This window comes from Paroedura picta, chromosome 17, assembly GCF_049243985.1.
Source record: "Paroedura picta isolate Pp20150507F chromosome 17, Ppicta_v3.0, whole genome shotgun sequence".
Taxonomy (NCBI): domain Eukaryota; kingdom Metazoa; phylum Chordata; class Lepidosauria; order Squamata; family Gekkonidae; genus Paroedura; species Paroedura picta.
Window position 1 is genome coordinate 10878505 of NC_135385.1, and position 66741 is coordinate 10945245.

At 51.3% G+C, this 66741-nt stretch overlaps 4 protein-coding genes across 6 annotated transcripts in view; 1 reads left to right on the plus strand and 3 right to left on the minus strand.

Moving 5' to 3' along the window:
- USP22 (ubiquitin specific peptidase 22) overlaps positions 1-6279 on the minus strand; it is a 118748-nt gene extending 112469 nt beyond the window's left edge. Inside the window, exon 1 of one of the 2 annotated variants that reach the window (XM_077316771.1) lies at positions 6038-6279. In XM_077316771.1, the coding sequence (XP_077172886.1) occupies positions 6038-6163 (126 nt within the window). In that variant the 5' untranslated portion in view covers positions 6164-6279. The remainder of the gene's footprint in view (positions 1-6037) is intronic. The other variant, XM_077316770.1, reaches the window with a different exon arrangement.
- Positions 6280-16387: 10108 nt separating this feature from the next.
- On the plus strand, positions 16388-30082 carry DHRS7B (dehydrogenase/reductase 7B). 2 transcript variants are annotated; one of them, XM_077316363.1, is made up of 7 exons: positions 16388-16482; positions 23216-23391; positions 24508-24623; positions 24741-24951; positions 25671-25763; positions 27905-28057; positions 28540-30082. In XM_077316363.1, exons 1-7 carry the CDS (start codon positions 16463-16465, stop codon positions 28743-28745), a joined length of 975 nt encoding a protein of 324 aa, XP_077172478.1. In that variant the 5' UTR covers positions 16388-16462; the 3' UTR covers positions 28746-30082. The 2 variants fall into 2 exon arrangements, with proteins under 2 accessions (XP_077172478.1, XP_077172479.1); XM_077316364.1 differs by lacking the exon at positions 16388-16482 and adding an exon at positions 21097-22070.
- A 1742-nt stretch (positions 30083-31824) lies between these two features.
- TMEM11 (transmembrane protein 11) lies at positions 31825-41720 on the minus strand. The gene is made up of 2 exons (XM_077316365.1): positions 41516-41720; positions 31825-32887 (listed from the first exon to the last, which is right to left on the minus strand). The coding sequence occupies exons 1-2, from the start codon at positions 41578-41580 to the stop codon at positions 32371-32373; spliced, it is 582 nt and encodes a 193-aa protein (XP_077172480.1). The 5' UTR covers positions 41581-41720; the 3' UTR covers positions 31825-32370.
- Positions 41721-43388: 1668 nt separating this feature from the next.
- Positions 43389-58701, minus strand: NATD1 (N-acetyltransferase domain containing 1). Its single transcript, XM_077315995.1, has 3 exons — positions 58417-58701; positions 48871-48989; positions 43389-45886 (listed from the first exon to the last, which is right to left on the minus strand). The coding sequence occupies exons 1-3, from the start codon at positions 58520-58522 to the stop codon at positions 45770-45772; spliced, it is 342 nt and encodes a 113-aa protein (XP_077172110.1). The 5' UTR covers positions 58523-58701; the 3' UTR covers positions 43389-45769.
- Positions 58702-66741: the final 8040 nt, after the last annotated feature.

A 66741-nucleotide genomic window follows, 5' to 3' on the forward strand; every position in this document is an offset into this window, starting at 1 on the left:
CTTCTAAAATTGTCCAGGCCCTGTTACATACGTGCCCCCCTTCTAGCCTCATGTTTCGAAACCCGTGCCATCCTACCATGCAGCATACATCTCACGCCTGTTTTCCTAGCTGCTGATTTCCGATTTAATATAACCGGCGCCAGCACAGACAGAAGGAAGCCTTCTGAACGCTCGGCTCCAAGGTGTTCCGGGCTTCTTATCTGACCCGTGGAGGGAAAAAAAAAGATGCTGCTGTGTATTCTATCCACGTTGCGCTTTTCATCAGGCAGTGACTTGCAGTCGGCATTCCCGTGAACGAAAACTAATGTGGGAAGCGGCCTCCCTTTCTCTGTAAAAATAAAAACAGCACAGCGTTTAAGACCAGAGAGCCACGCTCCCAGAGAGAGTCGGGAAGGAAGGGGCAGAAAGAAAGGAGGAGCACCAATGTTGTCACGGCTTTTATGAATGCAACACAATCAGCAAAGGCTGGCAGCCAGGCAGGAAAGCACAAAATTGACACTCTCTGCCCCCTGCAGTTTGTATTGATATCTGGATTTTGAAGACGCAGGGCCTAGAAGGGAAGAAAAGGGAGGCTCAGATGCGTAAAAATGATTTTGTAAAAAAAAAAAATCAGACGCTTGCCGGAGAGCCCACAATGAAAAACAGCTTTGCGAGGGCTGTGCTCCTTTGTCAAAGATTGTGTACCATCCACCCTTCATGCTACTGCTGGTCTAAACGGGCCAGATGCTGGCGTTGCTGTCTATTTTCTCCTCTGACGCTGACTCTTGGGTTCTTCAGCAGTACAGCCCTGCTCCCTTTCAATGTTTTTAGCTACATTTGGACAAACAAGCGGAATAAAACATGCCAACCAAAGAATGACCTCCAAAACTCTTACGCAGAACGTGGCAGAGAGGTACCACGAGAAAGCACAGGGTCAAAGGGCAAGAGGAGAAAAGGCCCCACCGCAAAATGCATGGATCTTATTTATTTATTATTATTTATTATTATCTATTCGATTTTTCGCCCGCCACTCCCAAAAGGCTCGTGGCGGGTTCCAAGGTATAAAACCCCAATATAATTCCCCTGAAAACAATATGAATTACACAATACACAATCATGCCCCCCTCCCCAAAGATCCACATCCAAATCGTTGAATGAGAAATGTTCAGAGGGAAGATCTCTGGCAGGCCAGGCTTACACTGAGGGGGAATGATTAAAATGGAACAAATTCCAAAACGACAATAGGGCTACAGCCCAGCGCTGAAAGCAAAGACTATTAAGTATCCTTTCTCTCAGCTCCAGTTACTTCCAGAAAGATTAGCGTAAACCAATAGAGTATGCTTTTTTTTAAAAAAAACAACAAATCATTTAACCACAAGACAGACTATGGTGGCTGAAAACCCCAGTTCTGAACTCAACGAAGCTAAAAAAACACAGTTGCATCAGAAGAGGACGGCCACCCAAGCCCTTGAGAATGCAGACAGGTGAACTTTGGCGACCTGATTCACCTTGTGCACAACACCGCTCGACAAAACCGGGAGCGCGGGACGAGAACCTCTCCCTCCGTTGTGCTTGTTTTCTGCTTGTGCGGAATTAATTTTGCATAAGGAGAGTTCGAAAACTCCATCCCACACGTACGTCCCAAGCGGTCCGTTCCAGTCTCCCCGGTGGAAGTTTTCGAGGCCTACCTAGGTTGACGGGAAAACAGCTCCGAGTTCCAAAATTGTCACCCGGTCCAGCCACGGCCTACAGCACTGGTCAGCAACGCATTTTGGGAAACAGTGAAAAGAGGATAGTCATCGCAACCCATCCTGGCCTTACAATCCCCTCCTAATATGAGGAATGCTGAAGGGTGTTTCATCAAAAGATCCTCTAAATATATCTCAAAGCCCTCCCAAAAAGACTCTTATCTGTGTTTTAGTTCCTCCCGGGGGGGACAATAAAACACCCTTATTTAAGGTTTCATTGAATCACAGGTTTTTTTGTTTTACCCCAAATGGCAGTAAGCAAAACTAGTAAGCCTCAAAGGTTCTTATGACCATCATCATCATAGAGTTGGACGGAACCTCCAGGGTCATCTAGTCCAACCCCCTCCACAATGCAGGACACTCACAACTACCCGCCCACCCACAGTGGCCCCAATTTCATGCCCAAGTGATCCCCCTCCCCCCAACAAAAATCTTAAGAATGCAGCCTGGCCTGGAGGAAATTCACTTCCAACCAAGCTACGGCAGCAATCAGCAATTCCCTAGGTAGGCAAGGAAGGGCCACAAGAGACAAACACTGTCCCATCCCTTCCTGCCCACCCCCTCGCAATCTGCCTAAGTTCATAAAAATCGGCATTTCTGTCCCATGACTATCTAGCCTCCTCTTAAAAACTTCCAAAGAAGGAGAGCCCACCACCACATCAGTTTGCCTCGCTGGCCAGCCTCCGAGACATCCCGCGCTAGCAATCTTAAAAGCTGAAAAGGCCTGTTCAGCTGTGGCATCAAGTGAAATGCTGGAGCCCTTCAAAAACCTTCAGGTTGGTGTCCAGCCATGGAAACCTCTTCCTAGTTTTGGTCCGCTGCTTTTAGGTGCAAGGCCCGCCTCAGAGAAAGCATTAGGTCAAGCTTGGAGACTAGGGAGGAGGGGAAGAAAATGGAGGTAAGTATGTGTTTACATTTCAAAACGCCGTGTGCGCGTGCTGAATTCGCAGAATTCAGCTTTCCCAAAAGCAAGTGGGGTTGGCAAAGCTTGTCTTTGAGATGCATTGACATTGTCCAGCCTAAAGGTGAACGGACGAAACTTAACCAAGGAATTTTAGCCTGTATGAGCTGCTCATTCAATTGCTTTCTCCACCCTGCCAAGCCCTTATCAAGTGATACCCTATAGGAGAGATTACAACCATTCCTCGAACCCTTCCCATCTATTGTAGTCCTCACACCCAAATCTGCTTCTTCTGTCTAGTACCGACTTGGCCTGTGTGGAAAGGCCAACTCTATGCATAACCTCTCCCCAATCCTCGCCCCTATGATTATCCAAAACACCTCACTGCGCTGCTCGCTCTACCCCCAACCCTTCTGTTGATTAAACATCACCCATCTTCCCCCCCCCCTCCTTGGCCTAGCAGTTCAGTAAGCCACCTTCTGGAGAAAAAAACACTTCTCCCAATTTTCACTTTCCTTTTCCATAAAATCATCGCTCTTTTCGGCTCCAGGCTGAGCCCTTCCGCAGGAGAAAGGCTGCAGGACGCTCCCCCTGCCCCAACCAAGCACACAAAAGCAAGGGGCCGTTGTGCCTTTTGCACCAGGAGCTCTGGATCCTCCCCTCCCTTCTCTTCCCCTCCTCCTCCCGCCCTCCCGCATGCCGACTCGGCAGTTGCCAGATTCCGGGAAAACCTCACTCCCCCCCCCCCCGACACTTCCAGGAGGAAGAGAAGGCGGAGCTGAGCGATCCTCTTACGCCAGACTATGGGGTTGGAAAGCCATCAACTTCTGCCACCACCGCCCCACACCACCGACACGGATTTCGCTTCTTGGAGCAGGGGAGGGTACAGAAGATCATAGATTGCCGGTATGTTTTGGATGGGGGTATGAACAAAAAGAGAAAGAATACCATCCCCCAGTGGCGAAATCACACAAGCAGGAATCATTACAGGAAGAGAAGGCAAAAGCTGAGTGAGCTGCCTGGATGAATCACTGCTCTCCCTCTCTCTGTATATGCCCACTACTTATTACCATAGTGACATGTAGAAATGGTGACATATATAAAATGAGATGCATACATATGTAAATCATATATATGTACACAAAGACCCTCCCACACAGTCTAGAACTATGTAGCCCATTATATATGCGTCATTATATACAATACATATATCACAAAAGAGGAGACGCCAGCCATACTGTTTATGTCTCACCCACACCGGCTTCATATATACTATGAAGCATATGTATATGTATCATATAGAAACACCCACGCGTATTACAATAACTATCTCACAAAAATGGGATAGACATTATCGCGGAACCAGAGGTGCATGTATGCAAAAGATGTAAATATGTAGTTACACAGAACAGCCATTATAGTGGAATATGTATGTGTGTGATATTTATATCATATATATATAATATATATATATATGATATAAATAAGACAAGAGGTGTGTATGTGTAAACACAACATTCTCTAAGAGAGATGTCAAACACGTGAGACCAACCTATGGCATACAAGTATCATTATGTATACTTACATATTCCATGTCAACCAGCTATGAACCTTATATATATTGACCCATGGACTCACCTCTGGCTCACATGTACATCTTCCTGACCCATGAAAATGAAACAGATATACCAGGTACAGTGATCCATGAAAGTATCTTTCACATTGTGTCAGATCTAGACATACATCTTTATGTCACGCTATAATGAAACAGGTACAGATACATCTGTATGTTCCACTACAGCGCAAAAAAGGTATCAGATATAAAGATACATTGATCTTTCACACGACAGAGAAAGACATATCAGGTATAGTACTACATACATATCTATGGAATTAAACAGATCTACCAGGTGTACTGATACATACGCTGTATGTTCCAGCACAGTGAAACAAGTCTCAGATATCATGATGTTTATTTCTCTGTAGTGTGAAAAATAGATGTATCAGATATAGACCTACACACATCTCTGCCACACTGCAATGAAACAGATGTACCAACTACAGTGATGCATACACCTCTATGTTCCACTTTAGTGAAATGCAGGTATCAGATCTAATGGTACATCTATCTTCCACACTGCAGAGAAGTAAACATATCAGATTTAGTCATACATACACCTCGATGTTATACTATAATAACACAGATGTGCCAGGTACAGTGATACATACACCTGTATGTTCCACTACAGAGAAATATAGACATCAGATATAACATTATGTCCATTTCTCTGTAGTGGGAAAGACAGATGTACCAGATATAGTCCTGTACACACATCTGCCACACTGTAATGAAACAGATGTATCAACTACAGTGATGTATACACCTGTATGTCCCACTATAGTGAAATGCAGGTAACAGATCTAATGATACATCTATCTTTCACACTACAGAAAAACATACTAGATATGTCTCTTGTCACACTGTAACACAACAGGTGTACCAGATACAGCGATCCATACACTTGTTATGTTCCACTATAGTGAAATTCAGGAATTCTGATATAAAGATATGTCTATTTCTCTGTAGTGTGAAAAACAGATGTGAAACAGATGCACCAAGGACAGGACAGGGACACATACACCTGAGGTGTCCCATTATAGTGAAATGCAGGTATGTCTATGTCTCTGAAGTGGGAACGAGAAACAGTACCAGATCCAGTCCCACACACGTCTCTTGTCACACCGTGATGCGACAGACACACACCTGAACACACAGTACAGTGAAATGCAGTTATCAGATCTAATGCTATATCGATTTCTTTGTGGTGCGAAAAACAGACGTGAAACCGATGCCCCAAGTACAATGGTACACGCACCTGCTATGTCCCACTACAGTGAAATGCAGGTATAAGATAAAAGTCTGTCTATTTCTCTGAAGTGTGAATAGAAACAGCACCAGATATAGTCCGATACATGTCTCTCGTCACACTAGGATGCAAGAGACATACCAAGTACAGTGCTGCACACACCTGTACACTCACTATACTGAAATGCGGGTATCCGATAAAAGTACGTCTATTTCTCTGAAGTATAAAAGAGAAACAGCACCAGTTTTAGTCCGATACACGTCTCTCGTCACACTAGGATGCAAGAGACATGCCAAGTGCAGGGCTACACTCACCTGTACGCCCACTATAGTGAATTGCAGGTATCAGATGCAACATGTAGTGCGAGCCACAGATGCACCCCATACAGTCCTAGGTGTATGCACTGCAATGCCCCTGGTCGTGGCAGGAGGTGCAGAAGGGTGCCCCACTCTAACAGGACCGTCCCCCACTGCAAGCATTTGAGAGAGAGGGGGGGCGTGTGCGTGCCCCCCCCTGCACCCACCCACCCCTCCCCTGTTTACCTTGCGCTTCCTGGCCTCGGCCGACCCGCTCCACACGAAGCACTGGTAGATCACCCGCAGGTTCTGCTTCCAGTTCTCCACCTTGAAGCCGGTCACATGGCAGCACCCGGCGGCCGGCGGACTCATGTCAGACCCCCCCACATCAATCCGCCCGCCCCGCCGGCCCCTGCGGCGGAGGAGGAGGAAGAAGAGGAGGAGGAAGAAGAGGAAGAAGAAGAGGAGGAGGAGGAGGGGAGGGGGCCACCCCTGGGCCCGGGCGCCACCCCCGCCCCCACCAGGCCCCCCCTCAATATAAATATGGGGGAGGGGGAGAGGAAGGCCTCCTCCTCCTCTTCCTCCTCCTCCTCTTCTCTGAGGGGGGCAATGAGGGGCGTCTCCCCGCCCCCCCCGGCCGCGCCCCGCCCCCGCCGCTCCGAACAAAGCGCCGCCGATCAGCAGGGAGACGAGGCAGCGCCGGCAGAGGAGGCGGCCTCGCGCTGACTCCCGCTCTCGCGCCCCTCAGTCAGTCAGTCAGTCAGTCATGGAGGCCTCGCGGCGGTTGGGGGTGGGAATCCCGTCGGTGGCGGCGGCGGCGGCGGCTGAGGCGGCGATGCGGCGCGAGGGGCGTGCCTGCCTCCTCCCTCCTCCTCATTCCCTCCTCCTCCTCCTCGTTGCCTCCCGCTTCAGCCTGGCTCTTTAAACCGCCTTTCCTTTGTCCCGGCCCCCCCCTTTGCCCGCGTTGGGCCGTCCCGGCTCCCGGCCCCCGGCCCCCGCCCCGCCTCTCCCGCCTCGGCTGCACGGGCGCTGCGACGGACCCCGCGCGGGACGAACCAAGTGCGGGGGGTGGGGAGGGGGGGAAAGAAGGGATGGGAACGCGAAGCGAGCCTCGCCGCGCCCCGCCTCTGGCACGGCGGGACCCGCGCGCTGGTTGGCCGCGGGCGCAGCGCGGTCCCGCCCCGCCGGGGGCTTCTCATTGGCTGCGCCGCCTGGGCGGGGCGCGTCGCGTCTCGCGCCCCCCTCCTCCCTCCCTGGGTTGATTGACAAAGGAAGTGAGGGAGAGAGAGTAGGGGTGGGGGGGGGAAGGGAAGGGAAGGAGCGCGTGCTGCGGCTGCGGGAGCGCGATTGGCCGGGCCCGGGTTCGCAGGGGCGGGGGCAAGGTGGGGATTGGCGGCGGCGCGCGTCACGGGGACACGGCCCGCCCCTTCCCGGACGGGCGGGGGAGGAGGGACTGCGGTCATATCCGCTCGGCTTTTGCAGCTTCTCGGTTGCCCCAGTGATGCCTCGGATGGCCTCGCCGGGGAGGCAGAGATATATTATATATATAATATAAATATAAGAGTCCAAAATGCACAAGCATCCTCCTCACGAATAAAACGAATGATCAAACATGCGTGATTGTTATTATTATATTATTTCGTTTATTCATATTTATATACCGCCCTCCTCAAAGGCTGAGGGGGATTGATCGTCTAATTAAAGATTCTTGCACCTTGTATTGTTATTAATTGCATTTATATGCCGCCACTCCCAGCATGCTGGCTCCTCACGTCAATAAAACAACGTAAAAACGCCATGGAACCCCATAAAACCTCAAAATGTGGGTAATGTCTAATGCACGGGTAGTCAAACTGCGGCCCTCCAGATGTCCATGGACTACAATTCCCAGGAGCCCCTGCCAGCATTTGCTGGCAGGGGCTCCTGGGAATTGTAATCCATGGACATCTGGAGGGCCGCAGTTTGACTACCCCTGGGACTCTAATGTTTTGTTCTTTAATGGGGTTTTAATGGGGATTTTAGGACACTTGTAACCCGCCACGAGCCGCAAGGGAGTGGCGGGAAACAAATCTAATAATCAAATAAGAATAATAATTAAAAATTGCATCAAACAAACCTCAAAATACTTAGATTGATGGCGGTCAAGACAACTCCTCAGCAATTCGTTGTCTTGTCAGCTGTCATTCTTGCATAAGATGTAAAGAGGGGGGATTTTGTTGTTATAACTGACCAGATGTTAACATTGGGAAAGCGGGACACCATTGAGGGGGGGGGTCTTGATTAAAAATTGGGTCTATATGGAGCAACAAAAAGTTTCATAGAACGCAAAAGCAGTATTGTAATATATATATATTTTTACTTGCAACGTAAGTACAATTTGCCAGGTGCCCCCAGATGCCCCTCCAAAAGTGGGACAATCTGGTCACCTTATAACCCCAATGAACCTGGGCATGGTCTAGCATTTTATTGTATAGTATTATATGAGATATTATTTATATATTACTATTATAATTATAAATATACTATTGATATTACAGCTAAAGCTCGCTGATTTTGGACACATCGTGCGATCAGACTCGTTAGAAAAATAATTTATGCTCGGCACGGTCAGCAGCAAAAGGAAATGTGATCGCCAAGGGATCCGCTGGCTCAACACGATCAATGCCGATGCAGGGATGACCATGAACCAACTAAAAGAAGCAGTCATTGACAGAGACGAAAGGAGAGAACTTTCCTATAGAACTGCCAGGGGTCGGACATGACTAAATAGATAACATCATCATCATCATTATAATTTATTATTTATTAGGTTTATTGTCTGCCCCCCCCCCCTTAGAATTTGCTCGGGGCGGCTAACGTCAATGAATTACATATACGTACAAACAAAATATAAAAGTGTTCAACGGTGATTTGAAAAATTCTTAGCCTCAAATTCCAAGCGCTCAGCAGACTTTTCGGAGATGTGCCACCTAACAGCGAGGAAAGTGTGGTTCCCGATCGAACAGGAAGAGGCCTGGTTCAAATGAGCCGCTGGGGAAACCAGGATCGCAAGAAGGGGAGGGAAACGAAATGGTCTCTCATCACTTTGGACTGCAGGGGCTCAGTTTCATGTACACTGGCACCCGCTGGGGGTGTGGAAGCTTGAAATGCTAGCTTTCTGCTTGCGGGTTTGGTTGGAGTTAACATAGGTGGGAATTCCAAAGTGTGACCTTCCATCCTCTACAGTGTTCTGCCTCATTCTCCTGCACTTGTCACCTGAGCGTGTCATATTCAGAATTAGGAGTTCCTTCCTTGGATTCACTGTCCTCGTGATGCAACTAGAGAATCTGACCTTCCCAGCCCTGCTGCGTAATGCCTAGCAGGTAGCTGACAAAACCTATCTGCAAAATTTTCCTCTTGAAATACTTTTTTTAAAAACCCTTTTCTCCTGTTATGCACAATCCTGTTTTCTAGTTGGGAAAGGATCCTCTGAGATAAAACATTCCGGTATTTTTGTCACCATGTATGATCAAATGTGATAAAATGATGCATAACATTTCTAGCACTTCCCATTATAATTTTTATTGACCTTTACTGTATCTTGGTGGGCAAGAGACAACAGGCCTTTAATGAACCACCTGGTAAATTCCTGATTGCAGTGAACTTGGTATGGGGGGGGGGGAGTGTGAAGCACATTCTTAGCCACACTTTAGCAGTAACGCTTAAAATCCCCGCTGGTTCTCAGGCCTTGCCAAAACAGCTTCATCTTTCCCCGTGGAAATATAATGAAGACTAGCTCCTTGGGAAAATGAAAACTTAGATCTGCAAGAGGAGTGCCGGTCCGCGGAGGACGTTCAACTCAACTTCCATAATCAGGTTAAATATTGTCCAAAATCCCAGCCAGCCAAGAATGCCACTATGTGGGGGACAGGCTCCCTTTCGGTTTCATTCTGATGCCATTTGTTATCCAGGAGGGGAATGACGGTCGTGTCTCCTAGCCTTTCTATCTGTGGGGGGGACGGGACCCTAGACGGAATTACAACACCTCTCTAACTACCTGCTATAGCTCCAACCAGGAAGAGAGGCCTTGCTGCTTACTTGATACAACTGCCTTTAAAAACAGTTTGGTTTCGCAAATAGTTGCAGCTAGCTGGTTTATTTATGTTGCAGTTTAAGGAGGAGGAGGAGGAGGAAGAAGAAGGAGAAGGAGAAGGAGGAGAAGGAGAAGGAGAAGGAGAAGGAGAAGGAGGAGAAGGAGAAGGAGAAGGAGAAGGAGAAGGAGAAGGAGAAGGAGAAGGAGAAGAAGAAGAAGAAGAAGAAGGAGAAGGAGAAGAAGAAGAAGAAGAAGAAGAAGAAGAAGAAGAAGAAGGAGGAGGAGGAGGAGGAGGAGAAGGAGGAGGAGGAGGAGGAGGAGGAGGAGAAGGAGAAGAAGAAGAAGGGGCTCATGGGAATTGTAGTCCATGAACATCTGGAGGACCACAGGTTGACTACCCCTGCTTTAAGCAGCAACTATGCAGTTAAACAGCAGCGGGAGGGCCTTCCCGAGCAGCTGACGGGGCTATCACATTGCGCACCTGGGCAGGTTGTTTCCACCTCTGCAAGGAATCCAACCCCACCGCCCCTCCCCAGCTCTGGGATTGGGATGCAGCCGTAATTCCCGGCATTTAAGTCATTAGCGCTCAGGGTCTCCCTGATTAATGGAGGGGAGGGGGTGTTGCACCAAGCCGGCCCATTAAAACCCGGCTAATGCACGGTTTGATTTCACCACCTGCAACTGAGCGCCTGGCTCCGTGGCCTCCGGGGACCACGGCGGTTCACGTGGGGCTGCTTGGGAGGAATCTCCAGGCTTCCTGCGCCATTGCGCTTTTCGTGTCTCCTGTGTGCCAACTCTCTCGCCGTTTACCAGAGGCTTTTCCTGTTACCGGGTCCCAGTCCTCGTCTCTGCCCTGGGGAGATTTGGAGATTTCTTTTTAATCGACCAGGAGTGCCCAAGGACTTTCTGCCGTTCCGTCTTTCAGAACGTGGCTTGTTGTTGTTAGGTGCGAAGTCGTGTCCGACCCATCGCGACCCCCTGGACAATGATCCTCCAGGCCTTCCTGTCCTCTGCCATTCCCCGGAGTCCATTTAAGTTCACACCGACTGCTTCAGTTCCTCGGTGGATTAAGATTGGGCAATTAACTGGTCAAACCATAGAGGAAGTCTTGTGAAAGTCTGTTTATTAGAACAGCCAAATCCACCCATCCAGTCATTGAGAGCCAGCTTTGTGTCGTGGTCAGGATCGTGGACTTCTAAGGAACCCAGCTGCCAGGGTCCTCAAGCAATTCAACCAGAAGCTATCGCAACTGCTGTGGGTTGGGCTGGATGTGGGATCTCTGAGATCCAGCCCAACCTACAGCAGTTGCGATAGCTTCTGGTTGAATTCCGGATCAGGCTGAAGGTTCTGGTTATCACCCTTAAGGCCGTACGTGGTCTGGGCCCATTGTCCCCGAGGGGTCGCCTCTCTGCCTACACCCCCCAAAGAGCCTTACGCTCTAGCACTTCCACATTCCTGGTTATCCCTGGCCCCAGGGAAGCCCGCCTGGCCTCAACCAGGGCCAGAGCTTTCTCCATCCTGGACACCGCCTGGTGGAATGAGCTCCCGAGGAGATCAGGGCCCTGACAGAATTAAAACAGTCCCGCAGGGCCTGCAAAAGTCCCTGAATATGACTGACAGCTGGGGGCTCCACCCCTCCGCTTAACCTTTGCTTGGCCACAAAAGATGGAAAGTGCAAGGTCTGGTTGCCGATGCTCATGTTGTAGAAAGGTTCCCAATATAATCGCATTCATCATGGAGAAACTCACTGAGTGACAACGTCTATTTCTGGGTGACACTGCATTTTGAAGAAATTTTGCAGTATGTGTGGGGGGACTAATTTATTCTCCCCACCCAGGTAAACACAAAAACGTGCCCAACGTCCTTCTCTGCAGAGGTATCCATCACCTTTCGTCCACAAGAAGCTCAGAATACCACCCGCAGCTTTGACCCTCTTCATCCTTACCACACCCCTGGAAGGTAGGCTCGGCCATATACCGCCGGCTCAAGGTCGTCCCGCATCTTCCACTGCTGAGAGAATTCGAACCCATGCCCCCGAGGTCCCGATCCGACACAACAGACCACGAGGTCCCGATCCAACACAACAGCCACGGTGTCCCTCCACCTTTGCAAACGGATTATTAGCTGGCCCTGTGGAGGCAAAAAGAGAATCCAGGTCTTCTGAAAGGAAACCGGAATGCATAGTGCCCTTGATGGGGCAACCCTCTCATGGACGCAAAGGTGATTTGTGCAAAAGTCTGTGTGCATAGCTTTATAATATAATTTCGGATCGCCTGTAAAGGAAGAGGAAAAGACAAGGTGGTTTTCCTAACTGCCTCTCTTTTTGGAAAGCTCCCTCAATAGTTATTCAGCATTATGGCTTGGGGGAGAGAGGATGGGGTGTGTGTGTGTGTGTGTCCCTCCCCTCTCCATCATCTTTGAAGCTTCTTCCTTGTGGGAACAGAAAACACAGGGATATATGCAAGCCCCAGCCCCAGCCGAACGGCAGAGAGACAGCCTTTGAAAACTGGAGGCGGCCAAAAGCTATCTGGCAGGGGTGGGGGTGGGCTGCTCGCTCACCGTGGCGTCCAATTATACCTGTCCTTTCCCCAGCATCAATAAGCATCCCCCCACAGGGATACAGGAGGTGGGAGGGAGAGAAAGACATAAAATCAGAGATTTAAAAGACAGGTTGGGGAGCAGAGGGTGGAAAGAGACCCAGTTGGACTACTGGTGGATCAAGCCCGCCACCTGCTGGACAGCCCGAGTACAGCGGACTGTGTTAAGGCTGATTTTTTTTCTGCAAGGAAAACTGCAAGGAAAGCCCCTTGCGAATGCAGGAGGACCTGGGTCATCTGGGCCAGCAGGCACAGAAGCGGGCTGCAGGAGGGGGCACCGAGGACCTGTTGGGACGGCTGCAGCTGGAAATGCAGGTCACACTGTGCAGAATTCGACAGAGAAAGAAAAAAACGGGTGGAATTGAAGGAAAAAGAAGAAGAAGAAGAGTTGGTTCTTAGATGCCGCTTTTCCCTACCCGAAGGAGGCTCAAAGCGGCTTCCAGTCGCCTTCCCTTTCCTCTCCCCACAACCGACACCCTGTGGGGTGGGTGAGGCTGAGAGAGCCCTGATATCACTGCCTGGTCAGAACAGTTTTATCAGTGCCGTGGTGAGCCCAAGATCACCCAGCTGGTTGCATGTGGGGGAGCGCAGAATCGAACCTGGCATGCCAGATTAGAAGTCCGCACTCCTAACCACTACACCAAGCCAACCCGGGGGAAAAGAAGCCAGAGTTATCATGGAAACTTGAGTGTACTGGGATCTCAGGTCATCCCTCTGCTTTGGAAGAAGCGTAGATTGTTTTTAAGACAGGCACAGCAATGCCCAAAGCTCATTTATGATGCCCATTTGTATTTTAGTAAGCCAAAAACAAGCCATCAGATCGCAACTGAGTTCATGAGCGTTTCAAAGCAAGCATCTTTCAGAGGTCTTTTGCTGTGGCCTTCCTCTCCTCCCTTGTTTATCTCCCATCTGAGTTTTAACCATAGACAACCACACTCAGCTCCCAAGCTAATCTGGGTTGTTTGTAAACGAAAAGGTGCCATCCAAACCTCCCATAACCGAAACAACACATGTCTCTTGCAGTCTTTGTGTTCATATTGGCGTTAAGATCGTCCAAAGTGATCTTCACCCGTAGTCTCACCCATCTCATCTAACTTAGAGAAATCAAAAACTTCTTCACGCATCTACTGCATTCCCCAAGGCCGGGTGAAACTGCGTGGGCCCACCAGTTTGGTGAACGGCTAAAAAAGACACCCCTTCCCGGGGCTGTCGTCTCAAAATAGCATCTGACCACAGAGGAACAGATCAGCTGCCGATAACTGAAAACAGCAGAGCCATGAGGGGCAGATGAAGAAAAATTGCTCTGCAAGAGGTTAGTCTGTTTGTAGCACCAGAGCAGAGCAAGAATCCGGTAGCACTTTAAAGTCTAAAAAAACTGGTGGCAGGGGGTGATTTGGGGGGTCACACTCACTCCTTCAGGTGCCCCAAAGAGACCCACCTGCCCCCCCCCCCCAGACTCAGAACCTTTTCCTCTGCAGCTCCCTAATGATATCAAGGCTGTATCGGAATTCAGGCTTCCAAACTCAGGTGGTTCCGTAGGGCCTGAAAAATAGGAGTTCTTCTGCCAGGCTTTCGGATAAGACTGGCAACGAGGCCCCCATCTTCAACCCAATTGCCAGATGCTCAACAAGTCCCTGTTCATCTGTACTCTGCTGTTCGTTGTTATAAGCTAGACATTGGTTACTATGACTGTTATATTTCCTCATTTTCAAAGGCTTGCAAACGCCCTTCCTTGCTCTCTATTCTATGTACACTGCTCCGAGACGTCACAGAAAGAGGCGGTATGTAAGACAAATGAATGAATGAATGAATGAATGAATGAATCTGTATCTAAAGAAGTGAGCCTAGACTCCAGGCTCCTCCCCTGCCACAAATTTTGTTAAGCTTCAAAGTTCTATTGGACTCTTGTTCTTTTCTGCCTCCTGAAGAATATTAGGTTTCAGCCAGTTACTTGGGAAGAGCCGTGGCTTGGTAGCAGAGTATCAGCTCCCGTCATCTCCCAATCGAAAAGGCAGTCGGTGATATAAAGCCCTGACCCAGGACTAGTCCAATCTAGTTGGCCCAGGAAAGTATTTGGATGACAGACCTCCAAGAAACACCAGGATCATGACACAGAAGCAGGGAACTGCAAAACATCTCTGAATGTCTCTTGAGTTGAAAACCCTACAGGGCAGCCATAAATTAGTCATGACTTGACAGTGGGGGGAGGGGGATTTAAAAGATAACCAGAAGACCCACTTACAGTCAGAGTACATATAGAGGAAGAAGAAGAGTTGGTTTTTATATTTCGCTTTTTCACTGCCCGAAGGAGTCTCAAAGTGGCTTCCAGTCGCCTTCCCTTCCTCTCCCCACAACAGACACCCTGTGAGGGAGGGGAGGCTGAGAGAGCTCTGACAGGTCTGCTCTGCAAGATCAGCTCTAAGAGAACTGGGACTGACCCCAGGACACCCAGCTGGCTGCATGTGGAGGAGCAGGGAATCAAACCTGGCTCACCAGATTAGACGTCCGCACTCCTAACCACTAACTAGACAGTGAGACGGACAGACAGACATAAGGCGCTTTCATTTGCAGGAGACAATTTACACTCCATAGTAACTTGCTATGCTTGGCCGAGTTTCTATTTTTTACAAACGTTGTAAACACGATTACAATCAAGTCTTTGCCCTTCAGTTGGTGCAAATCAAGCAGCCATATGGCACATCCAACTGCGGGGAGGGGGGGGGCAGCGGGGATGCCCCAGAGACTGTTGAGCTTCCCCATGGAGCCCCCAAGGCAAGGCAGGTGGTGAAAATGTGTGAGCCTGACGATGGCTATGTGGCACGAAGCAAAACAGGGTGGCAGATGGCATACTGGTGACCACAAGAGGCAGAAAGACGACCGGGCCTTATGCACCTGCTCCGCTATTGGAGAGTGGAAATAGAAGCCTGGGGAGAGAATTCTATTGTCAGGCCTCTGCTACTTCCTGTACCGAAGGGCTGAGGCAACCAGGGTGTATTTTGGAAAGTACAAGGAAAGCTGGCAAGGCACAGCCTGAGCTCATCCCCTCTCCAAAGCTAAGGAGAATCCCTACTAGGATGAGAGACGCCCAAGAAAGGCTCTGCAGATGAAGGCCATGGCCAACCACCTCTGTTTCTCACTTATCTTGGAATCTCCATAGGTCTTGCATGGAAGACCACCAAGGAAGGCAATGGCCAACATCCTCTGCTTCTCCCTTGCCTTGGAAGCCCCTTGCTAATGTTCCCATAAATCTTGGATTGGAGACCACCAAAAAAGACTCTACAGAGGAGGGCCATGGCCAACCACCTCTGCGTCTCCCTTGCCTTGAAAGCCCCTTGCTGGGGCCTTCATGAGTCTTGGATGCAAGACCACCAAGAAAGGCTCTACAGAGGAGGGCCATGGCCAACCACCTATGGATCTCCCTTGCCTTGAAAGCCCCTTGTTAATGTTCCCATAAATCTTGGACGGGAGACCACCAAGAAAGACTCTTCAGAGGAGGGCCATGCCCACCCCTCTCTGCTTCTCCCTTGCCTTTAAAACCCTTTGCTGCGGTCTCCATAGACCTTGGACGGGAGACCACCAGGGAAGGCTCTGCAGGGGAAGGCCAGGGCAGATGCCACTGAAAGCTGCAGCCCAGAATTCAGCTTGGTGGGTCTCCCAGGTGCCCCTGGCCTCACATTTGCTCTGCTGCTTCGGGCCAAGCACTTGCAAGCCGCCTCGCTAGCAGCCCGCCCCATAATGCAGTCCGGTGTCTAGGACCCAACTCGCCTGCCTCTGCCTGCATCCCCCCCGGAACCTTCGTCGCGGAGCTCCCGTTTCCCGAACAGCAGGGACGCCAAAGAGGGACGGACCTCGCTCCCTCGCGCGCCGCCATTTCCAGCGCGTCTTCAGCCCCGCCCCCTTCCGCGCTTCCTATTGGCCCCTTTGCCCCGAGCGGCTCCGCCTCCCTTCCGACGGAAGCAAGGCGCGTTTTGATTGGGTCAGCCCGCTTCCGGGTGCGTGGTCATGGTGACCGTGGTTGCCAGGTAATGAGGCGGAGACGGGAGTGGGGGGGGGGAAATGAGCCCTGCTTGGAAACCAACAGGGCGGGAGGGCGGGCAGGGTCCATGCATCTTGCAAGGGGGAGGCAGAGAATGGGTCAGCCCGGGTTATCATCATGATTTGGGGAGGGGCAGCCCCCCAAAACCATGGAGGGGGAGGACAGGGGTCGTGGCTGCCCCCCAAGGACCAGTATATGGGCTGGGGCTACGGTTGCCACCTCTGGGCTGAGGAATTCCTGGAGATTTGGGCCCAATGCCATAGCCCACCCTCCAAAACTGCAGCCTGCAGAGCCATTGTCATTTTGGGAAGTCTCCCGGCCCCGCCTGGAGGATGGCAGCCGTAGTTTGGGCAGAAGGGGTGAAATAAAGGGTGGGTGTCTTTATTTTAAAAAGCAGGGAAGTGTCAGAAAGGGGTTATTCCTATGTTTCTAGATCAAAATGCCAAAGGATCGTCCAATAGGATTGCAGTCTGAGTTGAACTATAGTTGGGGAAATTCCTAAAAATTTGGGAAGTCTGGGTTTTCATAGAATCATAAAGTTGGAAGGGACTCTTATATTTGTATACTACCCTCCCAAATAGTCATTTTATCCAGGGGAACGGATTTGTGTAATCTGGAGGTGTGGATCCTGGATACCTCCAGACCCCACCTGGAAGTTGGCAATCGTACCTGTTCATCTGGAAGCCACATTACCAGAGATCCCCCAGTGAGGTTTCGAAGTTTTCTCTGCAGCTATCACCCTCGTAATGAATATTCACCCCTCCGAAACAAAGACATTATTACAGATGGATACCTGCGTTGCAGGAAAGAAATGAGCATCCATGTTGACTCGTCCATGTTCAAATTATCTCATGTGCATTCTCTTTTTTTTTTTCTGCATCTGTACAGCCCTGTGAGGTAGGCCAGTATCTTGCCGGTGAGAGGGGCTGAGGCTGAATTGGCAATGCCCTCCAAGTGCACCGGTGACTTGAACCCAGGACACACATGAAACTGCTGTGTTACTGTGCCAGACCTTTTTAAATTTTCTGTTCTTATGGGAAGCAGGCAGGGAAACCAGCCACTCGGCATAAATCTGGTGGCGTTGAACGAGAGACAGTGAAATCCTGGGAATTCTTTAGTAAACTATTCTCTTTCTTAAAAAAAAAAAAAACAGAAAATACTTCTGCATTAATTAGTACCTTGATGCTTCGGGTGGGGATTAGAACTGCACACCGTTGACAAGGGATGGTTGGGGAAAGGCAGCAGGATTAAGTCTGGAAAATCTGTTAATCGCGTTGGTGTTTGCTTTTTAGCAAGTATACACTTGTCATTTTGTGGTGATGGCATCCTGAATCATGCTGTTGGGCAACTGGATTCATGTTGTGTAACTTGCTCAGGGAAAGCGTTTTCGGGTTTTTTTTTGGGGGGGAGGGGGAAGAAAGACACTTGAGTGCTTCTTTTCGAGAACAATTTTTGGGCTAGTCCTGCGTTGAGCAGGGGGTTGGACTAGATGGCCTGTATGGCCCCTTCCAAGTCTATGATTCTATGATTCTATGATTCTATGATACAATGGGTTGGTTTCTATACCCCGCTTTTCACTACCTGATGGAGCCTCAAAGCGGCTTTTAATCGCCTTCCCTTCCTCTCCCCACAACAGACAGCCTGTGAGGGAGGTGGGGCGGAGAGAGCCCTGACAGAACTGCTCTCTAAGAACAGCTCTCAGAGAACCGTGACTAGCACAAGGTCACCCAAGCAAGCTGCATGTAGAGGAGCGGGGAATCAAACCCAGCTCTCCAGATTAGAGGCTGCCACTCTTAACCACCACACACCACCTTTCTCCCCAAAGTTATTTGTTGATCGCTAATGGTATGCCACATAGACGAGGTTAAACACATTTGAGCCAATGCTCTAGAAGACTAGAGCTAAAAAATAAACTTAAGCTAGGAGGCCATCAGTAAGAATTTTGAACTGCAATGCTGCATGCTCCCTTTTATCAGCTTCTAGCTCACAGCTGTTTGGATGCCAGCTGCTTGCAGCTGCTCAAATTGAAGACTAGGCCAACCTGTATTCCATGGCAAACACATGCTGGAATTTGTTTGTGTGTTTGTGTGTGTGTGTGAGAGAGGGGGGGGTTGATTACTCCTCCGGCTTAGATGTCACCGAGGGACGGCAGAAAGCTTCCTTATCGTTCCTGCTGGAGGAAGAAGGATCACGGAATACCAGTGGGAGGCATTATGGGGAAGGCAAGAGGCGTGGACCGCAGAGGAGAGACGCACATGGCCGAGACGGTGAAGGAATCTGAATTAGACGCATTGATGGGAAGTGTCCACAGGCCGCTGAACTGAATTGCACAAGGCATTCGGCCGGCCGTGACCCACCCTCAAGACCCAGGATTTGGACCAGGGGTAGTCAAACTGCGGCCCTCCAGATGTCCGTGGACTACAAGTCCCATGAGCCCCTGCCAGCGACCGCTGGCAGGGGCTCATGGGACTTGTAGTCCACGGACATCTGGAGGGCCGCAGTTTGACTACCCCTGGTTTGGATCCCCGTGCTGTCCCAGAAGCTGGCTGGGTGACGCTGGGCCAGTCTCACATGCTCAGCCTGGCCTACCTCTCAGGGTGGTTGTGTAGCTCAACCCGGAGGGGAGGAGAACAACGTAAGCCGCTCCCACTGGGCAGAAAGGTGGGGTAAGAAGGACGTTCGATAACTGCAAATTGCTTCCAGGGTTCGAGGCGGGGCTCCAGTTGCAAATCAGCTAGGCACCGGGCTGGCAGGGCCTCATGGGAATTGTAGTCCGTGGACATCTGGAGAGGGGTATTCAGCTAACCGTCTTTGCCATAATCAGTCTGCGAGAATATAGCCCGTTCAGGGTGATATTTCCGTCAGGCAAAACTGAGAACGCCAAAGTGAAAAAAGAGTTGTTGGTTTTTTTTAAGGAGGGGGGGGGGTTAATCTCCCAATATTTTATGGCGTTCTAAACACGGGCGTTAACGCGACGGCGGAAAATTATAGCGGCATGCCGCCTGTTTATATTTTGGCCGGCGGAACGGAACAAAACGGCCTGTCCTTTCTCTCTGTTCTTCTCTCCTGTCCCGGTGCCAGCTGGGTGCCCGGCGAGGAGAAAGCAGCTAGGGCGGGGGGGGGGGGGGTGCGTGCTCCTTGACTACCCTGTCGCATTGCCTTTTCTGCAGGAAAGTAGCATCCATGCTCAATTGCCGAGCAAAGCAGAGAGGGCATCGCCCAAGGTCTGAGTCAAGACACGCTGTGTGTTACGTTGCACCCTCTCAAGCTGAGCGGTGTCCCAGCCAGGGTCCTACGCAGAGGCAAGTGATGGCCAACCACCTCTAGATGTTTCCTGCCTTGAAGGGTGGCCAAATTGTGGCTCTCCAGATGTCCATGGACTACAGTTCCCATGAGTCCCTGGGGGAGTTCGGGGGGAAAGGCTGCATTTCATTCTTCGATGCGAAGAGCCGGGCCTGCGATTAATCCCTGATCTTTCCTGGAGTCAGGAGTCGGGAGACGCTAAATTCCTTTGGCACTTTTAATCTTCGAATCACTCGTCCGGACCTCTTAAGCTAATCCGCGGCAATTAAATAGCCCCGAGGGCTATTTCTGTGCCGGGCTGTTGTGGGGATTTTCTTTTTTTGGACTCCCCTACTTGGAAATCCGTTTGGCCTGCTGTTAATCTGCACAGAGAGTCCAAACAACAGGGTAAAGTTTATTTATTCCTTTAGAGTGTTTATTAGCTGCCGTTCTTCGGCACAGTCTGATCGAGCAGGGCTGGTCTGATGTTCTTATCAGGGGAAGGCCTCGGCCTCCGTGCCCCGTTGTTGGCCATCCAGAAGAACTGGTTGACCACTGCGTGAGACAGGATGCAGGACAAGATGGACCACCGGTCCGCTCCAGCAGGGCTCTTCTGAGGTTCTTATGAAGGCCTCAGCCTTCATGCCCTGTGGTTGTCCCCCAGAGAACCTGGTTGGCCACTGTATGAGACAGGATGCTGGACTAGATGGACCACTGGTCCGATCCAGCAGAGCTCTTCTGAGGTTCTTATGAAGGCCTCGGCCTCCAGAGAACCTGGTTGGCCACTGTATGAGACAGGATGCAGGACTAGATGGACCACTGGTCTCATCCAGCAAGGCTCTTCTGGTGTTCTTACCAGGGAAGGCCCCCCTCCTCGCACCTCCGGGGACAAGAGGGGAATGAAACATAGAATCATAAAATTGGAAGGGGCCATAGAGGCCATCTAGTCCAACCCCCTGCTCAACGCAGGATCAGCCCAAAGCATCCTAAAGCATCCAAGAAAAGTGTGCATCCAACCTTTGCTTGAAGACTGCCAGTGAGGGGGAGCTCACCACCTCCTTAGGCAGCCTATTCCACTGCTGAACTACTCTGTGAAAAACCACACACTGTCTAATGCAGGGTTGGCCAAACTGTGACTCTCTCTCCAGATGTCCATGGATTAAAGTTACCATAAGACCAGGGGCCCATGGGAATTGTAGTCCAGGGACATCTGGAGAGCCTACCAGTCCTCTTTGCCCTCCAATGGAAAACCCTTCATTTGAATGATGCAAGATCATAACAAGCCCAGGCAGAGCCTTGCCTACTTTCTGAAAAGCTCAGTGGGCACCCAGGGTGGGTCATGAGTACCACATTAGGTGACCCTGGTTTAGAGTGTTGAATGGAGAACCTTGAAACCCAGATTTGCATGCCCTTTCTGCCATTCAAGCTTTTGTCTCTCCACCTTGTCTCCCTCGCAAGGTTCTTGCGCTAGAACGAGGAAAAAAGAGCAGTTTCCGGGTTCCCTGGAGAAAGGTTGGGCGCAAACTGTCCTGAATCGACTCTGACCAAATGGAATTCCTTCCCTTGCCGCCATGTTTGTTGGGGGCTAACCTCACGCCAGCATCCCGAGACGCTGCGGGCCCTGGGGTGCTTTCCCTGCCATGGGATCCCGACACAATCCCTTGGCCCGCGCTCTCCATAAGGTGGTCTGCCAGTTTTCTTAACCCCCTTCTTACCTGACTTGGCGTTCGGCTGCTGCTTCTCGCTTGAGTTGAAATCTGCACCTGGTTTTTGCGTGAAGCGCAAGATGGAGGCTGTGGGAATCAGGCTGGCCTGGACCAACGCCAGGGACGTTTTGGTACTTTTCAGACACTTAAAGAGAGCCACCCTGTCCCCTCTCAGCTTCCCCCACAAACCCATCCCCACTTTTCCATCCACGGGGACCTAACCTGGTTGAGACCGGCAGGAAAAAATTGAGTCAACATCTTATCCAGACCCCCCCCCCTCCACCCTCTGTTCTTTTCCCCTTCTCCCCCCTCCTTAGGCTAGCGGTTTAAAGATCAGAATTTCAATGACTGTAACGTTTTAATCCTAAAATTATTTATCGCTAGCACAGATGCGTTGTCGACCGCCCCGAGGTGAGCATTCCCAAGGCGGCAGTATAAAAAATCCTGAAATGAACAATTTCATTCAATATTCTTTCCCAAAGGTACACCGAAAACGACATTTCAAATCAGGTTCTTCAGCTAGATAAGAGTTATCCACGGCTTCGCCCCTCCCAACATGCGAGATCTTTCTCAAAAACACAAAAATGTGAGCCCAGTGACCAAAGAAATGTGAATATCATCACTAAAACAACACAACAAAACAGGGAGGGGGGGAATTTTGACTGCCTCAAACGGTTTTACCTGCAATGCTGTCATGTGTCTGTCCTGCCTGCCGCGTGGTTCTTCGAGGGTTTGATTCCAGCGAGGGGACGCTGCTAGACGGAGGGCATCGCATCGTGCGGGAAGTAGCCCCTTGCCACCACGATAACGGCTTGAGGGCAGGTTGCACTGGGCGTTTGGTTGCGTTCTGTCCTGGGGCTTTGGATGCTTCCTGTGAACACCTGTAGCTGGCTTAGTGGTCTGCCGTGGTCTTTGGGGGGGTCGTGGTTTTTAGCTTTAAAAAAAAGCACCTCTCTGTTGTATTTTGGATGGCTCACTCTGCTCTGACTTGCCTAGCAAAGCATCCCCCCCCCCAAGGGTAATCCCTGAGCACCTGATAGAATCATAGAGTGGGAAGGGGCCTTAGAGGCCATCTAGTCCCACCCGCTGCTCAGTGCAGGATCAGCCCTAAACATCCAGAAGGATCTGTCCAGCCGCTGCTTGAAGACGGCCAGTGAGGGGGAGCTCCCCACCTCCTGAGGCAGCCCATTCCACGGCTGCACTACTCTGTGAATTCCCGCCTCCTGATTTCTAACTAGTACCATTAGACATGTAATTTAAACCTATTACTGCAGGTCCTATCCTCAGCTGCCAACACGATCCTCTCCCTGCCAGTGTAAATCCTTCAAGAGAGCTGTCCCCTCTCAGCCTCCTCTTCTCCAGGCTGAACCTTCCCAAGTCCCTCCACCTTTCCCCATAGGGCTTGTTCCCCAGGCCCCGGATCATCCTCATCGCTCTCCTCTGGCCCCTCTCCATTTTGTCCATGTCCTTTTGGAAGGGAGGCTTCCAGAACTGCCCACGGGACTCCAGGTGGGGCCTGACCTCTTGGTCTACCCAGCTGCGGTGTCCATGGTGGCAGCCACTACATCCCCCTGGAATTCTAAAAGGGCTTGTGGCAGGTTCAGGGAGACTATGGCCCCGGGGCCAGGCACCTGCTTGCTGCATCTTGCACCGGTTCCTGAGAAGAGGAGGCTGCGGGTTCGTTTTGATCCGTGGAACCGTTTGGAAACGTGGCTTGTGCTTCTTCCGCAGGAGGCACTGCCACAAAGGGAAGCTGATGGAGCTCACGTCTGCAGTTGTCCTTCCGCTGCTGCTGGGCGGCTTGGGCGTTTACGGCGTCTTCCGGCTGCTGCAGAAGATGCGGGCCAAAGCCTACCTCAAAGACGCGGTGGTGGTGATCACCGGAGCCACTTCTGGCCTCGGGAAAGGTAGGTCTTTGGGGGAAAGAGGGGCTGATTTGCAACATATTCACTTCCCGGAAGTTACTCACCTTGTTCTCTGTGTGGTTCAGAGCGGTTGATTGGTTCCCCGCTCCTCCACGTGTAGCCAGCTGGGTGACCTTGGGCCAGTCACAGTTCTCTTAGAGCAGTTCTCCCAGAGCTCTCTCAGCCTCACCTACCCCACAGGGTATCTATTGTGGGCAGAGGAAGGGGAAAGTATTTGGAAGCTGCTTTAGGACTCCTCCTTGAAAGGCGGGGTATAAAAAAAAACAGCTCTTCTTCTGTAGTAACTTGGACTTCCTTATTGGTCCCCCATCCTTGTACTAACCAAGCTTTCAAGATCTGACAAGAACCACTAGCCTGGGGCATCCAAATCAGAGCCATTTCTGTTTCCGCTCCATTGAACAGAATTAAATCTACCAATAAATTTCAGTGTTCACGTCTGAGTGTGACCCTGGGCAAGTCCCAATTCTCTTAGGGCTGTTCTTTCAGAGCAGTTCTCTTAGAGCTCTCTCAGCCCCAGCTACCTCACAGGGTGTCTGCTGTGGGGAGAGGAAGGGAAAGCTCTTTATGAGCCGCTTTGGGGCTTCTTTGGGCAGCAAAAAGTATAAAAAGACAGTTCTTCTTACCATCAGAACCTCTGAGACACAAAACACAAGATCTCTCTGGAAGGCAAAAAGAGGTCATTGGGTGCCACTTCTGGACTTCCGTGCATTACATCCTTGAATCCAGCAGACCTTTAGGGAAGGGGGAATCCCAGCTTTTCCCGACCTGCTGTCCTTTCTCTTTGCCCCCTTGCAGAGAGCCAGTTTGGTGTCGTGGTTAGGAGTGCGGACTTCTAATCTGGCATGCCGGGTTCGATTCTGCGTTCCCCCACATGCAGCCAGCTGGGTGACCTTGGGCTCGCCACGGCACTGATAAAGCTGTTCTGACCGAGCAGTGATATCAGGGCTCTCTCAGCCTCACCCACCCCACAGGGTGTCTGTTGTGGGGAGAGGAAAGGGAAGGTGACTGTAAGCTGCTTTGAGCCTCCTTCGGGTTGGGAAAAGCGGCATATAAGAACCAACTCTTCTTCTTCTTCTTCTTCTTCTTCTTGCTGCCCAGAATGTGCCAAAGCTTTCCACGCTGCCGGGTCCAAACTGGTGCTGTGCGGCCGGAACGGCGAGAGGCTGCAGGGCCTGCTGGAGGAGCTCTCGGCCGACGGCAGCCAGTCCAAGAAGGTAAGTGTGGCCGAGGGGGGCAACGAGGCAGGGCCCCGGGGAGAGGGGGCTGGCGACAGGCCGCCCACACAGAAGGCTCCCGGTTCAAGCCCGTGCTCCGTCTGTTTCCGGCAACAGCTCCCCAAGCACCACGCCGTGGCCTTTGACCTCGCCGACACCAAGGCCGTGGTCAGCGCCGCGGAGGAGATCTTGAAGCGGGTGGGCCACGTGGACATCTTGATCAACAATGCCGGGATCAGCTACCGGGGCACCATCGCGGACACGGCGTTGGAGGTGGACAGGAGAGTGATGGAGACCAATTACTTTGGCCCCGTCGCTCTGACCAAGGGTGAGAACGAAACAAGGAAAGCCACGTTGGATCGGGCCAAGGGCCCCTCCCCGGTCCGACAAGTAGAGGGTTTTGCTCCAATCATAAAAAAGTCTTTCTGAGAAGAAAACGGAAATAAAGGGGCGGAGGACGGGGGGCATAGAACCGGAGAGTTCGAAGGGGCCACAGAGGGCATCTAGCCTGGCCTTCTGCTCAAGGCAGGATCAGCCTCAAGCAGCCTTTCTAAGCTTTTTTACCATCGAGAACCCCGTGAAACATCCCTTCGGGCTTCCAGAAACCCCAGAAGTGGCACAATCGTGCAGAAAATGGTTGGTTACACACCCACCGGGGGCCCTACCCCTTCCCACCCCCTCCGGGCCATCACTGGCTGTTTTGGAAGGGGGGGTGGGGGGGATCAGAAAGAACATATATGGTCAATATCACCCAATAAATGTTGAACATTTTATTAAATCAACTCCCACCCATTCGGGAAACCCTTCCAGTTTCACGAGACCCCGGCGGAGAAAGCTTGGTCTGAAGCAATCCATGATGCCACACGATTCAGAAACAACGTCAAGGCTTCCAGGAACAGAATGCGGTTCAATTTCCAAGGTTGGGGGGGGGGGGGTCCAGGATGCCGGTTCAGAGGGGAATGGAAATGGTTCAGGGCCACGAGACTGGGTTGAAGCCAGACCCCTGAGCCCCCTACCTGTGCTCAAACTGCCTTTCTCTCCCCGCAGCCCTCCTGCCCTCTATGATCAAGAGGAGGCAAGGACACATCGTGGCCATCAGCAGCGTCCAGGGCAAAATCGCCATTCCCTTCCGCTCTGCCTGTAAGTCTGACTGCGTGAGGTTTGGGGGAGGTGGCAACCAGAACAGTTTGCACAGCCCGTTGGCTGCGGGAGTGTCAGCGTGCAGCTAAGCAGGGGCACCACCCAGAGCAACAGGGCTGCAGACCCCAAGATGTGGTAGTGTACAATGCTTAGGGCGAGACTGGCCAAATTGTGGCTCTTCCAATGTCCGCGGACTACAATTCCCATGAGGCGTTGCCAGCATGCTGGCAGGGGCTCATGGGGATTGTAGTCCACGGGCATCTGGAGAGCCCGTTTGGCTAGCCCTCGCTGAGGGGAAGCAAACCTACTGCACAAGCTTGTAGCTTAACACAAACCTCCTGCAGCTTTGTCAAGGAAGGACTGCAGGTTTCAGTGCAGGGCCTTCTACGGTGCCCACCATTAGTTGCACAATTTTCCCGTTCTTCGCTGTGGGCTCAAATGGAGCAGAGGAAGATCAATATTCTCGTTCGATGAAATATAGATTGCAGGAATAGCTTACCTTCACGGCCATGCAGGTAAGAGAGTTAGCCCTTCGGCCAGCACTAGGTTTTTGCTCGAGGCCACGCTCCGGTTTATTCCGTCTTTTACAGACACGTTTTTTAAAATGCTCTTTTTCTCCTTTGAAATACGAAATGCAAAGCAGGAGAATCCTATTCCAGATATCAAAACAGAGGGTTAAACCACTCCCCCGCCTTCTTTCCTTTGCCAATTGTCCATAAGTTGCATTTTATTTTTTGTTTGAGGCCAGGCTCCAGTTTGTTCAGTCCAGTTTGTTCAGATGATCTGGGGCCAAGGGACCAAGCCCTATGAGGATAGGTTGAGGGACTTGGGAATGTTCAGCCTGGAGAAAAGGAGGTTGAGAGGGGACATGAGAGCCCTCTTTAAGTATTTGAAAGGTTGTCACTTGGAGGAGGGCAGGAGGCTGTTCCTGTTGGCTGCAGAGGAGAGGACATGCAGTAATGGGTTTAAACTACAACGATATAGGCTAGATATCAGGAAAAATCTTTTCACAGTCAGAGTAGTTCAGCAGTGGAATAGGCTGCCTAAGGAGGTGGTGAGCTCCCCCTCACTGGCAGTCTTCAAGCAAAGGTTGGATACACACTTTTCTTGGATGCTTTGGGCTGATCCTGCGTTGAGCAGGGGGTTGGACTAGATGGCCTCTGTGGCCCCTTCCAACTCTATGATTCTATGATTCTATGATTCTATGTCCTTTACAGACACATTTTTAAAAATATTCTTTTTCTCCTAAATGCAAACCAAGAGAATGATCTGATCTCCCAGACCCTACAGTTGGCAGTCCTCCTGTAGGTATCTCCTCCAGCACACAAAAGCACCCTGCTCTCTAATGCAAAGTTCCAAATTCCGCCATCCCGAATTCTGCAATCTGCTTGGATCACAGAAGCGTCATTATTTAACTTCCGGACTTTGAGGCTCTCAGCACAGGAATCGGATCCCTTCCCAGTTCTCAAATTTAGAAGCACGCAGAGGAATGGCCGGAATCTATCACCATTATTTGGCGTCCTGGTTAAGATTGTGTTCTTGATAGACCTTGTAACAAAAGGCTAACATCTATGCCCCCCCCCCCCCGGGACCTGGGATTGAAGACGGGCACCATCAATATCCCCTCTCCACCTGCTAGTAAGGGGAAAGGGTAGTCGACTAGCCGATCTTGCCAGGTTAAGCTTGCTAACTAATAATTGTTGGATTGTAGTTGTGTGAATTGGATTTTAATGGATTTTATGGGGTTTTAGAATGTTGTAACCCGCCACGAGCCGCAAGGGAGTGGCGGGCAATATATCGAATAATAATAATAATAATAATAATAATAATAATAATAATAATAATAATAATAATAATAATAATAATAATAATAATAATAATAATAAAAACACCTGCCGTTTGTCACAAACCCACACATTCGCAAGAAGAGCATGCAAGATTTGGGCTGGGCCCCACTTCGGCCACCGGCTCCCTGAGCAGCTTGAAGGCGGGAATTTTTCCTCGTCTGTAAAACGGCAGAATAACCATTGCAGAGAATCTTATCCTGTTAAGGTTTCTTCCCTTCCGCTCTCCTGAGTGTTTCCAAACGGTGGCGGGTTCCGGGACTGACAGAGCTCCCGTCCTCCTCTGTGTTTTGCCAGATGCCGCCTCCAAGCACGCCACCCAGGCCTTTTTCGACTGCCTGCGGGCGGAAGTGGAGCAGCACGGCCTGGACGTGACGGTCGTGAGCCCGGGCTACATCCAGACTAACTTGTCCTTGAATGCCATCACGGAAGACGGATCCCAATACGGAGGTGAGAATTGAATTTGCAGGCAGGGCGGGGAACCCTACACCTTTCAGAACAGGGGTAAGTCAAAACTGCGGCCCTCCGGATGTCCGTGGACTACAATTCCCATGAGCCCCTGGTAGGGGCTCATGGGAATTGTAGTCCACAGACATCCGGAGGGCCGCAGTTTGACTACCCCTGTTACAGAACCTTCGCCCCGGTTATTTATTCATTTATAATTTAGTTCGGGTCCTGCCACTCCCATGTAGTGGCTCGTGACGGGGAACTATCGTCTTCACGATCAAATCCCATAAAATAACCTTGGCCCCATTAAAAACCCTAACCCGCCCCAGGCAGGGCCCTAAGCCCCCTCCTAGTCTTGTGTTCTTCGGCCGCCAAAGTGGCCATTCGCTCCCGAAACGGCCAGCGCCGTGGCGCAGGAGGGAGGCTGCCTACGGGGGTGACGTGAGTTCTACAAGCCACTTGAGACCTTCTTCTATGCTTCCCAGTGATGGACAAGACCACCAGCCAAGGCCAGGGAGCCCCGGAGGTGGCTCAAGAGGTCCTCAGCGCCGTGGGGAAGAGGAAGAAAGAGGTCCTGGTTGCCGGGCTCACTCCTTCGTTGGCCGTCTACCTGCGCGCTCTCCTGCCCCGGGTCTTCTTCACCTTCATGGCCGCCAGAGCAAGGAAGGAGGGGAAAGCCAAGGAGTCGTAGGCCGAGCTCGGACCGCCGGAAGCCGTCCCCCCGTTGAAACGTCACGATCTGCCTGACATCCGGACTTCCGCCGTTCTTCTCGACGTATCCGTCTGCTTTGACTTGTTGGCCTCTCCCGGAGGGAGTTTAAGCGGACAAGAGCTGGGTGCTTCTAGCCCCTCAAGTCCATTTCAGTAGGGCTTGGTTTAGGGGAACCTTCGTTTCCCACTCTGCTTTGCCTGCACGTCGCTTGTGCTCGTGGGCTTGACGGGTGTGGGTCCCGTTTTCCCCGATGTCCGCCTGCCGACCAAAGGAAGCTGCCGCAGAATGAATCTCCGGGCTGAAAGGAAAGCAATCGAACGGATGTCCACGTTTTTCACTGGACCCCAAGACACCGGTTACCCAGTCAGCAGCAGTCCTGGCCCACGAAGGGTCTGCTTGCGGCTACAGCCTCTCACTCGGTGAATTCTCCACGCTCAGCTTTGGGCTCCCCCTCCGCGGAAGGGCAGCATAGGGAGGGGCTTTATATACACCCCCTCGGAGAACCACGGTTGGGTCACCCCGCCTTAGATGCGCATTGCTCAAGAATTCAGAGCAGGGAATTCGGCTTTCGTCACAACCTCGCTCGGTGGGTTCCAGTTGCCAAATTAAAGGAGTCACGTATATTCCTCAAAAACGTGGTGCTCTCATGATGTATTTGATATCCAGAGTTGAGCCCAGCATCCAGGGGCAGATGTCTGTCGGATCCGAACTGTTTTCCCCGAGGTTTGTTCTGCCTGGCCGTGATGCTCTGTATCGGCCTGCCTCTGGGAATCGGTCTTAATATTTATCGGGAGCAGATCTGGAATAAAAAGCAGGACATCCTCCCAAGAGTCGGGCCCCCGCAAGTCTTATTTCAAAGAGGGGGGGGGAGTCAGAACCATCCCATTCCTTTCCAGCTGGTGCCAGTATCTGAAAAAAGGGTTTCAATCTGCGCAGGGCTTTGAGAACTGGAAACGGCGGGTTTGTAGAAGGGCAGCAACATGTATATAGATTTTCCCCTGGCGTGCTCTTCTCCTGAAACTGTCCCCCCCCCCCCCGTAGTACAAAGTGGGGAGTCCAGTGGCACTTTTAAACACCAAGCCAGTTTAATTCTGGGTAGGAGTTTTTGCATGCATGCACGCTACCTTGAATAACATTTGGCTGGTCTTAAAAGTGCCACAAAACTCCCAGGTTGGCTCAGACCAATACGGCTAACCGCTAGAATCTCAAATATGCTGGGAGAGTCTGCCGAATTCAAAAGTCGCTTCCAGGTCTGGCTCTTGCAGGAAAAAAAAAAGGATTATTTGTAATAAATGCACTCCGTTTGCGTAATTTAACAGCGGCACGTTTCAGCTTCTTTTGTCCAGGGCAGTACGATCACCTCTCTCTCTCTCATGCTCCTGGCGTGGTTATAAATAGCGGAACGGTTATCTCTGTGCTTTAATCCCGACCCTCGCTGAACCGAGACTGACATCACCGTCAGTTCCAAGGAGAAGATCCACAGGTGTATTTTGGGCCTCCGAGAAGTCTGGCACTCCGGACGGAAAACACGTTGGCTTTTATTTCGGTGGGCGGGCGAACCGCCTCTCAGGAAGCCCCCGCCCCTCACCCCCTGCAGTTAATGGAAATGCAGCCCCAGATACTAGTAGAGAAACCACGCCGAAGCGTCCTGATCTGCAAACCGACAACGGCCCAAGAGGAAAGAACAGCAAGATCCCACGTTTCGCGATCAGTTTCCAGCAGTTCTTTTGACCCTTAACCAAACTGACCTACTGAACAGGCGGCCCGAGCTCTTTCCCGGCCGCACCAAGATTCCAGGGGGCTAAAGATAGCCGGAGAGTTTTGGTTCTGCCCTTGAGGGATGCCGCTGCAAGGTCGCAGCCTTCCCCGCACAGAGGTCGCCTTGCAGTGACCACACGTGAAAGGAGGGGAGGGGGGAGCTGCCTCTCTGGGCCGCTCGGGTTTCACCGCCCTGTTCTCAAGTTCAAGTGTGGCACAGAGAGGCAGGGACTTGTCAAAGTCGCTTTTCAAAGATTCAGCGAAGGAGCGATCGAAATATCGGCAGATCGCCAGGGGTGGCCGAACTGCGGCCTAACAAACGGCCACGGACTACAGTTCCCATAAGCCCCTGCCAGCACTTCTGCATCGAATAGCGTCATACTTATTAGCTTGACGAGAAGGGTACCCCATGTTGGTCTGCAGTAAAAATAAAATAAAAGACAAGATTTTTTGGGGAGGGGGGAGGAGCTTTCAACAGCCACCGCTCCGTTATCAGACAAAGAGCTTTGACTGTCGGAAGCCCCTACCCCAAAATCTCACTGGGTCTCCGACGGTCTCACTCCCAGGAGTCCTGGATGATGCTTGGTGAGCTTTTGGGCGGCCGGGTTTCCTTGGGATCCAGGGCGGAAGTAGCCTCGGTGAAGGTCACGTGACAGCCGCTGTTGCCATTTCAGCGGGGAGCAATCTGAAACTCGCCATTTAAGCAAATCCGGGCCGGGGGAGAGTTACTCACAGCACTGCCTGCTAACCTGCCAGGCGTAACGGAGCTGTGGATAGTCGGCCGACAGACTGAGCCGAGGCACAGACAAGCATAGGGAGGTCGTTCTCGGGTTGCACCCTCCAATTCCTGCCTTGAGTGGAATCTCTCTTGGGCAGGAAGACGGGCGAGGTGCTGCAATAGCTTGGAGGTTATTTCAATATTCCACAGCAGCACTAATGCAGGGAACATTTATGGAGGGGGGGATTATCATGCTGAGGGGCTTCCCCTGACAATTCAGCCCCACCACTAGATGCCGTAGAGCAGGGGTGGCTAAACTGCGGCCCTCCAGATATCCACGGACTACAATTCCCACGAGCCCCGGCCAGCACGCTGATTGTCTACTAATTGTAACCCACGGATATCTGGGAAGCCGCAGTTTAGCCTCCCTCGCCTTCCAGAAGGCTGCAGCCCTCGTGTCAGTCCAGAAGGAGTCCCACCCTCTACCTCCCGTCAGCCGAAGCATCCCCGAAACAAGTTTTCCAGGAGCAGCTCTGGCACCAAAAAGCAAAGGGAAAAGGGTCAGGGGGAAGAAAGCAAGAATTTTTCTGTTCGAAATTCTCATCCTTTAATGAATGGTCAGTGGAATTCCGAGCCGGTTCTGCAGAGTACAATTAAACAATATACTTAAAGGTTTCTCAAAAAAAAAAAGAGAGAGAGAGAGAGAGAGAGAGAGAGGAGGGAGGGAGGACGACAGGTCCGCGCTTCCCTCCCGCCTTTCCTACGCATCGTTTCCGCTCATTGACTTTCCGTGACCGACTTGGGCTCCCGCAGCGTCCCGCCGTGCAGCAGATTCATGTCCGGGGCATAAGAGGAGACGGGCCGTCCCCCCTGTTTTGCCGCACCAATCAGTGACACGTTATTTTCGTTTCCCGGGAGAGGGGGGAGAGAAAGAAAGGGAGGAAAAAAAAACAAACAAAACTCCACCCAAGTGGAACAAACCAAACCACGTCCCGGGTGCCCATCACGAAGGGGGGTAGGGGGGGGACCGATCGTTAAACCGTGGGAGCCTGCCGCTTCGTCTTCCTTTTTTGTTTCATATTTTTCCTTTCGTCCGTGGTGGGTGCCGCCTTCCCCCACCCGCGCAAATCATACGGCGTAGAGCTCGTAAATCTTCTTTACACAGTACACCAGGGCGGCCAGGGCTATCGTGTTGTGCAGTCTCTTTCTATGCAGGTCGTCCTTCCTCACCAGGACCACGGGCGTGGAGGAGGTGAGCGTATGCAGGGGCAAGCGGGAGAGTTTGTAGGCGTTGTACTCCACCTGGTACTTACAGCAAGGGTCGAACTGCCAGGAGATCCCGTAGAGGGTGCCGCAGGCTATGCTCAGCACGCCGGCGGGCAGGGAGAGGTAGTGGGAATAATCCGCGGGGAGCACCAGCGGGGTGAGGAGGCAGGCCGTGCCCGCCAGCACGGCCGTCTTGTGCAGGCAGTTGCCGACGGTGATCCAGCGGGCCGTCTCGTCCCCGATACGCGTGGGCTCGATCACGATGTATTTGTACTGGGCCTCCAAGGCCTGCTCCAGCTCGTACTCAAACTGGTCCTGAGCGTTCTCCCCGTTGTAGATTTCGTGGACGATGTAGCAGTCCGTGGCGGACAAGGCGACCCTGCGGGGAGAAAGGCAAGGGTTGAAGTCGGAAGAGTCGCCGGGGAGCGCCCCTCTCGGCTACGCCTCACCTGCCCTGCTCACCTGTGGGCCCCCTAAGTTCCCTGCCCTGAAGAGGTTGGAAGCTGGGGCTCAGGTGGATTTATACTGCCACGTGCTGCAGGATTTCAAGGCTTACTTTGTGGGATGACCTGGGGCAGGAGGGCGGGGGGAGAGGCGTCCGTGAAAATTAGACACAGAGGAAAATTAGACGTAGTGAAAATTAGACACATTAGATACAGCAACCGCGTTCTTGGCTACGAGAACCCCACTGCAATATTTTGCATTTCCAAACTTTACAGACGCAATTGCAAACTTGCTTACCATCGAGAAACCCCGGAAGCATTCTTCTGGCTTCAAGAAACCCCAGAAGTAGTCCGATGGTTCCCAGTACGATTGGGAAGCACAGCTATGGACATGCCACTCACCCACCCACCCGGGGCCCCTCCCCTTCTCACCCCTCCAGGCCCATCCCTGGCCATTTTGGGAGGGGGGGGAAGCGGTCGACATGACCATCCACGTCTGGTAGCACCTGGTCAATGTTTAGCAGCTTTTAAAAATACAGCAAAACTTAACCAAAGCCCACCCATTTGGGAATGCCTTCCAGGGCCGCCGAGAAACGCCAGGGCTTCGCGGAACCCTGGTTGAGAAAAACCTGCTACGGACAGGGAAAAGGCCAGAAAATAAAACATGTGCATCTAAAGAAGCATCAAAAAGTCCTCTTTTACTGGCGTTTTATTTTGGGCACCTGGAAACGCAAAGCCAAAGTCAAGGGCCAGAAAGGTGGGCTCCCCACCCCACCCCCAGTTCTGTGAGGTTTTTTTTTTTGGGGGGGGGGGAGAATTTAAGAGCACCAGCAGCTACTGCATTCCATCCCATAGGCCCATCTGGCCCCTACCAGAGCCTTCAAACCCCCCCACCACCGCTAGCATTTCACTCTGGATGCTCAGAGCGTCAATAATCGATTTAGCACCGCTTTAAAGTTGCTTTGTCAGGGGAGAGCTTTATCTGCCGCCCGAGCGATGCCGTAGACCCCCCCTTTTGTTAGCAACAGCCTGGGCCCGGGACAAAGCCCCGGGGCAGCTGATTGGCTCCCCACGCTCCTTTTCTAGACCTTTTCACAAACTCATCCCCCCAAAAAAAGCCACAAAGGGATGTTTTGTGCTGTGCGGAGTTCTGTTTAGTGCCTGTCTGGGACAGTGTTTGCATCAAGTGGCCCTGGGTGGGGGGAAAAGAAACCAAACTTTAGTGGAGTGGGAAGCAGGGGGGAAGAGACGTCTGTGGCTCGACGCGGGGAAACATCTCGAGAAATGGGTGCGGAAACGCAGCGAGACGTTTTGCTGCCTTGTTGCAATTTTTTAAAAACTGTATAGAGTTCTGCGTCACTCACCCTTCGTAGCCCCCCCAAGGTTGCCGATGGATGGCCGCCCCCTTCCAGAAAGCTGGGTTTTTGGTATACGCCTAGCCAGACTGCTATACAATGAACTTTTGATCTTGGAAATGATCAGCAATCAGAACTAAAGCTGTGGGAGCTACTGAGTCCGTCCACCTCCTTTAAGAAGATGGGGATGAAGCCAGGCTGGTGAGAAGAACACCTCCACATCAGCCAAGAATCTAGGACTGAAGATTCGCCAATTTTATCTGCTTGTAGAATAATAGAATCCTAGAGTTGGAAGGGACCTCGTGGGTCATCTAGTCCAACCCCCTGCACTATGCAGGACACTCACCACCCTCTCGCTCCTCCACTGTCACCTGCCACCCCCTTAAGCCTTCACAGAATCAGCCTCTCTGTCAGATGGCTCTCCAGCCTCTGTTTAAAAACCTCCAAAGATGGAGAACCCACCACCTCCCGAGGAAGCCTGTTCCACTGAGGAACCGCTCTGACTGTCAGGAACTTCTTCCGGAGGTTTAGACAGAAGAAGTACGTACATTTGCAAATACCTCCAGGGAACACACGGGATAACCAGAATTCCAATTGCTTAGGAAAAAAGAGATTGATGCTTCACACACTTATTTCCCCAACAGCACACATGTGCGTTACAGGCTGCTAGTTTTAAGGGTTCCCAATTCAGCTGGCCGTGCGAACCAGTTCTCAACCTGAATCAACGGAAGACGCCAGTACCCAAGTGCGCTAACGTAACAGAAAGGGGGGAAAAAGGAAATATTAACACCCTTGCCATCTAAAAATACATAACAGCATCTGCTTAATTTGGCCCCCCAAAATTCCACTTCCTTCAGAATCTCAAAAAGGCACCTATATCGAGGTGTCAGTGTGCCCGTTGATTCACATTTAATTTAATTCATCGATCAGTTAGAGTGCGTCCTCTGTCTCAGTTCTCTCGGAGCTCTCTCCGCCACCCCCGCCTCACAGGGTGTCTGTTGCAGGGAGAGGAAAGGAAGGTGACTGTAAGCCACTTGGAGACACACAAGGCTGCTGGGTGACTGTGGGCCAGTCCCAGCTCTCTCACAGCTCAGCCTCCCCTCCCTCACAGGGTGTCTGTTGTGGGGAGAGGAAGAGAAGGCGTTTGTAAGCCCCTTTGAGTGGGAAAAAGCAGGGTACCAAAAAAACAAACACACAGCTCTCCTTCACATGAATACATGAATTTGTCTTATACCTCTGGTCTATCCAGGATTATCTACTTAGCAGCTGCTTTTTCGGAAGCTCTCCATATAACCCACTACCGGATTCATTTAGAGCAGGGGTAGTCAAACTGCGGCCCTCCAGATGTCCATGGACTACAATTCCCAGGAGCCCCCTGCCAGCATTCGCTGGCAGGGGGCTCTTGGGAATTGTAGTCCATGGACATCTGGAGGGCCGCAGTTTGACTACCCCTGATTTAGAGGTAGTGGGAATAATCCCCCCCCCCCATAATTAAAGCAGTACAGCCTCCTGCTATAGCTCAAGACCCAGCCGAAACGCCATTAAGTCTCAACGCCATAAGCTACAGCGGACCGATGCCACGTCACCCAACCAGGGCACTGACTTGACCCAATGGCTTCCAGGAGAGGAGTAGCACCCTGGCGGGAACGGCGGATCGGAACCAAGAACAGCGGTGAAGCTTTCCCAGTGCATCTCTCTGCAGCCTGCTGTCGTCCGCCCACGAACGTCAGACCACTGGAGCAAGACTTTGTGTGCGTTTGTGGAATTACTGCGCGAACAGACGTGAAAAAACGCACAGGCGCCCGCCCTCCCTTTGCTTCTGAAGCCACGAGTTCAAACCTGAGTTAAAGTCACTTCTGCCGGTTTCTCCAACCTGAAAACTCCCAGGGCGGATCGAGCCTTTCGCGCAAGGGAAAGGGCAAAATCCCGACTCGCTTTCCGTGTTTGAGCTCGGCCTTCGGTTTCTTCCGCAAACCGAACGACGTTTACAAACGTTTCTTCTGCAAACCCAACTTCTTTGGCCAGGCTGTTAAGAGCACGTTGGCCTCAGAGAGGACTGTAAATCCGTATTTTAGGGAGCGGAGACAAAAGCCGTATTGACAGTATTGATATAGCAGCTTTGAATTTTCAACGCCGTGTCACAGGCTTACAACCAGCCTAGGAGGCAGGGGTCCCCAACATGGCACCCGGGGGCGTCATCATGGCTGTAGACCCCTTCACGCCCCGCCCCAACAACAGTTTTTAGGAAGTGGGTGTGGCCAGGCGGGACGGCTGTCCTGCAAGGCGTCGGACTGGCCCCTGGAGATGTACTTGGCTGTGGAAATTAAAATTACACTATTAAAGCAGCAGCAGACCCCGTGTGGGTCTTATTTGAGAGCCAGTTTGGTATAGTGGTTAGGAGCGCGGACTTCTAATCTGGCATGCCAGGTTCGATTCTGCGCCTCCCCCACATGCAGCCATCTGGGTGACCCTGGGCTCGCCATGGCACTGATAAAGCTGTTCTGATTGGGCAGTGATATCAGGGCTCTCTCAGCCTCACCCACCTCACAGGGTGTCTGTTGTGGGGAGAGGAAAGGGAAGGCAACTGGAAGCCACTCTGAGACTCCTTCCGGTAGGGAAAAGTGGCATATAAGAACCAGCTCTTCTTCTTCTTCTTCTCTCTTTCCCTTATTTCCCAGTGCTCCCTGCGGTTGTCCACCACCTTGAGTTTGAATTCGAGCTGCTATAAGGGAAGGGAACTCGCGTCCTGACCAAGCCCAACAGATAAGCCCACCGACGAATTGAAACTCATTTCTCCCGGATATCAAAAACGGCGCAGGAAACAGCACTTCCAGTCCAGTGTGCCAGCCGATCGTGAAACGCCGGAGTCGCGAAGGGGCCTGAAATACTTGCAGATGTCTCTATGACGGGCCTGTGATGTCCGAGCCGGCTATAACATTCTGTTCTTTAAGCTCTTGGCCAGGGCTCAGGTATCTGAACATACATTCGGCTCCGGCTCTTTATGGAAGAGGTTGCAGACTCTCTGGGTCGGTTTTGCTGAGAGTCTCGGAAGGAGAATCCTATCCCAAGACTGACCCCTTCATCCAACCCTCAAATTCGCACTTGTATCAGATGTGTTGCTTTTATTACCATTTATGATGATTATTTATTAAATTTCTAGACCACTCTCCCGAAACTGGCTCAGGGCGGTGTGAATCACAACAAGGGGCTTTTTCCTGTCAACCGAAAACCAAAGAAGCAAAGGACAGCTAGCCGAACCAGAGCAATCAGAGTAAAGAAAAATTCGACCTGTGGCAGCTTGTAATATCGTCTTCCTTAATCCCAAATGTGCATTTCCATCGTGTTTCAAAATCAAAACCTCAACCTGGTACAGGCTAAAGCTAGGTTAAGTGTTGGATTTTGAAATAGGAGGGAACTACAAATTTAGGATTAAAGAAGATATTGCAAGCTGCTACAAGTCAATTTTTTCTTTGCTCGGCAACAGAAACCCAGGCTGGGATTCTCCAGAATAAGGAGATCTAGAAAGCTATCAAGGAAAAGTGCTTGCCCTCAAAACCTACCGCCTTGAATAAATCCTTGTTGGTCTTAAAGGTGCCCACCGGACTCTGGTCTTATTGTGCTACTTTAGACCAACATGGCTATTCATTTGATTTGATTCTAATGTGCTTATTTGGACCTGCGTAGAGGAAACGGTTTTTAAGGGATCTTGCAGCAACACGTACTTGAAAGCTCATCCCTTGTATTAATTAGAAGAAGAAGAAGAGTTGGTTCTTCTATGCCGCTTTTCCCTACCCGAAGGAGGCTCAAAGAGGCTTCCAGTCGCCTTCCCTTTCCTCTCCCCAAAACAGACACTGTGTGGGGTGGGTGAGGCTGAGAGAGCCCTGAGATTACTGAAGAAGAGTTGGTTCTTATATGCCACTTTTCCCTACCCGAAGGAGTCTCAAAGCGGCTTACGGTCACCTTCCCTTTCCTCTCCCCACAACAGACACCCTGTGGGGTGGGTGAGGCTGAGAGCCCTGATATCACTGCTCAGTCAGAACAGTTTTATCATTGCCATGCAGAGCCCAAGGTCACCCAGCTGGCTGCATGTGGGGAAGCGCAGAATCGAACCCGGCATGCCAGATTAGAAGTCCGCACTCCTAACCACTACACCAAACTGGCTCTCACAATTAGTTCCATTATCAGAGAAAGGCTGACTGGTTTCGGAAGGGGCTCTTTTGTTCCGTGAAACATCTGGTCACAGGGAGGTTGTCAAATGACTAGAACAGACAACAGACCAACCTCCAGATTCTATCCTGTTGGGCTTTGTATTCATCTGGTTTTCCACTGCCTTTTAGACTCAAACCAGCAGCAGAAGCAGCAGAGTGGGTTTTATACCCCCCCTTTTCACTGCTCCATAGGAGTCTCAAAGTGGCCTTCCTTTCCTCTCCCCAGAACAGAAACCCTGTGAGGCGGGTGAGGCTGAGAGCTCTGAGAGAACTGCTCTGTGACTGGTCGAAGGTCACGAAGCTGGCTGCATGTGGAGAAGCGGGGAATCAAACCCAGTTCTGCAGATTAGAGGTCGCTGCCCTTAACCACGACTCCAGAGCAGTTCCTGAAGCAATCTGGAGAAGAGAAATCGGGCTTCTTGCAGCGGGAACCTGGTCACCTCGCAACAAACAAAAGGAACTGCATCCATCACACTCTGTAAACTTTGATGAACACCGGATCGCTTCTCCAGCCGAGAAGCTTTGGCATCCAAAGTTACGCAGGTGTTGCCAGGAAAAAAAAAATAACCAAAGTCCCAAAGGAACACTCCCAACTTCCCAGTGGGGAGAGACGGTCACCCAATGCTTCTCCACCAAAACGACCTGAATGCACCACATTACCGGGTCACTGCAAGGAAGTGAAGAGCTACTCCCGTCGCCCCTGCTAGGAAGTGAAGAGCTACTCCCGTCGTCCCTGCTGTCCTTGTGGAAACAAAGATAAAACCCAGTGCCTGTTAGAAGGCCCAGTTACTAGATAACATATCCTCCATTACAGACATCAACCCCGCTGCTGATGTTTCCCTATGACCGATACCAACCATGGCTTGCTACTTTTTTCTGATAAGGTCTTCCTAAAAAGCCTTTGGGATTACATCTTTGCGGTGCCGTCACTAGAGATAATGCAACAATTAAAAAAATTACAGAAACTTCTCGCAAACTGTGAACGAGGGTACAAAAACTAAAGTTAGTTGCAGTTCTCAGAATACCAGTGGTCTGGCCACTGGCTAATGCAGAACAGAAGGTGCACGATCCCATGCCAAGAACTTCAGGATGTAACCCACAGGCTTTTTAAAAGGACTTGTTTCACCGGGAGAGAACGCAGGGTTCCCCTTAGCAGAAGTTTCCCCTTCCTATTGGACTTCCCTGTGGTTTTAAGGGGCTAATGGTTCAACATGCCAAAGGGGACAGCAAGCAGGGTTCGCCGTGTTCCCTCTCAGCCCCGTCCCAAATCCCCCCCAAGGCGTTCAGCCCCCGAAAAACACAAATCACTCAACCTCTTGGAGCAGCTGGGCATGAAGAGGTCGCGTCCGAGGGATTTTTTTGGGGCGGTGTTTACAGGCCTGCAAAAATAGCTCACTGGAGCATCCGAGAAGATTTTCAACAGCAGCTCTTGTCACCTCCCGGACTAACATCTGGGAACCGCGAGAGCTTCCTCCGAACAAGAGGACGGTTTTAAAGCGGCCTTCCTTTGCCTGTTTCTCCCCCTTCCCCTTTGCAGTGGGGAAGCTTTCTTTTCAGCAGACCTGTTCCATATTCTCCCCTCCCAGAACTACGACACAGCTGGACTCTTCCCTGCATGTGCTGGGTACCAGCTCCAAACCAATGTATTATTCTATGGCTGTGCTATATGTTCAGACCGTTGCATGGATTGCCCCCTGAACCGCCCCGGCCTGTATGGGAGGGTGGTATAGAAATCTAATAATGAATAAATAAATGCCTTTAAGGTGAACACCGACTCCTAGGGCAACATCACCTCTCCCTTGACCTTCCTCGCCTCTGCCTGCATGTCCTGGACTGGCAGGGGCACATGGTAATTGTAGTCCAAGGACATTTGGAGAGCCAACCCTGCCAAGCCACTGACCTCATGCTTGCTGTTTCACACGCACACACAGACGCCCCCCCCTTGCTATTGTTTGACTGGTGCTCAGGACCAATCCAAGGCCCAGCCTCTGTCCTCAAAACTTCTACACCTGAAGCATAGCATTATTACTTCGGAGAGCCAGCTTGGTGGAAGGGTTCAGAGTTGCGGCCTGCAATCTGGAGAGTGAGCACAGTGGCCAAACTCGAAGGGTTGCAATGCCTGTGCTGGTAGGGGCTCCTGGTCGTTGTAGTTCGTGGACATCTGGAGAGCCACGCTTTGGCTAGCCCTGCCACGGAGGACATCCACGGACTACAACTACCAGGAGCCCCTACCAGCACGGGCATTGCAGCCCATGGAGTTTGGCCACTGGGTTTCACTGAATCAGCTTTCGTGTGTCGAAACTTCCTGACTTGTGTGGGAGGAAAGGAGCTTGGACACTTGGAAGGTCACAGCCTGAATGCTGGCTGGTCTTGGCGCTGCTACAGGGGGTGAATTTAAGTATAAATCACAGGGTGGCCCAAGTGTGACTCTCCAGAGGCCCGTGGACTACAATCCCCATGAGCCCCTGGCCGGGGCTCATGGGAATTGTAGCCCACGGGCCTCTGGAGAGCCACACCTATGGGGATGGGAAGGAGCCATCCCAAGAGAAACCTGGCACCCCATAACCTTCACCCCAGCCCCCCAAACTCAGGTTGCACTCGTCTCCCCCATGCTCCTGCTGCCCCCTGCTCCATAGACCTCAAAGCACCCCCAACCCGCCCCAAGGTGCAAATGCAACCCCCCAAAATATCCCCCAACCCGCCCCAAGGTGCAAATGCAACCCCCCAAAAGACCCCCAACCCGCCCCAAGGTGCAAATGCAACCCCCAAAAGACCCCCAACCCACCCCAAGGTCCAATTGCAACCCCCCAAAAGACCCCCAACCCGCCCCGGGGTGCAATTGCACCCCTATAAAAGGCCCCCAACCTGCCCCCATTTTGCACCCCCCATAAAAGGCCCTAGGACCCCCCTCCCAAATTGCAGGGAGAAGGAACGAGGCCCCTTAAAGCCTCCCCCAGGCCCAGGGCTGCAAGGCAAGGGAAGGAAGGCGCTGCCCGCTCACCTCTCCCGGCCTCCGCCTTGGCTGGCGCCGCCGGGCCCCGCGCGCCTCCTTCCCCAGGCCGCCATCTTGGAGAGACTCGCTTCGCAAATGTCTCCGCCAAAAGCGGCGCGGGGCGGGGGGGAGAGGGATGGGTACTGCGGGGAGAGCCGCAAAGCCTGACGGGAAACGTAGTCCCGGCGCCGGGGGCGCCGCAAGGGAACCGGAAGGAGGCGCGCTTCCCGCGCCGCGCTCGAACCACAGAGCCCAGAGTGCTCGGCGCGGGCGCGCGGCGACGGGCCCTCTCGCTCGCTTCCCGGGGCCGCGCGGCCTTTCGGGAAATGTAGTCGCCGTGGCTGTTTAGCCGCCTAGCGGAGCTGGGGGAAAGACGACAATTCCCAGAAAGCTACGCGCCGTGCGGCTCTGACGTCGGCCCGGGGAAAGAAGGGGAGGCTTTAGTCCCGCCTCTCCTCATCGAGGCTGGCCAATCAGAGGCCGCGCCGTGCAGATCCTTCTGTTCTGCTAAGATCCGAGAATCAGATGCAGACCAGAGTCCGCCTGGGGGGAGGGGAGGGCGAGGAGGGATCTACTCCCCGCCCCCAACGCCCTTCAGCCCCCTCTCACTGGGATGCACAGCTATGGGGGTGGGGAGGGGGGACCCCCCAGCCTCCCTCTGCAAAGATCATTCCAAGTTCTCCTTGGGAGTAAAGTTGGAGTCTAGTGGCAACTTCAAGCCAAACTGGGCTTTATCCACAGCATAAGCTTTCGTGGGCATGCAGATAGAATGATTGAAGATTCAGACAGAATAAAGCCTTATTGGCATGCCCACTAAAGCTTCTCCCTAGGAGAAAGGAACTTTGTGGGTCTCAAAAGTTTACTGTTAGACTCTAAACCAGGGGTAGTCAAACCGCGGCCCTCCAGATGTCCGTGGACTACAATTCCCAGGAGCCCCTGCCAGCAATTGTAGTCCATGGACATCTGGAGGACCACAGGTTGACTACCCCTGCTCTAGATAATGCGCTTTTAGTATACTTTAGAAGTAAATTGTATTTATATTTTTGTCCATTTTAATAGGGTTTTAATGAGGGTTTTGACTGGACATCTGTAACCCGCCACGAGCCTACTTGGGCATGGCGGGTAATAAATACTACTACTACTACTACTACTAATAATAATAATAATATTAATAATAACATTTTCCTACACAGGAAAATCCAGCACAAAAGCACATCTCCAGCGCGTATTTTATAGGCTGTCGGACAGTGTGGGCACAGCCAGGTGAGCTCCAAGAAAGCTCCAAAGGAAAACTCGGCACAACAGAATAAAACTTTAACAAAATTCTGCACACAATAGATAATGCACTTTAGAAGTAGATTTTCCTGTTCTGCACAGGAAAATCCAGCTGCCAAATCACATTGAAAGTGCATTATCCTCTGTGTGCAGACTGGGCCAACCAGGATTTATTCAAGGCAGGAGCTTTCGAGTGCATCCACACGAGATGAGCCGTTCTTTCACTTGTATTAATTTCCTTGCCCTGTATGTACTGGTTCTATTTTTTGAGGACAGGGGCAGGTTAGAGCTAGCAAAAACCTTAACGGTTTCCATCACAACATGTCCAGTGGCTTTTTGCAGCTGTCCCGCTTGACAGCCACGGAACAGGGCAGAATAATTTTGTAATGGTACACAACCCCTGCCTTCTTCAGACATTCCCAAATCGAAAGGGGGACTGATTATTAAACCCACTTCCACTTTGTGTTAGATATCGAGATTTAGATCAAGGGTGGTAGGGGCTGGCAGGGGCGCATGGGAACTGTAGTCCGTGGACATCTGGAGTGCCACTTAGTGAGACTTTTTCCCTCCTCCCTTTCCCGAACACGAGCAGCCACGGCTAGGCGGATAGATTCAGCCACACCTTTTATTGAATTCCATGCAATGAAGGTCAGGTTTAATTAAGAATACGGCTCACAGGAAAGGATCGTGTTAAGACGCACACGCACACACACAAACCCCCCCACGAAAGAGTCAGTTGTTGTTCTTTTCAAACGAGTCCTGAGAAGGAAAGGCACATTGTTTAACCACAACAAAATTAGAGAAAGGGGGGGGGGAGGGAAGAAATTAAAACAAACCCACATTGAGCAGAGAGGCGGGAGGATGGGGGGACCAACGCTGGAGAGAACAGTCGAGGAGAAATCTTACATCTGATGGATCCGGGAGCGCCGACGCAGTGCCTCGGAATCCATCCGTCAGAGGGCCTTTTTAACGATCGATAATCCCAGCCGCAAAAATCAGAGTGGTCCAGATTTTCTGGAGCTGCAAAGGCCACCCTTATCCCAGAGATGAGCTACTTAAAAATCAGAGTTGACAGGGCCGGTGGGGGACAGGGAGGAAGAGTCCCTTGCCGGCGTGACTGAATCGCAGAGAACAAAGGGGAGAGGGGCAACAGCGGTAGACCCCGGTGGCTATTGCCGAACTAGGATCGGAAAAAAACGTCTCCGCGGGATCAGAGACGGTCGTAGCACCTCGGTACAAAGTTGCGGCAAGAACGTCACACAGAGCAGGTCTTTAAGGCCGGGCCGTCTCGCCTCCATCTTGCCAAACGTCACCCAAAGTCAACAAAGGACCTCCTGTCCCAGAGCATTCATCGCCCACCCAGAGCAATAACCCCCTGGGGGGGTTCCTGGAGGAAGCCATGCATCCAGCCACCGACAGACAGGTCAAGCGTGTATATAAAAGCGGCCGGAGAAGGGTCTTGTTCTTGCTTCTTTCAAAAGGCACCTGCAGAATGTATTCCAGGTACGAGCAGCCCCTCGCGTGGACAGGATCTACAAGGCCTGGCTGTTTTCTGAGCCGCACAACGGCCTATTCTGCCCTCCGCGTCCACACGGGCATCACGGAGGCTGGCTTGGAAGACGGCAGGTTATATCCGCCCCGGGAAAGAGAGGAGGTTTTATCCGCCCCTGTGCGAGAGGACACACCTCTGACCAGCTTCGAAACAGGCAAGAGCTGGTTGAACGCGACAGAGCGGCCTTATTGCTGTGGACGACGGGGGCACCGAACCAGCGGCCCGAACTCCCCACCGACGGGAGCGTCTTGACCGAGGATCTGGTCCCACTCCTACTCTCCCAAAGGCCTGGATCCGGGTTGGGGAGCTGGAGCAGCTGGTCAACGTCTCCGGAGATGCTGTAGCGCTCGCTCATCCCAGGTGCCAGTCACCAAGGCAACCCGGCCTAGCATGGCTTGCAGAACAATCAATGCCTCTTCTAAATTTCCTTATTTTGGCTTATTATCGGCCTCCTTTCTAGAGACAGCTTTACAGGAACCCCGGGGCGGGGGTCAGGACAGTGGGGAGAAAGGCCGGTCTGGGGTAAGATGGTGTGTGCACCCACAGGAGAGTTGTCACACACCCCCAGGAGTGAAGGTTGGGTTAAACCACACAAGAATGCACTTGCTCATTGCTGAGGATGGGGATCCAGCTGAGACCAGACAACAAGTCACGCTTACCCTGTGGCTGGGGGCGACTGAAAACGTGTCGCTCTTCGCATTCTGGTCCCCCTTTTTTCTCAGCCAATTTCCCTTTGAGACCGGTTCTCAAGAACGTCCGGATTCCCCTATTGCTCCAAGCCCAGAATTTGTTTTCCTCAAAATCTGTCTTCACCAACGCCTCCCTCCCTCCCAAACTCTTGGGTCTGTTATTGCTTCTCCCCCGAAAAGCCATATCCTCGACTTGATGAGAGCATGGGGATCCCAACAAAACCAGCCCACCCCCCCAACACACACACACACCCCACAAGAGATTTCTTTTCTTTCCTGGGCACGCATCGGCGCTGACGTTATCCAACCACGTGGGCGAACAGATTAACCCCCCTCCCCTTTTTACCTCCGTCAGGCATCTCCTGGGTCTGGGCCGGCCAACGAGAACAAAAACACGACAATCCTGTCGTCACGGGCTGCACAGAAGGCTCTCGGCTCCCCCCCACGTGCACACCCCGTTGCCTCAAGCTGGCCCCCTTCTTACACCTGCCAGTTTCTTCTGAGGAAAAGGCCGGAGTAAACAACGCAATTCCAGGGCAGCCAAAAACGCTCTGGAAGAACCGGAGGCGGATGGAAGCATCAAGCGGTCGGCCGCACGCCGCGTCCTTACAAAAAACGAGGATTTTGAGCAAGGACCACTCAACTGGGATCCCGGAGCCAGCGCAAGGGCAAAGGCTGTCGTTGGAAAACCAGGGGACAGGCTATCGAGTGTCCGAGCCATCGGAGGTCTACGCTGGTCTTCCTCCATTAAGACTGCAAACGTTCCAGATATTGGGGCAGCGGGTTCTCCTTGACATATTTCTGGATGTACCAGCACGTCAGGTGAGCCTTCAAGTCCTCTTCTACCACGAAATCCAAGGCTGCCTGGAAGCAGAAAGGAAACGGCCATGAGCCTCTGGCAACACCCACCTCCTTCCACCCAATCGACACCCCGACACGATACGGCCGTGCTTGACCACGCAGAAGGGAACAGCGTCTGCCGCTGGTCTCCAGATTTCCAACGCTGCTGTCAGAGCCTCAGGCTAGAAGCTGAGAGATGTACGAACACCAAAAGAAATCATAGAATCATAGAGTTGGAAGGGGCCATAGAGGCCTTCTAGTCCAACCCCTGTTCAACGCAGGATCATAGAATCATAGAATCACAGAATCATAGAGTTGGAAGGGGCCATAGAGGCCATCTAGTCCAACCCCCTGCTCAATGCAGGATCAGGCCAAAATGCCTCTGCAAATGATAGCAAATAATATAATCATTTTGACAAATGGCGTTGTCCAAAGTCTTTTGCTCCAGTTTATTTCCTGAAGCGTTCGCAGGAAAATCAAGACGATCCGTTTCTGTCGATATGACTTTTCTCCACTGATAATTCACGTACAACCAAGTTTTTCATACATACACCTCCAAAGGAGCTTTCCAAAGTACTCGGGAAGTTTCACTGGCGGCCTAGTCTCCATTTCTCCCTCAGGCGTCTGGGACTATCAAGGTGTTGATCTTGATTTCCCTGCAAACACTTCTAGCAATAAACTGAAGCAAAAGACTTGGACGAAGGCGTTTGTAGAAATTATTATACCTCCAGCAATTATTTGCCTAGGCATTTCTTTCGGTGTTCACATAATTAGAGAGAGCCCGGGTTCAAATCCTTGTGAGAAGGTGACTTAGGGTCACAAAACCAACTTTCTCTTTCGATAACAGAAAACATATGCCAGAACGTGAACCGGTTAAAGACACGTTTTCAAAACTTCTTTTTCCTCAGCGGCTTACAGATTTCCCACACATCGATATCCAAATCTTGTCTTTGAGCCCGGGTTCAAATCCTTGTGAGGAGGTGACTTAGGGTCACAAAACCAACTTTCTCTTTCGATAGCAGAAAACATATGCCAGAACGTGAACCGGTTAAAGACACGTTTTCAAAACTTCTTTTTCCTCAGCGGCTTACAGATTTCCCACACATCGATATCCGAATCTTGTCTTCGCAGGATACCATAATACATATACAATTATTTATTTTACTTATTATATTTATATCCCGCCCTCCCCTGAGGCTCAGGGCGGTTCCCAAAGAACGTAGAACAATACACGGAACTTAAGTTTTCCCATAATGTATAGATAAGCACCACAATGATAATATTAATTGAAACTATTAATTACTAATTAATATAATTCATAATTTGCGCAGAACATCCTCTGGGAGTCTGTGTGTAGTGTATTTCGATCGATCTCTATAGTCCTGCACCCCAAATACAGATTTCAGGGCTGCCCTCCTGCCTAGTATTGGATGGGAGACCTCAAGGATTTGGACGGAACGCAAAACAATCACGACACGCAAGCCGGCAGTGGTAAAACCACCTTCGGACGTCCCTTGCCTGGCAGCCGGACAACCCTCCTGGCTACGCCACACACCCTACAGATGAGAAATACATTTTGGGATGTCCTGAGCAAAGGGACACCCCTCCTGAGTCCAAGCAGGGATTTGAGGACAGCACGGCAGAGACAGCTGTGGCCCCAAAGCAGGGAAGAAATTATTAGAGCAGGTTTTAATTGGACAGATGGCCTTCCCTCTCCGGCCTGCCATAGCCCACCCTGTCAGCTTTCTTCAGCTTTCCTTATTCCTGCTTCCACTCCAGCTGTCCTGGTTACAGGAGGCTGGGCCCTGTTCCTATTTTGGCATCCCACCCACCCTTGGGTGATGCCTTGCTTAAAATACAGAGGCCAGTTGCTCATAACGCCATCATTCTGGGCTTAATTCAGTCACACTCTTCTTCTCATGATATGATGGGAGTACGTTTAGTCCTTTTAGTTTCTTGGGAGAGTTCAGGCTGGATTCAGCCTAGGGTCCACTTGACTGACCTTCCTGGGCCTTTCCGGAGGTCCAGAGTGTCTGTGAAGTTCTCCTTCAACGCCGCATTTCAGACGGCTCAACTTTCTCGGCGGTCCAAATTTCACGGCTTTGGCATGAAAAAACAGGGATGTCACAGTCTGGTCCCTATTTTCGCCTGTGAGGTGTTGGGTAATATCCTCGGTCATGCCAGGAATTCTCCTGACAGCCGGCAAGATACGGCCTGGGGAGGTTCGTCTTCTAAACTCACCGAAATATCTCTTTGAATGACGAGTCTAAATGATCAGGGGTAGTCAACCTGTGGTCCTCCAGATGTCCATGGACTACAATTCCCATGAGCCCCTGCCAGCAAACGCTGGCAGGGGCTCACGGGAATTGTAGTCCATGGACATCTGGAGGACCACAGGTTGACTATCCCCGGAATAAGGGATATTTGGGTTCAAAACTCTGAGCATCCACGATAATCCGGAGAACTGGGTTCTAATCCGGAGAACTGGGTTCGATTCCCCACTCCTCCTCCTCCTCCGCATGCAGCCAGCTGAGTGACCTTGGGCCTGTCCCAGTTCTCTCAGAGCTCTCTCAGACCCACCTACCTCACAGGTGTCCGCTGTGGGGAGAGGAAGGGAAGGCGGTTGTCAGCCACCTGTAGACTCCTCAGGGCGGAGTAAAGTGAGGTCTATAAACCGACTCCAGTGTGCTAAAGTGGTTAAGAGTTACGGCTTCTAATCTGGTGAGCCGGGTTGGATCCCCCGCTCCTCCATATGAAGCCAGCTGAGTGGCCTTGGGCCAGTCACAGTCCTGATAGCGCTGTTCTGACCGAGCAGTCCTGTCAGAGCTCTCTCAGCCTCCCCTCCCTCACAGGGTGTCTGTTGTGGGGAGAGGAAGGGAAGGCGACTGTAAGCCTTCAGGCAGTGAAAAGCGGACTATAAAAACCAAATCTTATTATCATTATTATTCTCCTGAACATAAGGCTGCAAGCACCCCATCACCGTGAGAAACACCCCTGGAAATCCATACCTTTGCCAGATGTTTGGCTATTCCTCTCCCCCGGTAGGCGTCGGGGACTTCTGTATGCTGCAGGTCCACAATTCGCTTCCCCACGTATTCGTACAGCAAGACGGCCTTGTCATGGCAACCTGCGGGACACCAGAGAAGCAGTGACGGTTCTCACACACAGAAAGGCCAACAGAGAGGGGGGAAACAGGAACTACTCCCCTGACAGCCTGCCTGCAAATTCACAGACTCAGGGGTGGCCAAACCGTGCCTCTCCAGGCGTCCACGGACTACAATTCCCATGAGCCCTGGCTGGGCAAGGGGTAGTCAAGGCAAGGGGTAGTCACTTGTGGTCTGCCATTGACCGGCTCTGCATGGCAACGCTGGTCTTTCTTGCTGGTCTCCCATTCCGGAATAAACCAGGACTGACCCTACTTAGCTTCTGAAAGCCGGACGAAACCAGAGGCCCCCGGAACACCCAAATCCGGCCAGGAAGCTACACCCAGTTCCTTCTGCCCTACTGATTAGTTAAAACCTTTGCCTGCTTCTGCATATCGACTTCCTTAGCTGCAAAGGACCCACTAGGGGTGACCCCCCACATAGCATCTCCCCCAAAACCAGGTCAGCCAGGGCCACCCAAACCGGGGTAGTCCCCACTCCGAGGACGTCGGCTACCGTTCTAGCAAACATAATGTCCGAAGCTTGATGCTTCCCCCCCTTCTCCCCCACCCCACCGTGCTTCTTTCCCTCTCGCTGGCGGATTCCAGAGGCAGGCAGGAATTCCAGAGCCACAAAAGCGTTCCGGGGAGCTCCGCAGTCCGACGTTTGAGGACGGAGCTAAAGAAAGGCTTACATTGATTCTGCGTGGGGTGAAGGCCGAGGGTCGGTTCATACAGATAGATCCATATATTATTGCGCACACACAGCTATGAATGATCCCCAGGCAGGACAGAAAGCCTGCAGTTTATGCGTGCTCCGAATGGCACGGAGCACAGCTGGGGCCCTTGTCAATCCAGCCGTGGCAGGGAGGAGACTGGTACAACCCATAAACCCCCCCACCACCACCACCCCCAGACGGGAGCTGCTCAACCGGGGAGCCGAAAGTTTGAAGCATGACAGCTGGATAATTCAGCGCATAATTCAGCCCAGATTCGCTGGGGAAACCTTTGTAATGGGGAAAGTACGGGCCTGACACAGGGGAAGCATTCCCAAGAGACTCGAGCCCAGCATCCTTAACCCTTTGTGGAGTTTAGGACCTTTTCTTCATGTACGGTCAAGTTATCTGGAACAGAAGAAAGAAAGAAAGAAAGAAAGAAAGAAAGAAAGAAAGAAAGAAAGAAAGAAAGAAAGAAAGAAAGAAAGAAGGAAGGAAGGAAGGAAGGAAGGAAGGAAGGAAGGAAGGAAGGAAGGAAGGAAGGAAGGAAGGAAGGAAGGAAGGAAGGAAGGAAGGAAGGAAGGAAGGAAGGAAGGAAGGAAGGAAGGAAGGAAGGAAGGAAGGAAGGAAGGAAGGAAGGAAGGAAGGAAGGAAGAAAGAAATAAGATGGTTTTTATACCCCTCTTTTCACTCCCTGAAGGAGACTCCAATTGCTTGCCCTGCCTCTCGCCACAGCAGACACCCTGTCTGTGAGGTGGGTGAGGCTGAGGAGCCCGATTGAGCAGACTGCTCAGATGCCAGAAACCCTCCTTCTAAGGACTGCAGACAAGCACAAGGCACCAGGCAGGTTGCCCGTGGAGGTAAGCGGGGCGCAAACGTGGCTTAGAAGCCACCGCTCTTAACCACTACACCACGCTGGCTCATGAAATGCATAATGTTGTATGCCTTCGTTCTTTTGCAGAATCATAGAGCTGGAAGGGGTCATTCTGGCCATCTAGTCCAGCCCCCTGCTCAATCTCAGGGCTCTCTCAGCCTCACCCACCTCACAGGGTGTCTGTTGAGGGGAGAGGAAAGGGAAGGCGACTGTCAGCCGCCTTGAGACTCCTTCGGGTAGAGAAAAGTGGGGTATAAAACCTTCTGACAATAAAACAAAGCTGGAGTCTGAATGCACAAACCACTGCACTGTCTTCACAACAGGAACGTTCCCAAGTAAGAGCCGTGCCAGGGGCAAGGAATTCACAGCAAAATCCATTCAGGGTGCGTTCTCAGAGTTTTCCATGCTGATCCGGACTCCTTGTTCCCTCCTCCCCTTTGCCCTCATCGGCAACTCTTAACCCCGCAGCCCCCCCCCCCCGAGAGACTCCCCCGCCAGGCTTCATGCCGAGGGAAGCCCTGCTAATACCGTTTCGGCAAAGGGCCACGGGAGAAGCCGAATTAAGAAGAGGAACAGTTTGTTCTCATCTGATCTAGGACAAGCCCTGCTTAATGGGCTGTTTTTGCTCTCTCCGATGATCCCAGGGAACATAACCCCCCCCCCCTCCTTGCCATGAACATAGAGAGCTGCAAGCCGCAAACGCTAAAGGACGCTTTTGACACACTACCCCGGCCATCTTTCACACCCTTCCGGATTCACCTTGCAGTTCAGGGATCCAGATACGTGACCAGGAAGGGTCAATTTCGATTAAAACTCCTACATGTCACTGGAAAATAAGTTTGAGGTCAAAATGTTTTTTTTGGACTTCCCCAAATGAAAGCACCCAGATCTTTGGAAACCTGCAGGCAGGAAGACGGGAGCGGCTAAGCTGCCAATCAGCTTGGCTCAATGGAGCCTCCATGTCTGGAGACACTACACCTCGTGATTTCCCATCTAGCAGGTCACTGCGAAAATAACGGGCTGGCCGGATCTCACCCAGTGAGAGTTTCTGCTCAGAAGAAGCCGCTAAGTAAGGCAGGGGTGGCCAAACGGCGGCTCTCCAGACGCCGTGGACTACAATACCCATGAGCCCCTGCCTCGTGTTGGCAGTGGCTCATGGGTATTGTAGTCCACGGACATCTGGAGAGCCGCTGTGCACTATAAGGTCTATTTCTTACAGTGTGTGTAAAGTCAAGGGGTGACAAATGTATGGGGAAGGGATGTACAGGTTTGGGTGAACCTGGCCTATCCAAGTCAGGCGCATTTCTTACAGATACGGTCAAATCTACTCCTGAGTTGTACCTGCTTGGAGGAAAGGGGGTCAAGTTGGAATGGTCCTCACCCGTAGACAGAAAAATCAAACAGAGAGCTCCCTGCCCTACCCTTCCTCAGAACTACAGTTCCCAGGGTCACCGAGGGAGAAGGGATTTTTGGAAGGCGCAGATACGCCCTTCGGCCTGAGGGCTGCAGTTTTCTTTGTGCCAGCCAGGCGCGCCGAATCGCCCAGCTGCACATGGAGATTGTGCAGAGAACTGGCGCACGAGGTTCAGCTGAAACAGCACCCACAACGGGAAGCGTGCAAATCAGCATGGGCACAGGATATCGGACGGCTAGCCACAGCAAGGATCGGTTGCAGGAGGAGACGCAGCCTGAAAACACACCCAGCAACTTGCACACCAGTGGAAACAGACAACGGCTGTGCCAAGGGTGGCTCTGCAGAGGCCCCTGGACTACAATTCCCATGAGCCCCTGCCTGGCAGGGGCTCATGGGAATTGTAGTCCAGGGACCTCTGCAGAGCCACCGTTTGGCCATCCCTGATCTATGCATTTCAAGAGTTAATTCCAGGAATTAAGCTCATACTGGAAATGACCACGAAACACAGGCAAGGGTTCAATTTTCAGGGACCGGTCACTGCAGACGGGAGGCAAATTTAACCCCCCCCCCCAGTCCCAGGAGTTCTTCAAGTTAGCTAACATTGGCCCTTTACCAGTTTAAACCAATAGGCACTCACTGTGGGGGGGGGGGGGGGCAGTAAATTAAGTAGCCTGTTTCCTTACGGAGATATAAGGGGCAAGGCATAACTCCAAAACAAGAGGAACTAGAGATTTTTTTTAAGATAACCTGAAAGACAAGGTATTATATGTGTCAATTTCTGATTTAAAACACGTCAAAACAAAAAGGCCGTAGGGTTGGAAAAATAGCAAAAGGGAAAAAACTGGTCAGGGAAAATAAAGGGAAGCCCATCATGGGGCCATGACTGTGTGGAAAACACCAATGACTGCATTTTAAATTATCTCTAAAACCACCAGTTACCTCAATCATATTTTTGCAGAGCGTTCAGCAACGACTCTTACTGGTGTAGTGGTTAGGACTGGCTTCTAATCTGGAGGGCCAGATTTGATTTCCTGCTCCTCGTCCACATGCAGCCAGCTGGGTGACCCTGGGCTAGTCACAGTCCTGATAGAGCAGGAATATCAGGGCTCTCTCAGCCTTGCCTGCCTCACAGGGTCTCTTGTGGGAAGAGGAAGGGAAGGCGATTGGAAGCCGCTTTGAGGCTCCTCCAGGTAGTGAAAAGCAGGGTGTAAAAACCAACTCTACTTCTTACTAATGATTTTAAAAAAATTATTTCACCTTTTATTATACAGCCCTGTTTCCCGCTCTCTCCTGACTTAAGGATGTCAACGTCATTGAAATAGTTCATTCTTTTTCCTCCAATGAAGACCGAAATAATTCTCCACTCCTCCATTTTATCCCCACAACCACCCTGTGAGGTAGGCTAGACTGAGAGCATTAGACCAGCCCACGGCCTACCCAGTGGGGGCACCACTGGGGATTCGAACTTGGGTCTTCTGGCTGGCAGCCCATCCCTCTTATCCACCACACCACAAGGGCTCTCATTTAACAAAGCAACCGATTTCATTTTACACCATCCAATATTATATCATTTAACTACAAACCTAGAATCTAAGCCACAGCTGTCTATGGTCACCTGGATTTTTCAGAGAACTCTTTGTGCAGAGAACTTTAAGGCTAAACCTGGAAAATGCAATTTTTTTACGGGGCCAAACAGTTTTCGAAGCCTTGGAGATACCTCACAGCATTTATAACGATATATCGATAGTAATTGTAAATTATTATTATTATTATCATCATCATCATCATCATCCTTTTGCTAGCTACCTCAAGGCAGACTCTGGAGAACAAGCCGTCCAAACTCCGTCTTGAAAATTCCTAGAGATTAGGGATCAGAACCTGAGAGGGGAAATTTGGGGGTCTCTTCTGTCCCTACCAGCCTGGAGGTCCAGAGATCTCATTCCCGGAGAGCTCCAGCCCTCACCTGGAGGCTGGTAACCCTAAAACGAACTTTCCATCTGCCCTTCGACCAGGTGTCCTGATCCTGTGCAAATAATTCTCCCTCTGCAGGGCTTTGCCCCCCCCCCCCCCAAAACCAACAGCTATTCAACAATTTTTTTTCCTGGGCTTAACAAATCCCAGTTGACAGATTGCCAACAAATTCCACGGTGGTGGCTGATATTCCCAGCTATTATACTGTTCTAGTATCTCTGTTTGAGGACTGGCACAGAGGAGCTTCCAGGGGAGATCTCAACAGGAAGTTGCTGGATTTGCATTCACTTACCAATCCAGAACAATGGACAATTTCTCCCTTGGAGAAATGGGATTCTTACTTCAGATGCTATTTTTCTGTCCCTAAGTACTTCTCCCCTGCTTTAATAAATATAATTAGATTTAGCATTGCACCTGTGATAACAAGAGCTTCCCTTTAATACCTTGGCATCCTTTGGCTGAAATATCCCTCCCGACTTCAAAGTGGGATATAAAGATCCTGGGGTCGCTGTTTCTGCTCTACCAAAAGGGGCTTGGGCTGTCAAAATCTCATTTCCCGAAAAAAACCATGTTCGTGCCTAAGGTGGTACTGGCCTCAAATCTGGGGCGAAGCTAGGACAGAAGCTGCGTTATGTCGTGTTTATTCCTACGTTATTACAACACTTTTGTTGGCGCTTTAACACAACTGTGGGAAATCGGGATGAGTTTTAGGGTGAGGTTTAAGGACAGCAATTCCTGGAAATCGGGGCCTTTAAACCCAGAACGTCGAACATCGCACCTGGCTCCTAAAATCAGAGCCGAAGAAAATTCATTGAGACCTGGGCTTTTTAATACATACACACAAAGTCCGCTAAGGACCTCATTCCTAGTTCTCTGGTCGAGGCCAGGTGCGCTTCCCTGGGGTCAGGGATGACCAACAGATTTGTCCCCACAGAGCGCAAGGCCCTGCAGGGGACATAGGGCGAGAGGCGGTCCCTCAAGTATGTGGGTCCCAGACCGCGGAGGGCCCTTTGAGCCTTCACATCTTCATCTTTGGAGATTTTTAAACAGAGGCTGGAGAGCCATCTGACAAGGAGGCTGATTCTGTGAGTGACAGGGCTGTGAGTGTCCTGCCTAGTGCAGGGGGTTGGACTAGATGACCCAGGAGGTCCCTTCCAGCTCTATGATTCTAACCAGAGACGTGTCAATTCCACCGTCTTCCCGGTACATCCAGTTTTGGAACCAGGTTCACATCTGTTTGTTTTCTTATGTAAACCTCCCCTCTGCCTCTTTCCCGAGCGATAGAAATTAAGCGTCCTGTTACAATACCTTTCAGCCTGTACAGTTTAAAACAATCGAGCTGATTTACAGCTCAGCAGATTTCCTGTGGGAATCCATCGCCACGAAACTATTTTAACCTCACGCTATTTAAAGAGAGACTGTTTGGCCCGAGCGTTATTTTTCTCCGTAGCTTTCCGCCGGCCAGCCTGATTTGCCTATTGTTGAGCCGGAAAAAAAACAGTATGTGATAGTTAGTGGCTTTCACGGGAGGGGGACGGGGCAGAGGGGGGGGGGAAATAAAATCTGTACTTTTACTATTCTTAGCCGTCGAGGAACAAGTCTGCTTCGGGGTGTGTAATTTTCAAATTGTTTATGCGTTTTAATACACCCTGCAATTTGTGTATGGCTAGAGGATGGGCCTTTTGAATTATTATTCTTTTTAACCCAAAACAGAAATTGTGTTTGAGCTGGAGACCTTTAAGGGGCCCTCAGTGGCCTTCTTGTCCGAGGACAGCCAGCCCAAGGTCCCTTTTAAGCAGGGGTAGTCAAACTGCGGCCCTCCACATGTCCATGGACTACAATTCCCAGAAGCCTCTGCCAGCATTTGCTGGCAGGGGCTTCTGGGAATTGTAGTCCATGGAAATAATGTTCGGTGGCCAACTCTGGGTTCAGAAACACCTGAGGATTTGGGGAGTACAGCTTGAGGAGGGAGGGATTTGAGGAGGAGAGGGATTTCAGGGGGGCACAAGACCCCAAATCCCACTTATTGTCACACAGAGAGTAGTTGTAAACCCATGAACTCTCCAGCCACCACCTGGAGGTTGACAACACTATTTAAGAGGCATTAAGGAGATACCAAGAAGGATTTCCTTAGTCATTTGTTTATACACTGCTTTCCTCTCCGATGGAGACACAAAAGGGATTTCTTGCTTCCATTGCAACAACCACCCTGCAAAGTAACTTCAGCTCCACGACCTTCTACAGCTGTGGCTCTCCGGATGTCCATGGACTACAATCACCATGAGCCCCTGCTCAAGGAAGTTGGCGGGGGCTCATGGACGTCTGGAGAGCCAGGTGGTGGCTGCAGGTTGCCTACAACAGGGGTGACCAAACTCTGGTTCTCCAGATGTCCGTGAACTACAAAATCCATGAGCCCCCGTCAGCATGGCCCGTTGGCAGGGTCTCATAGTAATTGTAGTCCATGGAGGTCTAGAGAGCCAGATGGTGGCTAGAGATTGCCTAGGAGTGACCGAACTATGGTTCTCCAGATGTCCGTGAACTACAAAAACCATGAGTCCCTGTCTGCATGGCCCGTCGGCAGGGTCTCATGGTAATTGTAGTCCATGGACGTCTAGAGAGCCAGATGGCGGCTAGAGATTGCCTACAACAGGGGTGACCAAACTCTGGTTCTCCAGATGTCCGAGAACTACAAAATCCATGAGCCCCCGTCAGCATGGCCCGTCGGCAGGGTCTCATGGTCATTGTAGTCCATGGACGTCTAGAGAGCCAGATGGCGGCTAGAGATTGCCTACAACAGGGGTGACCAAACTCTGGTTCTCCAGATGTCCGTGAACTACAAAATCCATGCGCCCCCATCAGCATGGCCCGTCGGCAGGGTCTCATGGTCATTGTAGTTCATGGACGTCTAGAGAGCCAGATGGAGCCGGTCTCCACGAGGCACAACCGTTAAACGCACACGCTCACAACTCCACCCGAGCAGAGGTCGGCTTCCGCATGACACCCGACACCCTCAGGAGCAAATAATCTTCCCAACCCACACCTGGCCTTTCCGGAAGTGGGCCGGTTTTCTGGACGTGGAGCCAGGCAGTGGGGGGAGAAAGCTGGCCGTTCAGGGGCGAGTCGACCCGAATCTTGCAGGGTCGATCTTTTCCCTTTAGGTAGAAAGCCCTCCCTCCAGTGCGGCCGTGCACAAGCGATAAGGAGTTTAAAACGCACGCAAAGAATCTCCTTGCACTTCCCTGACCATGTCAAAAGTGCCTGGACAGGGGGTGCAAGAACCCAGCAAGGACCCAGCATCAGAAATTGGGCAGCGGCCCAGTGCCGAATTATGATATACCTTCTGCCGTGAGGAGGGGGGAGAAACAATGTTAAAAATCTAATGACTCCAAAAACCAGAGTTAAAAATTTAAAAAAATTCGCTTGGCCGATAAATTCTCCAGATTGGGAGAGCTCAGGTTTGGCCAGAAAGCCTCCCCTGGTCACTTAACTCTGTGATGAAATGAGGCCCTCTGCACATGCTCAGGAGTACTCCTTCCCCCTCTTGACAGCCCTTCGCAACACCCCTGGCTCTTCTTACAACGGCTTTGTGAAGAAAGGAGACCCTCTGCACATGATCATGAGCACTTTCTCTGCGGCCCTGTGGCCAAAAACCAGGATCAAGGCCTTGCACCGTCAACCCTTCCTCCCCAGCGCCCCTGCTTGCTTGCAAAGGGTTCGAATCCTCCCTCCCAGCTTCCTTCAAGCCTTCCTTCTCCCTCGGCCACCCAGGGAGTCCCCAGATTTCAAACCGTGCGCCCTTTGCAGAGCCGCAGGACGCCAACAGGAAGCGGATCGGAGGAATGTTTCAATTCAGTGAATTCGTGCTGGAGGGAAGGGGTCGGAAGGAGGGGGGGGGGATATTCCACTGTCAGCCTCGTTTATAAATAGCGCCAGGCAGGACAGGTGGTCTCAGCACCCAACCCAGCAGGGCAGCCCAGAGAGAGGCGGGAAGGGGGGAGAGGGAGGGAGGGAGGCAACAACAGACGTAACATTTCTCCCCCACCCACCCGACAAACACCCCGCACCCCCTACCTAGGGGTAGTCAAACTGCGGCCCTCCAGAGGTCCATGGACTACAACTCCCATGAGCCCCTGCCAGCATGGCAGGGGCTCATGGGGATTGTAGTCCTCGGACCTCTGGAGGGCCTCAATTTGACTACCCCTACCCCTAGTTGGTGCTAATCTGTTGCATAACCCCAAACTGGGGGGGGTGGGAGGCAAAAACAAAAAAAGGGTCACAAAACCCATTCAAAGAGAAACCAGCCAGCCAGCCCCTTTCTCTCTTGGGTGGCACCTTCCCCCCTCCCCCCTCCCCCGTTCTCGCAGGGCTCTCCCAAACAAAAGACTGGGGGGAGGGAAAGAGAGAGAGATCAGAGGCGGATCGGGGCCGGGGCTTTACCGTTGAGGCGGACGGTGAACTGCCTGCGCCTGCGGTCGTGCTCCACCTGGATGGGGCAGGTGGCCTCCAGGAGGCTGAGCGGCGGCGGCGGGGCCGCCTGGGCCATGGCCCCAGGGCTTGGAGGCGCCTCCCTGGGCGGCTGGGCGCGGCTGGGGCCCGGCGTCGTCGTCGTCGCCGCCCTCCTGCTGCTCGCCGGAGGCTCAGGCCAGGCAGCGGCGGGGCATCGCGGGCGGCCAGCTGAAATTGACACACACACACAGACACCAGCGCACAAAAAGGAGCTCGGGAATCAGCTGTGCGCCCACGTGCCCGCCCGCCGGCCAATCGGCGGCCGGCCTTGGTCTGTTTTGATACATTCCATTCGACTCTTAAAGGGACAGGCCCTCCACACCCCCCCCAAAAAAAAACAAACAAACCCTTTATTGATTTCTGCTTAGCCCCGCAGTTTTTAGCCCCAGCCGGGTTGGATCCTGGTGTAGCAGAGTTCCTTTGGGGCTTGGGGTTGAACTTTGTTGGCTTTAGAAGTGGGGCCCCGGATTCAAATTTTGCTCCGGAGCTTCAGGCCCACCCTTGGAGCGAACGAAATGTGCGGCAAGGTGTCGGGGTCAAGAGCAGCGGCGTCCCAATAAAAATCCGGTGCTCTAAAGTGGCATAATTTTAAGTTCTGTTTTTATGATCTGTTTTAAATCGTATTACATAAAATGGACGTATTCTTTTGGTCTTTTATGTACTGACTTTGTGTAACTTGATCTGAACGACTATAATAGAGTTTGAGCAGCAGCGTCTCATCTGGAGAGCCGGGTTTGGTTCCCCGCTCCTCCACATGTGGTCAGCTTGGCGACCTTGGGCTAGTCACAGTGCTGTTAGAGCAGTTCTGTCAGAGCTCTCCCAGCCCCACCTGCCTCACAGGGTGCCTGTTGTGGGGAGAAGAAGGGAAGGTGATAGTGGAGACTCCTTCAAGTAGTGGAAAGCAGGGAATACAAACCAACTCTTTTTCTTTTTGTGAGTCACTGCTCACTTCTCTTCAGTCAGCGAAGAAGTGGCCAGTGACTCCGAAAAACTCTTCCCCTGCCACACATTTCATCATCCTGAACTCTTGCTCTTTTCTAGTGACCCATGGTGTTATTGGTTAGAGAGCCAGACTAGAATCTGGGAGAGCCGAGTTCGAATCACCAACTCTGACGAAGAAACAGGTCAGGTGACAACGGGCCGGTCACAAACTCTCTCTACGTGGCCCTCCTTATAGGGCTAGCCGCTCCAGGTTGGGAAACACCTGGAGATTTGGGAGATGGAACCTGAGGAGGGCAGAGTTTGGGGAGGAAAGGGACTTCAGTGGTCTATTATGCCTTCCAAAACAGCTGTTGTAAGGAGGAAATGGTGGAAGGAACCCTCCAGGTCATCTAGTCCAACCCCCTGCTCAATGCAGGCGCAGCCTCAAACATCTGTGATCAGAATCTGCCCAGCCGCTGCTTGAAGACCACCAGTGAGGGGGGCTCGCCACCTAAGGAGCCGAATCCACTGCTGTGAAATTCCGGCTGTGAAAACTGATTTCCTGATACCTAACCGGCACCGTTAAAACAGAATAAAATAAAATAAAAACAGAACAAAATTGGAGCCCAGGGGCACCTTTAAGAGCAACACAGTTTGATTCAAGGTGTGAGCTTTCCTGTGCTGTCCTTTGAGGAAGTATGCTGCTACTTCAGACCAACACAGGTACACACACGCGAATCATCTATCTATCTACCTACCTATCTATCTATCTATCCATCTATCTATCTATCTAATGCAAAATACAAATCCATGTGTTTATCATCTAATGCAAAGTACAAATCTATCTATCTATCTATCTATCTATCTATCTATCTATCTATCTATCTAATGCAAAATACAAATCCATGTGTTTATCATCTAATGCAAAGTACAAATCTATCTATCTATCTATCTATCTATCTATCTATCTATCTATCTATCTATCTATCTATCTATCTATCTATCTATCTATCTATCTATCATCTAATGCAAAATACAAATCCATGTGTTTATCATCTAATGCAAAGTACAAATCTATCTATCTGTCTTGTCTGTCTCTCTGTCTTAAATAAATACAATAAATAAGCAACCAGGCCCTGTCTTCTACAGGCCTGAGAAAATAGCTGCTTGCCTCTCAGACCCGAAACCATAAGAACAGACGTGGCGGCCTTGTAGGGTCAGATCGACTCATTCAAAGCCCACCTTTCTCCCTAAAGGTTGATAATAAACTACAAAAAGGCAGGCAGCAAGAACCTCTACTAAACAATGAAGACCGCCTAGGAGGACAGAAACAGGAAACTGTGCAAACAAACATAACCCCTCTGAGACAGGGGCCCTCCGCCTTTTGGAACCTGCGGCCAACTTTGGAATTCTGACAGAGACTCGTGACAAAATGGCTGCCACAAAATGGCTGCCGGAAGGGGAGGAGCCAGCCGCAAAATGGTCGCCGCAGGTCACCTTCAGTCACGTGGTGAAAATTCTCATGCTGCTAAGCTTGAGGTTCACGGCAGGATCATAGCGCACAATGTAACTGGCCAATGCGTGGCCAGTCAGTTTAAACTAAAGCTAGCCAATAACGCACACTGCAGTCTCTTCCCTCCCTGAACCTCATCCTCTCCAGGCTACACCCCTCCCCAAAATCTCCAGAGCTGGCAACCTTAAGACTTAACATTATTTACAGCTTGTGGAAAGCCACCGAATCACACAGTTGGAAGGGGTCTCCGGGGTCATCTAGTCCAACCCCAATTCGTTTACCGATCTCCTTTATAACCCGCCAATGGGGGGGCCTGATGAGGCTCACCTTGTTCTCTTGCAGCTTTGGAGACAAGGACCAGGAGACCTGGGTTCACATGATGGGAAAGGAGGTTTCATGTAAATATTAGGAAACATTTTCTGACGGCGGGGGCTGTTCGGAGATGGGATCTGCTGCCTCAGAGGGTGGTGGAGTCTCCTTCGTTGAATGTTTTTGGCAGGAGATTGGATGAGCACCTGTCAGGAGTGTTTCTTAAGTCTCTGAGAAGGTGGAGAGGCTGGACTGGAGGGCCTTTGGTGGCCTCTTCCAGCTGTGTGTGTGATCCCGATATTTATTTATGAATTTTTATTTCCCACCACTCTTGGAACCGGCCCGTGGCAGGTTAAAGTCCAAAAATGAAAAAAGAAAAACCAATAAAACTCCATTAAAATATTGGACAAGACACAAGAGTCCCCTATGTGGTGTCATGGGTGCTTGCTGATACCAAAAGTTTGGGGGCGTGGGTGGGGCCATCCAGCCCCCAGGTGGGAGTTGTGGACTTTAAGGATTTTCACTGTGTGGCTGAAGGTCAGCTGCAGCAGCCATTTTGTGGTTTGCTCCGCCCCTTGCAGCAGCCATTTTGTGGCAGCTGTTTTGTCGCCGCTCCCACCATGCCATTTCATAATTCTGAAAGGGCCGTAGGCTCAGAAAATATAAGGACTCCGGCTCAAAAGGCTATGTCGAAGGTATCCTGGGACTCCTGCTTATTTCTAGCACATGAGCCACTGTGGTAGCCAACTTGTTGAGCGAGGGACAGATCTGAGTCAAGAACAGGAGCTGCCGTATGGCTCACCTGTTGGCCCGTTCCTGTTCCCCACAAAATTGGAGTAACTCTCCTGCCAGAAATCCACCAAATTTACTCCAGCTTAAGGGTCTTATGTCACTCCTCCTGCCTCTTCTGATAGGACAGGAGAAATTGGGCAGTATTTGGTAATAGTTTTAATGTTTTTTTAATTCATTGGTTTAATTTTATATTGATTTTTATCTTATTTATGTCATTTCTGGTGTTGTAACCCACCCTGAGTTGCCAGAGAAATACATCATTATTAATTAGTATTTATTAAGTCTGTGGGTTTAGCAGCCACAGTCTCCAAAGCTCTTCAAAAACACAGCTCTTTTACCGAAGTAAGCGCCAACCAACACCAACAATACCGAACAAGGGGAAAACCACGAACTTATATACACTTTAGCTGGCCTGCCCAGAGCCCTGATTGGCCCTTAACGAAGCCCTTTGATTGGTCCATAAAATCCCAGCAGTTCTAGCCTATGATTGGTCAACTTCTCAAGCCCTGATTTGCACCGTGGTTCGCATTAGCACTATTCGGTATATCAATGTGAATAAATGAATAATAAATAAATAAATATTCTGCCCATGTACATAACGTTATTATTATGGTTATTGCTATTATGGTTATTCCCATTTCTCTTCCTTCCATGGAGATATAATCCGCCACCCCTGACTCCAGTGCATTTGTGGAATTTGTGGGATGGAGGTGGGTGGAGAACATGGAAACCTCCAAGTATGCGCCATACTCTTTTCCCCTGCTGCTCATTTGTGTGCGCTTTCCCTCCACGGCTATGGGATGTGGTACCAGGCAAAGCGGTGAGGGAGGTTCATGGCTCAGGTGGGAGACGGAGACTTAGAATAGGGCTGCCAATCACCAGGTGATGCCTGGAGATCTCCCTGAATTATCTCCAGACTACAGAGACCTTTTGGAGGCTGAACTCTATGGCTTTATTCCCTGTTGAGGTCCCTTCCTTCCCCAAAACCCGCCCTCCCCAGATTCTGCCTGCCCCCAAATTTTCCAACGTGCACTGAGCAAACTTAAGCGTGGTGTACTGGTTAAGGGCAGTGGCTTCTGATCTGACAAGCTGGGTTTGATTCCCCGCTCCTCCACATGCAGCCAGTGTGTTTTGTAACTGTGTATTTTGTTTTGTTTTTGTTATGTATGGTGTAGTGGTTAGGAGCGCTGACTTCTAATCTGGTGAGCCGGGTTTGATTCCTCGCTCCCCCACATGCAGCCAGCTGGGTGACCTTGGGCTAGTCACAGCACTGATAAAAAGCTGTTCTGACCGAGCAGTGATATCAGGGCTCTCTCAGCCTCACCCACCCCACAGGGTGTCTGTTGTGGGGAGAGGAAAGGGAAGGGGACTGTAAGCCGCTTTGAGCCTCCTTCGGGTAGGGAAAAGCGGCATATAAGAACCGACTCTTCTTCTGTTTGAGTGTTAAAGTGTAATAATCTGTATCAATCTTTTTTGGAAACACAAAACATTTTTTGGAACAAAACTAGAAAGTCCCTTCAGGATTCTATGTACAGACTGATTTCTCCTTCCCCCACCCTTTTAAAACTTCAATTATGCATCTCAGTGTACTTTCTCCTTCAGGTTAATTTACTCAGTTGTTTTTTTTTGGGAATACCTCAGACTCCCCTGAGAGTCTGTAGGTGGCACTGTTGCACTCCTTTAATGATTCCCCCTGGAACCATCCACTTTCCCGCCAAATCTTAGCTTCATAGGCTCCTAGAGTGGGAAGGGACCCTGCAGGCCATCTAGTCCACCCCCCTGCTCAAGGCAGGATCAGCCTCAAGCATCCAGAATAAGGATCTGTTTAGCCGCTACTTCAAGACCGCCAGTGAGGGGGAGCTCACCTGTGCAGTCGCCCACACCCTTTTAGGATCTCAGCAACCTTTACAACAATCTGGTGTAACAGAGGAGTAATATTAACCTTTTTTCTTTGTGGCAACTGAGAGTCAGGGAGAATTATTTTTCTAAGATTGTATGTGGGCGTGTCAGTGCTTGGCTCTTGTGGCCCTTTCTTGCATGCCCAGGGAAGTGTCGGTCACCAATTTGGGACCAGGAGGGGAATTGGTCCATACCAGACTGGTCAGGTCACTGTGGTTGGGTAGGTAGTTGTGAGTTTCCTACACTGTGCAGGGGGTTGGACTAGATGACCCTGGTGGCCCCTTCCAACTACATAATTCTATGATTCTAGGATTCTGGTGGCCAAAGTGAAATTTCAGCTAGTTGCTTCTTCCCACACAGCCTCTTCTTCTGCATGTTTACTCAGAAGTAAGCCCCAATAGCCTCCATCTGGCTTACTCCTAAGCAAGGGCATACCCAGACTGCATCCTCTGATTCTGGACCACACCCACTATCTGACACATGCGCATTTAAAACGGCAGTATGCAAATCTATAAGCCAGACCTGAATCTGTCGTCTTCATTGTTTTGGTCAATTCATCGGAGAGACTTTATTTTTATCGAACAGCATGTCACCTGGGGCCACCCCTGAACCCTGCAAAACAAAACAAAAAAGCTTAGTCTGACGAAAGCTCACGCCTTGAATAGATCTTTGTTGGTCTTAAAGGTGCTACCGGACTCTGATTTTATTGTCCTAAAAAACATGTCTACTTTGTCTTAGCAAGTGTTCTTGTTTTTTTTTATATATATATAATTTTTATTTACATATTAAGGAAAACCAAATTTTGTTCTGGGAAGCAATTCCCAGCCTGTGCTACGCTACCCCTGCAAGCAGTCTTCACCCACACCTGTTACCTGAGATCCTTGAATAAGCAATACCGGGGATTGATCTTGGGACCTCTGGGGAACGTCTCACCTGTTGAGATGCTACCTGCTAGTCTGAGGATTCTGTGCATTTTCAGCCTTTTTCAAACTTTTGACCATGGAGGAGCCCTGAGATAATGGTTCAGATTTCAAGGAGGCCCGGAAGTGATGTCAGCCGGCCCCGCCCCCGGAAGTGATGTCACGGCCCACACCTTTAGGCCTTCTTTGGCTCCCTCCTTTACTACTACTACGGCAACTCTGCCTCACGAAGGCCGGGACGAAGAGTAGGAGCTGAGAAGACAGCTCCAGAGCTCCTGCAGACCCTCTTCAGAACTCCCACGGACCACCAGGGATCTGTGGACCTTTTTTGGAAATCCCTGATCTAGATCCGGCTTTGTCCTCGATGGCTCAGAGGCGCTCGGGGGATTTCAGTACTTCCTCTCCCCGGTGTCTTTTTCGACTCATTCCACCCTGTGACAAAACTATTTCATAACCCCATACCTCCCCTCCTCGCTTTCCTACCCCAGTGAATAACAATGAATAACCCGACGCCCACACAAAGTTCCCCGGACACTTCCCTTCCCCACCAGTCGCACTTCCTCCATTCTCCCACCTGACCCCGTCCACGCAGCCACAAACCAAGCAGAGAAAGGCTCCTGCACACCTCGTTTCCCGGCGAGATCCACGCTCAGTCACAAGTTAGACGCCAACAAGATTTCCGGAGGAGCTTTCGAGAGTCCACGTCCCGCGCTGACACACACAACTAGAAACAGAGACCCCCTTTCCGCTTTTCTCCTATTAGAAGACAGAGTTGCCAGGTTTGGGTTAAGAAATTCCTCGAGATTTGGATGGGGGGGGGGCATAATTCCATGCAGACCACCCTCCAACCTGGCTGTTTTCTCCAGGGGAAATCCAGACAATAATAATAAATTTCATACCTTTTTCGTCTTTTCCACTTACCAGACTGGTGGTTTTTTGGGGGGCGGGGCATCATCTGGGGCATGGAATTGGGATCATTGGGGGGGGGAGTTGTTATTAGTCTCCTGCACTGTGCAGGGGGTTGGACTAGATGACCCTGGAGGTCCCTTCCAGCTCCACGATTAGGCTATAAGGCAGGCTTTCTCAACTTTTTTACCACTGGAAAACCCCAGAAACATTCTTTAGGCTTCAAGAAACCCCCCAGAAACCAACCAGAATATGGCTGGGAAGCAGAGCTGTGGACATCATTGACCATTTAGGAGGGGGGGTAGGTGGGTTGACAAGACCATATCACTGGATAAATACATGTTAAAAAAATTATACCAAAAATTAATTAACCCCCATCCAGTCAGGAAACCCCTCCAGGGCCGTCAAGAAACCCCAGGGATTCCATCAGGTCTGACAAAGGGCCGAACTCAGGTTGGTCTTGAATGGAACCTCCAGGCTCCGTGGCAGTGTACCTGAATACTAGTAGTAAGGAGGGACACAGAAGGAGGAAGTTCCCATGACCCTCTTTGTAGTCTTCTCTCATGCTCTGGTCTAGGAGCAGCCAAACTGGGCCTCTCCAGATGTCCATGGACTACAAGTCCCAGGTGGCAGGGGCTCATGGGAATTGTAGTCCGTGGACATCCAGATAGGCCCAGTTTGGCCACCCCTGCAAATTTGTCAACCTTTCTACTGTGGATAAGCCCCCAATATGATGTTTCAGGTTTCCCGGTGCCTGAGAAGTGATATCAGCTGCCCCATCCCACCCCCCACGTGTCCTCCCCACCTGCATTAACAGGCAAGCTCAGACTGAGTGGGAGAGACACAGGAGCCGGTTTAAGGCCAGTGTAGGCACGCAGGTGCACGAACCACCAGAGAACCCACACCTGGGAGGAGGAGCAATCAACTCAGTGGCTAGATCCCAAGCTGGTGGCGGCGGCGGGGGGGGGGGGGGGAGACGAAGCCGCGGACCCCTAG

Bases quoted from the DNA above. Each gene is read 5' to 3' on its own strand.
- TMEM11 (XM_077316365.1), bottom strand. From the start codon at position 41,580: ATGGCGGCCTGGGGAAGGAGGCGCGCGGGGCCCGGCGGCGCCAGCCAA. The intron at 32,888-41,515 runs GTGAGCGGGCAG...TTCTCCCCGCAG, and splicing joins CAAGGCGGAGGCCGGGAGAG to GGTCGCCTTGTCCGCCACGG.
- NATD1 (XM_077315995.1), bottom strand. From the start codon at position 58,522: ATGGCCCAGGCGGCCCCGCCGCCGCCGCTCAGCCTCCTGGAGGCCACC. The intron at 48,990-58,416 runs GTAAAGCCCCGG...GGTGTCCCGCAG, and splicing joins GTTCACCGTCCGCCTCAACG to GTTGCCATGACAAGGCCGTC. The intron at 45,887-48,870 runs GTATGGATTTCC...TTCTGCTTCCAG, and splicing joins TAGCCAAACATCTGGCAAAG to GCAGCCTTGGATTTCGTGGT.
- DHRS7B (XM_077316363.1), top strand. From the start codon at position 16,463: ATGGTGACCGTGGTTGCCAG. The intron at 16,483-23,215 runs GTAATGAGGCGG...CTTCTTCCGCAG, and splicing joins ATGGTGACCGTGGTTGCCAG to GAGGCACTGCCACAAAGGGA. The intron at 25,764-27,904 runs GTAAGTCTGACT...GTGTTTTGCCAG, and splicing joins CATTCCCTTCCGCTCTGCCT to ATGCCGCCTCCAAGCACGCC.